Source organism: Halichoerus grypus, unplaced genomic scaffold, assembly GCF_964656455.1.
Source record: "Halichoerus grypus unplaced genomic scaffold, mHalGry1.hap1.1 HAP1_SCAFFOLD_91, whole genome shotgun sequence".
NCBI classification, from domain to species: Eukaryota; Metazoa; Chordata; class Mammalia; order Carnivora; family Phocidae; genus Halichoerus; species Halichoerus grypus.
The window spans coordinates 47,390-112,868 of record NW_027555022.1 but is presented as its reverse complement, the minus strand read 5'-3'; the positions used below and the strand labels follow the sequence as shown (position 1 = coordinate 112,868).

The window sequence follows — 65,479 nt, the reverse complement described above, 5'->3', positions numbered from 1 at the left end:
CAATCTGAACACCTACAAACTCAACAGGAGATCGAAGAAAAGAATAGCAACAACTCTCTGAACAGAAAAGCGACCACTTTCTGGAAGGTAGGACGTGCGGAGAAGTGAATCCGAGGCGATATTCGGGAGGACAGACGGCGGGGGAGGGGCCTCCGTCGGCAGCTTCTGACAAGTGATAGAGCGCGGAGCACAAAATCGGAACTTTTAGAGTCTGCTCCGCTGAGGGACGTCACTCTGGTGGCTAAGCAGGGGGTGGAACCCTCGCGGGACAGTGTGGTCTCAGGACCCTCGGGGTCACAGAAAGACCAGGGGTGCCTGAGTGCGGCAGAGCTCCCAGGTATCGGAGCTGGGAAGCCGGCTACAGAGTCGGAGCCGAGGAGCGGGCTCTCAGCTCGGGGTTGTCATAGACCGTGATCCGCGGCACAGTCGGGCCACTGCTCCTCCAGCAGGGACCCAACAAGCGGCAGATCCGGGGAGACTCACCTTCTTCCCCCGGGAGGAGCAGCGCGGGAGCGCACCGCGGGGATCTGCTGGGTTTGGAGACTCCACCCGGGGTCGGGTGCCAGATAGAAAGGCGCGGTCACAGGCCGGGTGAGCACGGAGTGCGGCCAGAGACCGGGGAGACGGGAGTGACTGATGGCTTTTCTCGGGGGGCTCACTGAGAAGCGGGGCCGAGTTCTCAGCTCCTCCGGGGTGGAGACTGGGAAGCTGCCGTTTTCACTCTCCGCCTCCAAAGATGTACGGAAAGCTTGCAGGGAACAAAAGCTCCGGAGAGCAAACCCGAGCAGATTACTTAGCCCGGACCGGCAAGGGCGGGGCAATTCCGCCTCCGGCAAAGACATTTGGGAACCACGGCAACAGGCCCCTCCCCCAGAAGATCAGCGAGAACAGCCAGCCAAGACCAAGTTTACCGATCAATGAGAACGGCAGAACTCCAGCGCTAGGGGAATACTGCACATGGAATTCATGGCTTTTTTACCATGATTCTTTAGTCTTTCAAAGTTAATTATTTTTTTTAACTGTCTTTTTTCTTTCTTTTTTTTTTGAATTTTTCTTTTTCCCTTTTTCAACCAACATCTTATCAATCCCTTTTTTAAAAAAAAACATTTTTATTTTTCATTTTTAGAGTCATATTCTATCCCTTCATAGTAGTTACCCATATTTTTGGCATATATATATAAGTTGTTCTCTCTTTAAAATTTTGAGATAGTTTCTTCTAACACATCAAAATATACCCTAAATCTCTAGTGTATGGTTTTTTTCTACTCCCCTGCCTGATCACATTCTCTCCCTTTTTTTTGTCTTTTTTTTTAAAAATCCTCTTCTTTCTTTTTTCAAACAACTTCTTATCAATTCCTTTTATAAAATTTTTTATAATTTCCATCTTTACAGTCATATTCCATCCCTTCATCATATCAACCCTTATTTTTGTACATATATAAGTTTTTCTTTCTTTAAAATTTTGGGAGGCACTTTCTTCTAACAGACCAAATACACCCAAAATCTAGTGTGTGGCACTGATCTATATACCAGCCTGATCATATTTGATCACATTCTGGGTTTTTTTGTTTTGTTCTGTTTTTGTTTGTTTTTATCTTTATCTTTTTCTTTTCCTTTTTTTTTTTCTTTTTCTTTTTTCTCTCTTTCCCTTTCTTTTCCCACTGCTTCAGGTCTTTTCTGATTTGTTTAGAGTATATTTTCTGGGAACGTTGTTACCCTGTTAGCATTTTGTTCTCTCATTAATCTATTCTCCTCTGGGCAAAATGACAAGATGGAAAAAATCACCTCAACAAAAAGAACAAGAGGTAGTACCGACTGCCAGGGACCTACTCAATACGGACATTAGTACGATGTCAGATCTAGAGTTCAGAATCATCACTTTAAAGATACGAGCTGGGCTTGAAAAAAGCATGGAAGTTATTAGAGAAACCCTTTCTGGAGAAGTAAAAGAACTAAAATCTAACCAAATAGAAATCAAAAAGACTATTAATGAGGTGCAATCAAATATGGGGGCGCTAACTGCTAGGATAAATGAGGCAGAAGAGAGAATCGTGATATACAAGACCAAATGATGGAAAATAAAGAAGCTCAGAAAAAGAGAGATAAACAACTACTGGATCACGAGGGCAGAATTCGAGAGATAAGCGATACCATAAGATGAAACAACATTAGAATAATTGGGATCCCAGAAGAAGAAGAAAGAGAGAGAGGGGCAGAAGGTATAATGGAGCAAATTATAGCAGAGAACTTCCCTAATTTGGGGAAGGAAACAGGCATCAAAATCCAGGAGGCACAGAGAACCCCTCTCAAAATCAATAAAAATAGGTCAACACCCCGACATCTAATAGTAAAACTTATGAGTCTCAGAGACAAAGAGAAAATCCTGAAAGCAGCTCGGGAGAAGAGATATGTAACCTACAATGGTAGAAACATTAGATTGGCAACAGACCTATCCACAGAGACCTGGCAGGCCAGAAAGGGCTGGCAGGATATATTCAGAGCACTAAATGAGAAAAATACGCAGCCAAGAATACTATATCCAGCTAGGCTGTCATTGAAAATAGAAGGAGAGATAAAAAGCTTCCAGGACAAATAAAAACTAAAGGAATTTGCAAACACGAAACCAGCCCTACAAGAAATCTTGAAAGGGGTCCTCTAAGCAAAGAGAGAGCCTAAAAGCAACATAGACCAGAAAGGAACACAGACAATATACAGTAACAGTCACCTTACAGGCAATACAATGGCACTAAATTCCTATCTTTCAGTAGTTACCCTGAATGTAAATGGGCTAAATGCCCCAATCAAAAGACACAGGCTATCAGATTGGATTAAAAAACAAGACCCATCGCTATGCTGTCTGCAAGAGACTCATTTTAGACCCAAAGACACCCCCAGATTTAAAGTGAGGGGGTGGAAAACCATTTACCATGCTAATGGACACCAAAAGAAAGCTGGGGTGGCAATCCTTATATCAGACAAATTAGATTTTAAACCAAAGACTGTAATAAGAGATGAGGAAGGACACTATATCCTACTTAAAGGGTCTATCCAACAAGAAGATCTAACAATTGTAAATATCTATGCCCCTAACATGGGAGCAGCCAATTATATAAGGCAATTAATAACAAAAGCAAAGAAACACATTGACAACAATACAATAATAGTGGGGGACCTTAACACCCCCCTCACTGAAATGGACAGATCGTCTAAGCAAAAGATCAACAAGGAAATAAAGACTTTAAATGACACACTGGACCAAATGGACTTCACAGACATATTCAGAACATTCCATCCCAAAGCAACAGAATACACATTCTTCTCTAGTGCCCATGGAACATTCTCCAGAATCGATCACATCCTAGGTCATAAATCAGGTCTCAACCGGTACCAAAAGATTGGGGTCATTCCCTGCCTATTTTCAGACCACAATGCTTTGAAACTATAACTCAATCACAAGAGGAAAGTCGGAAAGAACTCAAATACATGGAGGCTAAAGAGCATCCTACTAAGGAATGAATGGATCAACCAGGAAATTAAAGAAGAATTAAAAAAATTCATGGAAACCAATGAAAATGAAAACACAACTATTCAAAATCTTTGGGATGCAGCAAAGGCAGTCCTAAGAGGAAAGTATATAGCAATACAAGCCTTTCTCAAGAAACAAGAAAGGTCTCAAGTACACAACCTAACCCTACACCTAAAGGAGCTGAATTTTTGCATCCATGTTCATCAGGGATATTGGTCTGTAGTTCTCCTTTTTGATGGGGTCTTTGTCTGGTTTTGGGATCAAGGTAATGGTGGCCTCATAAAATGAGTTTGGAAATACTAGCCAATAGGATCCAACAGTACATTAAAAGGATTATTCACCACGACCAAATTAGCAAATAAAGCCTAAACCCAGCAGGAGAAGAGAAATAATAAAGATCGGAGCAGAAATCAATGAAATAGAAACTAAAAGAACAGTAGAACAGATCAACGAAACTAGGAGCTGGTTCTTTGAAAGAATTAACGAGATTGATAAACCCCTGGCCAGACTTATCAAAAAGAAAAGAGAAATGACCCAAATCAACAAAATCATGAATGAAAGAGGAGAGATCACAACCAACACCAAAGAAATACAAACAATTATAAGAACATATTATGAGCAACTCTATGCCAGCAAATTAGATAACCTGGAAGAAATGGATGCATTCCTAGAGATGTATCAACTACCAAAACTGAAGCAGGAAGAAATAGAAAACCTGAACAGACCTATAACCACTAAGGAAATTGAAGCAGTCATCAAAAATCTCCCAAAAAACAAAAGCCCAGGGCCAGATGGCTTCCCAGGGGAATTCTACCAAACATTTAAAGAAGAATTAATACCTATTCTTCTGAAACTGTTCCAAAAAATAGAAATGGAAGGAAAACTTCCAAACTCATTTTATGAGGCCACCATTACCTTGATCCCAAAACCAGACAAAGACCCCATCAAAAAGGAGAACTACAGACCAATATCCCTGATGAACATGGATGCAAAAATTCTCACCAAAATACTAGCCAATAGGATCCAACAGTACATTAAAAGGATTATTCACCACGACCAAGTGGGATTTATCCCTGGGCTGCAAGGTTGGTTCAACATCCGCAAATCAATCAACGTGATACAATACATTAACAAAAGAAAGAACAAGAATCATATGATTCTCTCAATAGATGCAGAAAAAGCATTTGACAAAGTACAGCATCCTTTCTTGATCAAAACTCTTCAGAGTATAGGGATCGAGGGTACATACCTCAATATCATAAAAGCCATCTATGAAAAACCTACAGCGAATATCATTCTCAATGGGGAAAAACTGAGAGCTTTCCCTCTAAGGTCAGGAACGCGGCAGGGATGTCCACTATCACCACTGCTATTCAACATAGTATTAGAAGTCCTAGCCACAGCAATCAGACAACAAAAAGAAATAAAAGGCATCCAAATTGGCAAAGAAGTCAAACTCTCACTCTTTGCAGATGATATGATACTTTATGTGGAAAACCCCAAAGACTCCACCCCAAAAATGCCAGAACTCATACAGGAATTCAGTAAAGTGGCAGGATATAAAATCAATGCACAGAAGTCAGTGGCATTCCTATACACCAACAACAAGACAGAAGAAAGAGAAATTAAGGAGTCGATCCCATTTACAATTGTACCCCAAACCATAAGATACCTAGGCATAAATCTAACCAAAGAGGCAAAGGATCTGTACTCAGAAAACTATAAAATACTCATGAAAGAAATTGAGGAAGACACAAAGAAATGGAAAAACATTCCATGCTCATGGATTGAAAGAATAAATATTGTGAAGATGTCAATGCTACCTAGAGCAATCTACACATTCAGTGCAATCCCCATCAAAATACCATCCACTTTTTTCAAAGAAATGGAACAAATCATCCTAAAATTTGTATGGAACCAGAAAAGACCCCGAATAGCCAGAGGAATGTTGAAAAAGAAAAGCAAAGCTGGCGGCATCACAACTCCGGACTTCCAGCTCTATTACAAAGCTGTCATCATCAAGACAGTATGGTACTGGCACAAAAACAGACACATAGATCAATGGAACAGAATAGAGAGCCCAGAAATGGACCCTCAACTCTATGGTCAACTCATCTTTGACAAAGCAGGAAAGAATGTCCAATGGAAAAAGGACAGTCTCTTCAACAAATGGTGTTGGGAAAATTGGACAGACACATGCAGAAGAATGAAACTGGACCATTTCCTTACACCACACACAAAAATAGACTCCAAATGGTTGAAAGACCTCAATGTGAGACAGGAGTCCATCAAAATCCTAAAGGAGAACACAGGCAGCAACCTCTTCGACCTCAGCCGCAGCAACTTCTTCCTAGAAACATCGCCAAAGGCAAGGGAAGCAAGGGCAAAAATGAACTATTGGGACTTCATCAAGATAAAAAGCTTTTGCAAAGCAAAGGAAACAGTCAACAAAACCAAAAGACAACCGACAGAATGGGAGAAGATATTTGCAAATGACATATCAGATAAAGGGCTAGTATCCAAAATCTATAAAGAACTTATCAAACTCAACACCCAAAGAACAAAGAATCCAATCAAGAAATGGGCAGAAGACATGAACAGACATTTTTCCAAAGAAGACATCCAAATGGCCAACAGACACATGAAAAAGTGCTCAACATCGCTCGGCATCAGGGAAATCCAAATCAAAACCTCCATGAGATACCACCTCACACCAGTCAGAATGGCTAAAATTAACAAGTCAGGAAATGACAGATGTTGGCGGCGATGCGGAGAAAGGGGAACCCTCCTACACTGTTGGTGGGAACGCAAGCTGGTGCAGCCACTCTGGAAAACAGTATGGAGGTTCCTCAAAAAGTTGAAAATAGAGCTACCATATGATCCAGCAATTGCACTACTGGGTATTTACCCCAAAGATACAAAAGTAGGGATCCGAAAGGGTACGTGCACCCCGATGTTTATAGCAGCAATGTCCACAATAGCCAAACTGTGGAAAGAGCCAAGATGTCCATCGATAGATGAATGGATAAAGAAGATGTGGTATATATATACAATGGAATATTATGCAGCCATCAAAAGGAATGAGATCTTGCCATTTGCAACGACGTGGATGAACTGGAGGGTATTATGCTGAGCGAAATAAGTCAAACAGAGAAAGACATGTATCATATGACCTCACTGATATGAGGAATTCTTAATCTCAGGAAACAAACTGAGGGTTGCTGGAGTGGGGGGTGGGGTGGGAAGGATGGGGTGACTGGGTGATAGACACTGGGGAGGGTATGTGCTCTGGTAAGCGCTGTGAATTGTGCAAGACTGTTGAATCTGTACCTCTGAAACAAATAATGCAATATTAAGAGAAAAAAAAAGAAGATAGCAGGAGGGGAAGAATGAAGGGGGGGAAATCGGAGGGGGAGACGAACCATGAGAGATGATGGACTCTGAAAAACAAACTGAGGGTTCTAGAGGGGAGGGGGTGGGAGGATGGGTTAGCCTGGTGATGGGTATTGAGGAGGGCACGTTCTGCATGGAGCACTGGGTGTTATGCACAAACAATGAATCATGGAACACTACATCTAAAACTAATGATGTAATGTATGGGGATTAACATAACAATAAAAAAAAATCCTAGAGGAGAACACAGGCAGTAATCTCCTTGACCTCAGCCACAGCAACTTCTTGCTAGACACATCTCTAAAGGCAAGGGAAACAAAAGCAAAAATGAACTATTGGGACTTAATCATGATAAAACGCTTCTGCACAGCAAAGGAAATAGTCAACAAAACTAAAAGGCAACCTATGGAATGGGAGAAGATATTTGCAAATGACATACGAGATAAAAGGGCTGGTATCCAAAATCTGTAAAGATCTTATCAAACTCAACACCCAAAGAACAAATGATCCAGTCAAGAAATGGGTAGAAGACATGAACAGACATTTCTCCAAGGAAGACATACAAATGGCCAACAGACACATGAAAAAATGCTCAACATCACTCGGCATCAGGGAAATACAGATCAACACCACAATGAGATACCACCTCACACCAGGCAGAATGGCTAAAATTAACAAGACAGGAAACGACACATGTTGGTGGGGATTCAGAGAAAGGGGGACCCTCTTACACTGTTGGTGGGAATGAAACTGGTACAGGCACTCTGGAAAACAGTATGGAGGTTCCTCAAGAAGTTAAAAATAAAGCTACCCTATGACCCAGCAATTGCACTACTGGGTATTTACCCCAAAGATACAAATGGAATGAAACTAAGGGGCACCTGCACCCCAATGTTCATAGCAGCAAAGTCCACAGCAGCCAAGCTGTGGAGGGAGCCAAGATGTCCTTCAACAGATGAATGGATAAAGAAGATGTGGTTCATATATACAATGGAATGTTACTCAGCCAACAGGAAGGATGAATACCTACCATTGACATCGATGTGGAGGGAACTGGAGGGTATTATGCTAGTGAAATAAGTCAATCAGAGAAAGACAATTGTATGGTTTCATTCATATGTGGAATATAAGAAATAGCACACAGGATCATGTGGGCAGGGAGGGAAAACTGAATGGGAAGAAATCAGAGAGGGAGACCAACCATGAGAGACTCCTGACTCTGGGAAACAAACAGGGTTGCAGAAGGGGAGGTGGGTGGGAGAATAGGGTGACTGGATGAGGGGCATTAAGGAGGGCACATGATGTGGTGAGCACTGGGTGTTATACGCAACTGACGAATCATTGAACACTACATCAGAAACTAATGATGTACGGTATGTTGGCTAATTGAATTTAAATTAAAAAAAAAAAAAAGAAAGAAAAAGAGGAAAAAAGGTGCCATTGGCTCCTCACCAGCCTCATCCTACTCCAAGCCATGCAGATCAGCCTTGACTAAATCTTTGAAGTTTGACATGTACCTTTCCTGAAGATGCTTTCAGTGCTTCTGTGATAACTCCTTATCATTCACTCCTTATCATTTCCATGAATGCATAGGATGTCTTACTTCAATCACTTATAACTCTCTGTTTGAGGGTTTATCTGGCTGCAAGAATTGCTTAGCTAGTGCATGGAAGAGGCTGAAATTTCAGAGAGCTGGTGTTTCCCAAAGCAGAGCTTATCAATGGCAGTCAGAAGTGAGTGATTAGATACCTCAGTGTCCTTGCTTATTAAATTGTCTACTCCTCACCAAGTAAGGTAACTCTGAGGTGTATGTCACACAAATTGCTGAGTTCCCCAGCAGGACCAAGACCCAGTTTTCTATAGTGGGAACATGTTCATTGGTGCAACCCAGATTGGCTCTTTTCCCCTTCCCTGTCTCATATTCCCACCTCCCTCCTAGTGCTTTCTGGGATTACCTTCCTCTACAAAAGCAATTGTCTCTGTCTCCATTTTCCTCTACATTCCTGTTAGCTTTTGATTATTTCTCACTGTGTCTGGGATTGGTCTCCTATTGTTCACTGACTTGCCATCAATTGTGGAACCCATCTGAGGTCTATGGCCCTGAGACTCCTGGGACTCAGAACTATCCAGGACCTCTGCTTCCTCTCCTCTCTTCCTACAGTTCTTCTCTCCTTTTTCAATATTTGCAGGTTCATTGTTTACTTCTCTGTCCTTATAAAGTCAGGAAAGATGACATGGAAAGCATTGAATTCATGAGTTTTAAGGAAAACATCCTTCCTGAACAGATCTCCAGTGAGAAGTTCAAATGTTCTGGGATCATTCTTCAGCCCTGATGTTGCCCTGTCTTTTTTTGGTGTGCCCAGAGCTCAATTATCAGCATCCCTGGGGTTACAAAAGAATAAAGTAATCCAGATATCATCTCAGCAGAGGAGGTTATAAGGAAATAACTCCTTCAATAAAATACTGACTATGTGAAACACATTGGCCCACTGTGCCCCAGCATTTAGAAGCACTCTTTCAGCATCACGTAGATACTACTTTCCTTTCTTGTGGGGAGAGGGTAGTTGTGGTAATCAAGGTTTAATTGTTAGAAGTACCAACCAAGGCAGTTCTAATAGCCAAGGAGGTGGTAGTATCTAGGATTCAGTTTCACAGGACAAGAACCAGGTCATGCTTCTTAGTTTGACAGCGTAACATAAAAGGGGGTAGAAGTTTGTAAGCCAAATAAGAAGCTAAAATGTCGTGTATTTCACCTCCAAATATTATGTATGATGGGTCACTGAAGTCAAAGGTATAAAATAAAGGTTCTGGGAGAGACACAAATATTATAATAAACTGAGACTTGTGTAAGAACCCAGGATGAGTTTCAGTTAGTAAAAGACCAGGAGAAAGGACTTAGGTGGAAGTATATTTGAAGAAGTATCAGCATGCCATAAGACACAAATGGATGGTGGGGGGAATCACTCAGAGAAAATGTGTTGGGTATGAAGAAAAAAGGACTGAGTACAGAACTCCAAAGACCCTTATAATTCTGGAACCATCAAGGGGAAAACAGTGCAAATATTTGAGAAGTGGGACAATAGCTGAAAATTGTGTTGTTATTAAAGACAAGTTGAAGGAAGTTTGAAAGAGAAAAAACTCAGTGAAATGAAGGATTTTTTTTCTTCTGGTTAGATCGGAGAGAGATGCAAAAGTCTTTAGTCTCCATATTGACAAAAGGAATTATATGGAGTAAAAACATACTTCTCTGTGTCTAGTGAAGGATGTGGATGCCAAGCAGAACTGAGGAACTGAATTCTCTGTAGAAAACAGCCCTCATAGGTGAGCAGAGAGGTGGGGGGCCTTCTATACCTGGAGTAGGGACTTGGTTTGGATAGAACAAATGGAGGTGTTGGCTTGCCAAAGAAAGTAGACTTTGCAGAGTGGAGGAGAAATCAGATGATCATTTGACAATGTGGGCTATTAAAATACATTGGGATCTATACGATCCCAGGGGGAAAACGAAGTTGCTTATCTTGATACCTCCTCTCCTTCCCATCACACGTTTTTCCTAAGAAAGCAGCAGTGTAGAAGGACCAAGAAAACAGGTAGAAGTGATTCAATCCCATTAGGCCCTATTAGTGAAATAAAACCATTTTCAGTTAGAGGCTGACACTATCCCATTTCCAATGCTGACTAGATAAAAAAAGCTGCTAGTGGTTGTATAGGAGATTATTGTAGGTTGCATGAATCAGAGGTAAACTCAATCTGGTTTTTGTTTTTTTTTTAAGATTTTATTTATTTATTTATTTGTCATAGAGAGAGAGCACATGCAGGGGGACTGGCAGGCAGAAGGAGAAGCAGGCTCCCTGCTGAGCAAGAAGCCTGATGTGGGCCTCCATCCCAGGACCCTGACCTGAGCCAAAGGCAGATGCTTAACCAACTGAGCCACCCAAGCATCCCAAACTCAATCTATTTAAAGTGGCAGCTCATTCTCAGTTCAACTCAAATTTAGGAGCCAATGATGTGATCACTCTAACCAACAGACAGACCAATGAACTTGTACTCTTCAGGAAATAAACAAAACCAGGGTAAACATACTTGTCTGGAATAGAATACAAATTTACATGACACATGAAGAATCAGGAAAATAGGACTCATAATAAGAAGATTAAACAGCTAGTAGAAACGGAACCACCAATGACTCATTCATTGGAATTACGGTAAGGATTTTTTAAAGATTTTATTTATTTATTTGAGAGAAGGAGAGAGCAGGAGTGGGGGGAAGGGGCAGAGGGAAAAGTGGCTCCCTACTGAGCAAGGAACCCAATGTGGGGCTTGATCCCAGGACCCCAGGATCGTGACCTGATCGGAAGGCAGATGCTTAACTGACTGAGCCACCCAGGGGCCCCTCAGTTAAGGACTTTGAAATAACAATTATAAATGTGCTGAAGATTTATAGAAAAAGAAATATAATGACTTGAGAATTTCAGGAGAGAAATATAAACTCTAAAAAGAACTAGAAAATAAAATATCTGAAATTTTAAAAAAGAACAACTTAAGTGGATGGACCTACAAGCATATGGGACATTGAAGAAGGGATCTATAAAATTGAAGATAGGTTAAGAGAAATTATTGAGACTGAAGCACAAAAAGGAAAGAAAATATTGATAAAAGAAATGAATATGGCACTAATGATCAGTGGAATAGTATCAAGCAGTCTAAAGCAATTAGAATCCAAGAAGGAGAAGATAAGACTGAACTAGGTAGCATAAAAACAAATTGAGATGATAATGACCACAATTTTAAAAATTTGATGAAAAACTTTAACTCTTAAATCCAAAAATCTTAATCAACCTTAAGTAGGATATACAAAGAGAAACAAACTATTGAAAACCAAAGAAAATGAAAAATTTTAAATCAATCATAGGAGGAGCAAAGACCACTATGTATATATAGGACCAATATAAGAATGACAGCTGCTTTCTTACGAGAAACTATGTAAGCCAGGAAACACTGGAATATGTTTAAAGTGCTGAAGAAAAATAAAAGAACAGCCTAGAATTCATTACTCAGTACAAGTATCCCTCAAGAATGAAGATTTAAAAAAATACATTTGAAGACAGGGCAAAACCAGAGAGAATTTGTCCCACTAGGGCTTGCATAATGGAAATGCGGAATGATGTTAGGTAAAAAAAAAAACTTGGATCCACAGGAAAAGGCAAACTTTTCCAGAAATGTAAAACATGGAGGAAATATGAAAAGACTACTAGGCCTTACGTATTCAGTTAAAAAATGAATTTGTAATATTAGTTCCCCGAGGAGGTCCTGACATAACAGTGAAGCCTCAGAGTCAGCTCTTCCACTACCCGACCACCCAAGGCTGGTTTTTTTGATCTCCAGATTGATAGTGGCATTTGTCTGTTGCTCAACCCTGCCTTCTATGTGTGCACCTTCCTAATGGCTCTCAACTCATTTTAGCCCCGCATTCTTTTTATGTGTATTGTTTGCTTCACCCTTGGAGTTTTCCTGATTTTCTAGTGAGCTCATCGATCACAAAGATTCTGTTTATTTTAATAAATTCTGCTTCTATTTGCATCGAACAGGACAGTGCTGCTGAATACCCAGCAGACCACCTTGTCTGAAGTGTAAGCCTCTATGTATGTTTTAATACTAAACATGACTGGGGCCAAAGATAAAATCTGGCTGAGCCCGTTTCAATATTAAGCAAATTTGACACACATAAAACAGACGACTGATGTGTGAGTGTGTCTATGTGTGGTTGCTGCACATGGATTCCTTCCATTCTAGAGTAAATAAGCCCTGTGTTCACTTACCAACTTCTGAGGATAAAACTACAGAACAGAATGAAAGACATGGGATCTCAGGAACTTGACAGCTTATTTATTATTGCTATGTTCTTATACCGAGTAGAAGTTTTATTGTTGTTTTTATTATATTCAGTAGAAATAATAGTATCATAAAGAAGAAAAGGAGTTTCCAGGAACATAAAACTGGCTTTAGAGATTTGCAAATGAGAGGAATTTTATGCTTACAGCTTTCAAACGCTTTTCGTATTAAATTTCAAGGCAGACAGTAACTGTTAAAATAACTCGGTTCATTAAGAGAGTGATGTTAAGATTTAAACACTTCACAGAATCGCAAACATTTACTGATGTCAGGCACTGCGTTTTCCAGGGGAGGCACTTGGATTCACCCAGTATCTGGTCGTGAATAAATAATCGCTGACCTGTAACTATAATCTAGGAGTCTTGCCTTCCAGCTCAGTGATCTTTCTCAAACTTATCATCAATATTTTGGCTATCATTAACAGTAAGCTACAGAACAAACAGCATACACTCAAAAGAAAGCAGCAAAACGAGACGCACATTCTATACAATACACAAAATAACAGAATTAGCAATTTGAGAAAGAAATGAATAAAAAATAAAAAAATAAAGGCTGGTGTCTTGATTAGGGCTTGTTTCAGGTAATTTGCTTTGGCCACGGTGGAGTAACGTCTCTGGTTTTCCATGTACTTCCTAAGATCTCTTTTGAAATCCTTTAACCTTTGCCCTTCGCACACAGGTCCACATCCCGACGCTGTTACTAGGCTGTAGAGCCCATTGGTGTAGTGGTCACCCCTTCTCTCCAACACCAGGCCTTCCATCAAGTCCATTAGCTCCTTCGCTTGGCCATCCCGATCACTCCCTGTAGCACAGTTGTTAAAGGCACACACTCGCCCCCCACATGCCGCCACCAGCTTGCGGAGGGCTTTGTTATCTGTGTCCTGGATGTAATCCGTCAAGGAGTCTCCCTCGAGGTCTTCTTTGTGGGTGAAGAGGACAATTGTGTGACTCATGGCATCTTCTCCAAAGATCTCCTTCATGCTCTGCACAGCCCGCTGGTCCTGGGCGGTGAATCGGCCCAGCTGGGTCACCAGGAGCAGCACATGGGGTCCTGGTGCCGAGAGTAAGTAGCATCTCTGCACCTCTTTGCACAGGGAATCGGAGTGGTCCTCCCCAGAAAACATATCCGGTGTGTCGATAATGACCATCTCTCTCTTTCCCCAGCTTCCCTGACTTTCACTGCAAGTCTTAGTGAACGGCTGGGCAGTCAGCTGCGACCCAAATGCTTGCTTCCCAAGGATGCTGTTCCCGGTGGCACTTTTGCCCGTTCCTGTTTTGCCCACCAGAATGATTCTCAGCTCTGATCCTCTGGCACGTTGGTTCTTCATATATGGTCCTGTCAGAGCGAGTTTGCTACGTTATGACCACTGGTTATACCAATGGAATACTTTTAACAATAAGAGATATTCCCACATTATGAGCAAAGGTAGTCTCCCAATACATTGGATTTATAAAATAGAGGCTAACTCCATTATCAAATCAAATCAAACCAACAGTGATTTTTAAAACATCGCTGTTTCTCAGGGCACCTGGGTGGTTCAGTTGTTTGAGTGGCCGGCTCTTGATTTTGGCTCAGGTCATGATCTCAGGGTCCTTAAAATGAGCCCCGTGTAGGGTTCTGTGCTCAGCGGGGAGTCTGCTCAAGGATTCTGTCTCTCCCTCTCCCTCGGCCCCTCACCCCGCTCGCTTTCCCATGCTCATTCTCTCTCTCTCTCTCTCTGAAATCAATAAATAAATGTTTAAAAAAAAAAACTCAGTTTCTCTAGGACTACAGGATGCTGCCACGTTGGATCATAGAAAAACATACTTGGGGGACAATATGGATTTAGAAACATATCTAGTCATGCAAGGCTTGCCTGATTCACCCAGTTCTGGCTGTGTACAAGACAAATTTTCTGAAGATCAAAGATGTGTAGCCACGACTGTGCGTTCGATCTCCAGGTGGCTTAAGTAACTTGACTCTGTTCTAAGGCCAGAGATGGCCCTTGTGACCTCGCTGGGCTGGGCTGTGGTCTTGACCACCCGTGAAAAGCCTGGACTGGGGAAATACTGGAATAAGCAAAGTAAAATTATTCTCTCTGAAGAAATATCTGATAGCTTATACTTTGCTTAGAGAAGGTTGCATGATTTTTATATAAAATTGGCACAGAAATTGGTAAAATAATCACACACACAAGAAGTCACTTACCAGAGTGACCGCATTCGTGTTGGTCCATTGTTGTTCCTGAGGCACAGAGAGACCAGAGACCAATTATATATATAATATATATATATATTCCCGAGCCAGACTGGGAGTTAACAGTCATTAACCCTTAAGGGATTTTGAAATAACTCTCTCATGGCTTCCGTGGCCCCTGCTTTTCTTTCCTATCCAGCTCTGCAATTTCAGGGAATATAGATATATTATAGATATCACATATATAGATAATTTTTTTAGTTCTAAATCAGGAAAGACCCTTGTATTCCTATAGCACTGCCACACCCATGCCTCATTTGTTTCCACATAGCTGATGGGGGAGAGAATTATCCTGTCTTACAGGGACATAGTCATTTGCCCAGAGTCACCCAGTGAGTCAGTGAGTGGAGAAGAAGTAGGTTTCGTTTGTCCGCCCCTCCTGCTCCTGGTCTCCGTGCCCACCTCTTCTCTGTGTCCTTCCTCCTTCCTCCCGTGGCCCCCCCGAGCCTCTCCTTGCTCTCCTTGGCCTCACCCGTTTCTTCTCTCACCTTCCTTTCTTGTTGGCCTCCCCTGATGCGAGGTTCAGTCTTCTCCTTCCTTCTCTCCTGCTTTCCCCACCTTGTTCCCTCCTCTCCCGTGCTCTCCCCTCTCTCCAAACCTCGCCCTTCATTTGAAATTCTTGTGAGAGACTCAGTGAATTAAGTACACTATCCTTGAAGCCTGAAATACATTTCATTCAATCCATCAATTACTTGAATTTTCCTCAATCCGCAACAGCCAGCTTGAAGAAGCCTTGGGACCCATTCCCTTCCCCTGTGCAGTGAGAAACATCCGTTCATTTTCATCAGATGGTTTTTCTCTCTTCCTTAAGTCTGGCAGCGTAAAACAAAGCGACAAGGCACAGAAGACTCACGAACACATGTGAATGCCCACATTCTTCCCAGTTAGCACTCTTTATTGGCTTTGTGCTAAGGAAGCTCTGTTTGCCAGTAACGTGTAAACGAAAACTGTACAAAATTTACGGTCTTGTAAACTGGCTGTACTTCAGCCAAAGGCAGCCACTCTAAATCGCTTCCCTTAAAACAGGGAAAATTTGTTCTAAAAAAGATTTTTTTTTTTTTTTCCCAAGCATAGCCTGGGAATTAGAAATCAACACTGTGGAACTTTTCATGAATGTGGGCTTACCTGATTGACTGTCCAAAGAAACCCAGATGACTCCCATTCAAACCTGAGACTGCCAGCTCAGCTCAAAGAGAAAGAGAAAATAAAACAAAAGCCCAGCCTGTCTTCTTCCTCTCCTTAATGTCTGCAGAGCTTCCCTGCTGCAAAAGAGCCCCTCCGTATGCCTGTGTTAAAATGGGAAAATTTAATCAGTAGTTACTTGCTATCGTGTGGACCACGTTTTCTTGCCAGTAGTGAAAAAGCAGTGTTGGAATGATTTCAGCTGGACAGGGGAGAAAGGCAGGCACGTCAGGGTAGCTGGTAGATTTGATCTCTTCCTGCCCCGGGCTGTGTCCTGCGGGTCACAAGTTTGCCCAAATGCAAAGCCCGCCCAGGAGTTAAGCCTCATTCTCACTGGTGGCAGTGACTGTTCTAAAGGCAAGTATCATTGCGGGGGTGGGGGGGCAAGTGCATGGGTCTGGGGGTTGGGGGGACACCTCTAGCGGGGCGCTGTGCAGAGGGAAAAGGGATGTAGAAAGGGGAACCTGTGAGAAGCCAGTTTCTTGAGTCAGACTGGGAGTTAAAGGTCATTAACCTTGAAAGGATTTTGAAATAACTCCCGATGGCTCCCACGGTCCCCCTGCTTTTCTTTCCTAGCCAGCTCTGTCATTTCAGGGAACACACCTCTGGGGAGCAATGATCTAGTAGTGTCTACAGTAATAATCGGGAGTGTCCACTTTCCGGAAGCACAACCCAAAGAGTTAAAGTCGAAATCGTTCAAATGCTCTTTCTGCTTATTTATGTGACAGCACAAGAGGGAGAGAGAAAATATGGAGTTTATGTTGCCTTCATCCCAGATTCCTAGTGACCACTTGTGGCTTTCTCTCCCAACCCACTGATGAGGAATAATCCACTGAGCTCTGAGCTCACTCTAAGGGAGGCTGGGAAATGCAGGGGAGCCACGGGACTTGGGTGAACATCACTACCTTGCTACAAATTATTATTTGTATTGAATTATTGCATTATTCACAATAGCCAAGTTATGGAAACAATCTCTGTTTGTCAATGGATGAATGGATAAAGAAGATGTGATAGGTGTATACAATGGAAAATTGTTCAGACACGAGAAAGAAGGAAATCCTGCCATTTGCAACAACATGGATAAACCTCAGGTCATTATGCTAAGTTAAGAAAAATCGGACAGCGAAAGACAAATACCGTATAATCTCACTTATATGTGGAACCTAATAAGAAGTGGAACCTAATAAGAAATGGAACTCATAGAAACAGGGAGTTATAATGGTGATTACCAGGGGCTAAGGATCTGGGGAGATGGGGAGTTGCTGGCCAAAAGGTAAAAGCCTTCAATTATAAGATGACTAAGTTCTGGGGATCTAACCCACAGCATGGCAACTAACTGTAGGTATAATTCTGGATTGTACACTTGAAAGTTGTTGAGACAGCAGATCTGACGCATCCTCACCACACATATAAAGAAGTGCACTGAGAGTGTGTGACATGAACTAGCAAAGGCTGGGGTAGTGTGTAGAACAATCCACACCTGAGGTTTGTTGCTGACTTCCAACGTTTCATGGAAGAGATAAGTGCAAACCAAAGCAAAGGAGAGACACAACACAACAGACAAACTTTGATAAACAAACAAAATACCAAATTGGACCTTTTGGGAGAGGTTAGATTTAGTGACTTGTCCATTGAAAAGTGTGGAGAACTGTTAGCTTAACAAAGCATAAGACCTGCCACCAAGGAATTCGTTAAAATTGACACCCATGGTTGTAAAAAGGGCCAATCTCACAGTATAATCCTAAGAATTAATAACTAAACTTTTAAATTAAAAGTTTTTAAAGACATTTTAAGTCCTACAAGAGTGTCGTCACGCACCGAAATTAAGTTCTCAGACACCAATCTGAGCGGCCGTGCAGGGCTGCCTTTGCAAGGGAGAGCAGGGGCAGCTAAATTCTGCACATAGCTTTTATTTTATTTTTTTTGTCAGAAAAGCAAGCACAGAGGCATGGGAAAGGAGTACAAAGGGATGGCAACTATCTCGAAGCCCTAAGGCAGGCTTGCATCCTCCCCTAGGCGCCCACACACATGGAGGCAAGTCATGGGATAAGGGAGGAGGGGGACGTTTGGGCTAGCAATCCCCAGGTGCGGAAGGGGGACTGAGGGTCACATTCTTTCATAGCTCCTAACCTATGCCCTGCCCCTGGGGATCGTGGGATCCTGCTCCTACAGGGCCATTGCGTTCAATAGCCCGAGAACAGGAGCGCTGCTGACTTTTCAGCTGCTTCCACAATCGCTCCTTAGGCTTTACAGTACATTTTCTGAGAATAACTCCACACAAAAGACATCAACAGGAGCATTCCACTAAATGATACAATTCCCAGCAGTGTCACATCACCGAGAGCCATATCCTGCCAAGTGAGGGAGCGCAGAGACGTCCATTTTGAATTTAATTCCATTGCTTTGCTTATAGTCTCAGAGGACGGATCACCATCACCCCTTCTGGAGCGTCAAGCACCATGATGTGAAGACAGTTCCCAGTTCCTTGGAACGGGACACGGACAAGCCTGAGGCATGGGTCCTTCCACTCTCTCCTTCACCAGTTCGCCCCCACACCATCTCAACCCCTCTGAACAGCCACTGTGGCTGCTCTTCAAGCTCCCTACTCTCGCAGGGATTAAAGCTGACCAATACTCCCTTTAAATTCCTGACTTGACTTCACTGTGAGGAACTAGTAATCCAAACAACCAGGAGAAGAGTGCTGTCCCCTTGGTGAAGGAGTGGAGAAGCCATCTTGGATGTTCCAGCCCCAGCAGGTGCAACATGGAGAAGAACCTAGACACACAGTTGACAGCCAGGAAGCCACAGCCATGTGGCTCTCGTCTAGCTGTGTCCCAGCTACCTGCAGCCATTTCAGCCACCGCAACTAAAGCCCCGGTCTGCCATGTAGGAGAAACAAGTCATGCCCTCCTTCTCTGCCTGAATTCCTAGCACATGACATCATGAACGTCATAAAATTGTTTTATGCCACTGAGTGTGGAGTGGTTTGTTGTACAGCAGGAGAAAGTTGGGTCACCTGAATTCCTAGAAGTAGCATTGCTAGACTATTGGTACACGTATTTGTAATTCTGGTAGATACTACTGGATTGCCCACAGTAAAATGTTAATCAAATTACTTACACCCACATTGTATTAGTTTCCGCATATCCTTCCTCATGATTGTATCTGCCAATCTGATCACTGAAAAACTGTATCTTAGTGATTTTCATGCATTACTCCACATGAGTGTGGGTGAATATTTTTCATATGTATAAGAACCGTCTTTTTCTTTATTGACATCTGTCTTATATATTTGTTGCCCATGCTAATCATTTTGATCTTGGTTTGTTAGAGTTCTTTCTGGGGCCCCAAATGATCATTTTTCCTCTTCTTCTTGGCTTTTTTCTTTTAAACTTCCAATTTGGTTCACTTTTATCATGGCTAGTGTCTAGAAGAATGTCAAATGATCACAGTGACAGGAGGCCTCCCTATGCTGTTCCTAACTTTTGTGGCAATACTTCAGCGATTCTCATTGAGCAAGATGCTTCGAGGTTCAGATGGAAAATCCTACTATGCTAAAAACATAACCGATTATGAGATGTTGAATTTTAACAACTTACCTTTCAATAGCTAAAGGGGTTATCAGATTATGTGGCCTCATAGCTTTATAATCCATCAGGTTATACAAAAGTATTTCCTGATATTGATCCTTCTTTGCCTAGCAGTTAAGGTATTGCTGGATTCTATTTGTTAATTGCTACATTAGGATTTTGCATTGCTTCATAGTGATCTTATCCATCCCTAGAAGAGAGTAGCTCCTCTCTCTCTGATTGCCCCATTGCCCGGGTTCCAGCTGTATCAGGTTTCGGGCTCCCCTCTTCCTTCCAAACGTAATAGCCATGTTGTTTCTCTGAACAGATTCTTCCGCCTCAGAGGAATTCTGTTTCCATCTTTTAAGAAAACAAGATTTTTTACCATCACCACCCTTCCCCCATCACGCCATCCTTTCTTAGGCAAGCCTGACGCTGAACAGAAACTTGAGCGTGGTGAGTGTTCTTAAGGAGAGTGTAGGCTGCGCTGGGGGATAAGCTACACTGATGGGAGGGAGGTAATCGGGAAAAACTTCTTAGAAGTAACATCGTATGAGCTGAAGTTGAAGAGTGAGTAGAAGCTGGAGGGATTGAAGGAAAAAGAAACAGTGTATTTTGAGGCAAGTCAAAGCATGGAGCTCTCTTGGGTATTCATTCCAAGGAAGCCAGGATGTCTAGAACCCAGAGGCAAGAAGTCTGATTGTGTGGAAGTGAGGCGGGAGTTTGGAGATAGACCATTCGTATGGGGACTTGTCATTGAGTTTGGATCCCGAATGTTCTCTTACGAAAAGTGGAAAATCGCGGCAGGATTGCCTTGGGGTCATGCCACAGTCAGATGTACGGTGGGCTGTGTGAAGAATGGATTCGAAAGCCCTGTCCCTCATTGTGCTTGACATGATCTGCATTTGGGTAACCTCACTGGAGTCCTGCATCACGTCCTCTGCCTCCCTACCCCTCCCCCCGCCTTAGTGCACAGAAACAGAACAGGTGTGGTTAAAGCTAGCTGGAGAGGAGCCCTGGCCGTGACCTCAGAGGTGAGCACTCTGAGTCTTGGCCCCCATCTATCTCCTGACACCTTCCCCTGTGCTCCGGACCCTGCCTGCCTTCATTTCCTCACCAACATTTCTGTATAAAAGCTTTTCATGTTTACTTCTTGTTCTTGCTGAGTTCAACTGTATCTTGAAAAGAACCTGCTTCCTGGGTGTTTTTGCCAAGACTGAAAAATAACTTTGTGGTTTAGTGAAAGAAAACCACAAGCGCAAAGGTGCTCCTGAGGCAAGCTGGAGCAGAGACCCATCTCATCTGGTGTGATCACAAGTGACTGAAACTCCTCTGTCCAAACACCTGTCTGCAGCCCACCACCCTAGAGCTATGGTTCCTCTCCAAGGAGGAAAGATTTTCCCCGGGATAGTGGGTAGGTAAACAAAACAACACCCAGGGAAGAGATTGAGAAGGTCAAAGTCATTCAAGCAGAGCTGAAGATTCACATGCTCAGATAGCAGCCAGAAGGTGCGTTTGGTGTAGTCTGTGGCCCAGAGCCCTCAGAAGGGCAGCGTCTTAGAAGGGATGAGCTCTGCAGGTCTAACTCGTGACCAGATCCCCAGTCTGATTGTTACCCACTGAAATGGTAGACATTGATCTATTTGGTCTATTTCTAACTTGCCCTCTCCCTCCTTGCCCCCAAACACCACCCCCACCCCCACCAATATTTTTAGTTGCCCAGAGTTCATCAGCAACCCCGTGTGGCCAAAACACATCCTCCAGTGATCTGTGGTCCTTGAGCTACAGAGATAGGGTCTACAGTGATGATGGTTTCTGAGCAACAGACACATGCGAAATCTGAACTGCATAATCTTGACTTTGTACACGCAGATTAAATTAAAGAAGTGAAACCAGGACAAGAGGGAAATTCCTTCTATCTACATAAACTCCCCCTTTTCTGTCCCTTCTCTCCTCTCTCTTACTCCCCAAATCCTGTATCCTCCACTCTTGTCTGTGCCTCTCTGTCCCACCTCACTGCCTTTCTCTCTTTCTTGCACAATGTCCCTTTGGCAGTGTTGGTCCCAATACCAGGGGAGGCCTATGCCAGGGAATCTGAAGTATCCCACCCTGCTAGAACACTGTTCCCCTCAATCCTGGCTTGCAGTCCTGAACAGATTCCAGAACTGATGGGTCCTGATGCTCACAAACAGCCGACAGAAGCACGGGCTCTTCTGGAAAGGCCACTCTAGACTCTGCCCAAGCTGCTTCTCAGATACGGCCACAACCAAAATACAACCCCCGCCCCCACACACACACACATACAGCCCCCTGCCCATTGCCAACCTCTACTTTTAGGTGTTATCCTTTCTGAGTTGAGCACCTCTATGGAGGAATTTGCTTCAGAAGTTAATTTAATCTGGAGACTAAGCAATGATTTCCTCCCCAAGAGACAGAGGAAGTTTCAGGATGCAGGCAGACCGTTCGGCTAGGGTGGTGGGAGGTGGTTGCAGGGTCCCCATTTCCTCTGAGCGTGACTCACTGGGCATGAGACATTTTCACACGATGACAGGAATTTGAATTTCTAACCAGAGATTTGTACAGATGTTAACAAAGGGGAGTGTATGAACTCCCAGATCTGTGTTCTACTGCATGAACACAATGGGACTTTTTTCTAGCCTTCCTCTACAATCAGCTCTGCCCCTTCCCATCGATACGTTAGGGCCTACCTTCTCTGAGTGGCGCCATGGTCCCGATTGTGATCACGTAGTGACGAGAGGACTCTTCCTCAGCACAGAGGCGCTGGTTTTCCCTCATGGCATTTTCCCATTGTCACCTAGGCGTATGTGCCTTGCGTTGATACACAAGCAGAGTGGAAAGAACACGGGTTTGAGGAACAGGAGGTGCAGGTTATAGGCATTAGGCTGCATGTGTTTTGTGGCGGTGGGCCGGACTCACAGAGGCTCTGAGGCTCCCTTCATGCGTTTTATGGTTAAAATGAGGGTTGTGGCATTGATCGAAGGCCTTTTCCTACGACGGCATGAGAGTTGTCTGCTACTTCGGGCCTTACCCAGTGGGCATGAGAGACCCAGCCCACCAAGCCCCTTCAGGGCTGACCGGATTCACAGGGAGCCCGGTGGCACGTGCCTGTGACTAGTGATCCCTGATGGGACACCATAGGTAGTGACCAGATCAGGGGAGGGACAATGACAAAACTGGGAGGTTTGGAAGAAAGCGTCCTGTCAGGGCAACACCGTGAAAGCCCACTGGCCTGCTGGTCCTGGGGTTTTGACTTCTAGGTTCATCAGAGAAGTGTTGAGTGGGAGACATTTAAGGGTAAATTAAGTCAGCTCTGTCCACCTCTTGGCACAAAACAGTCAAGGAGACGGGGTGTGCACAGAATACTTCCTAGTATTCTCAGACCCTTTCTCAGCTCACCACAAGCAGACGGTGCCCTTCAGAGCCCTGAGTTCTGCCCTACTCCCCAGCCTCAGTGTCGGGGGAACGGCCGGCGGGAGAGCATGCGCAGTGGGGAAAAGCCCAGGCTCATGGCTGGGTCTGCGCAATGTCCCCAAAACGTGGGGCTCTCCTCTTTGCAACGTAACATCGTGTCTTTACACATGTTCTCCATCACTCACCCAAGTGTGTAGCCGTTTATTAGGTATCGCCAGAAGTTCAGAAATCACAGAAGGAAACCCAGTGAATCGCAGCAGTGGGACTTAGTACAAGTTTATGGTGCACGCACCAAAAAGACAGATTGCAAACCAGGAGCAGTCAAACCGAACGCGGACCGAGGGTGTGTGGTTCTAAAGCAGCCGGTACCGGGAGACCGCAGAGCTGGGTGTTCTTCACTGTGATGGCTTATAATACGAGAGTTTTCTTAAATGGTAGGGACTTGGCAACTCGTTCCCTGGTACCAAGTCTGGGCAAGAGTTTTAAGTTTTGCTTGTGATTTCCAGAGGCAGAAGCAAGAACTGACCCACGTCAAGTAGTCTCGCAAAATAAGCCAAATGAAGCTCTGTTTGTGTGGCTGGTTTGTTTAGTTTCTCCCAGAGAATGGCCAAGCAGGTCTTGTGTGCTCTACTTAAACAAGATGATGGGGTTTTTGCTCTTGTGCATCTCCAGGAAGTCTGTGGTATACACTCGATGTGGGCCCATTTCCCAGAAACTTCTCGAATGATAAGAACGTTTGCTGTTTGCTGTAAATTCACCCGTTTGTGCAGCAACACTCCTGGTGTCTTCTCACCACCACTTCCTACCTCACCTCCTCCACAGTTGGTCTTCCCTGTCACATAACGTCGTGGTCACCTCACAGGACAGAGCTGGAATGTTGGACCCATGACCCCAACCCGGTATGGGGGTTGGCGCTGGGAACAGGTTAGAGGGGGTGGGCAGGGACCAGGAGGGATGGCCCCGCAGAGACCGCTCTGAACCCCCTGGCTGGGCTGGCGAGGGTGAAGCAGGAGCGTTTTCCCCTCAGTCTCAAACCCACACCAGGGCCTCATGCAGAAGAGGCAACGAGCACTTTTGACTCTCTTGTGAGCAAACAAGAGACCACTCAGTGGGCACAAGTTTTCCTGCCCTTACTCTGCCTTCCAGCCTGAGCCCAAGGTGTGGGCTCCAGCGAAGGGAGCCTGAGGTGTGAGCAAGCACACTGAGCAGGTGAGCCGGCTCCAGCAGAGGTGCACCCTCAACCACTCGGTGATAAGCATTGGGGTGACTCCGTCAGCCAAGCTCCTGGGGGATGAGGGCCCGCTGGAAGTGAGGGGCATAACCGTGTCTTTGCCGTGTGTTTGTTTCTGTTTCTGTTCCCGCTTCACGGTGTGCAATTGCCCTTTCCATGTCCCATTTGATCTTCATGAAATGACACAACGCAAAAGGAGGCAAACATGGAAAATGGCAGCAAAACTGGCAAATGCCCCTGGAAGACCAGAAAAGGCAATCCCTAAATGTCAGGCGGTGCTCTCCCGCACAGTTTTCCCCACCCGACGCCTCACTGTTCAACCCTTGGCTCTACATGTCCAGATTACCCGGAGGGGCTGCCGCCAGCCTCCCGGCCACTGGGGCGCCCCCATCCCCGCCCTTGCTGGCTGCGCTCAGACCGGCCCCCTGCCCCACAACCACGTCTCGGGGGGGCCCTAAGCAACTTCCCGTGTGCTGAACCAGCGCTTCTCTGCAGTCCTAATTAATAAAACCCCAAATGAGTGATTGTTAAGAGCTGGAAACCGAAGCACTGGAGCAGATTCATAGAGGAGATGCTTTTGAGGAGAGAGGGGGGAGATTTAAAAAGTTGGCTCTCCTGTCCCGCATAAATGGCCCGCCTGTAGACTGGAGCCAGAATCATCGACTAGTGAGCAGGCCAAGTCCATTAGCACTGGTTCCCCTTGCTCTCCTACAGAAACGCTCGTGGTGGTACCCAGCGATACAAGCTCTCTGTTCCAACTCTAGTCTCCTCCCCTTGGGGGGTCCCTCTTCTATTTTTGAACACCTGGGTTAGATTTTCCTTTGTGGTGAAGAAACCCCGAAATACGTGCCCATTTGTCTGTCTCCTGCATTTGCACATCAACAGACAGTAAACTTCTTCCCATCTGTGTAATTGCCAAGCATGTTCGTCTTGATACTTTTAGTCAGTTCCTGCCTCATTTTCTCTGTAATTATTTGACGCGCTTCTTTCATATTCTTTGCTACCCCCCTCTGAACAGTCCACATTGGCAATACCCCCCAAATCTAGTCTCTGGAATTGATCATAAGCTTGTAGCTGTTGCCGGTTCAACTCAGAGACCCTGGACTTCCTTCAATAGAGCCTGACTTAAAGGGGCTTCTTTTGGTGACTTCTTTTTTGCACCATTGGTTCATATTGAGTTTGAGCTCCACTAAGAGCTCCAATTTCTTTTCTACTAAAATTATTCAATGAGAACACCTCCAGTCTGATCTTTGAAAATTTATTTTGGGAAGAACTATCATTTAAGAATTTTCAAAATAATTATCGAGCTTTTTAAAAGATTTTATTTATTTGTCTTTTTATTTGAGAGGGAGAGAGACAGAGATACCAAGAGAGAGCAAGAGCATGGAGGAGAGGGAGAAGCCGGCTCGCTGCTCAGCAGGGAGCGCAACATAACACTGGTCCCAGGACTCTGGATCATGATCGAGCCAAAGGCAGACACTTAACCTACTGAGCCACTGAGGCGCCCCATATCCAACTGGTTTTAGTGCATGGTTCTAGCTTGCCATTTTGTTTCCTGGCCTTAGGATGTCTCATGGCAAATATTACTTAGAATAATAGTTTTTCCTCCAGAGAATTAAGAGAACATACGAAAAAAAGAAGCTTGAGTTAGTCTTATTATCCCAAGCTGCACAGAAAAAGGGAGATAAATTGGATGTCATTATTTTAAAAATACTCCAATATTTAAAAACAATAATAGGTCCCTTGGGATCTATCGTAGGATAAGGTGTAACCAGCACTCAGATAAAGAAAGAAAATCCCAGAGGTGCCCGTAATGCTCTCCAGGGTGACCTCTAACTGAACTTCTAATAGCATAGATTGATTTTAGCCATTCTTGTACTTTATATAAATGGAATTATGTACTATGCATTCTTTTGTATCTGCTTTCTGGTTTTGCTTTTTGCTTACCATTATGTTTGAGATTTATCCATGTGTAGCAATAAATTGTGTGTTCTCACTGCTATTAGTATTCTATTGTGTGAATATAACTTAATTTATAATACATGTATAATTTATAATTTATGAATGAATATGTGATCTGTATAATTAATCCAATAATGTAGGCTATGTTGTTTTTGTGCTTTCATTTTACAAACATTTTTCAGCTATTTTACCTTATTTTTAAATTTTTTTAATTTAAATTCAATTCATTAACATATAATGTATTTTTAGTTTCAGAGGTAGAGGTCAGCGATTCATCAGTCTTGTATAATACCAGTGCTCATTACATCATGTGCCCTCCTTAATGTCCATCACCCAGTTACCCCATCCCCCCACCCACCTCCCCTCCAGCAACCTTCAGTTTGTTTCCTATGATTAAGAGTCTCTTATAGTTTGTCTCACTCTCTGATTTCGTCTTGTTTTATTTTTTCCTCTCTTCCCCTATGATCCTCTGTCTTGTTTCTTAAATTCCACATATGAGTCAGATCATATGATAATTGTCTTTCTCTGATTGATTATTTCACTTAGCATAATACCCTCTAGTTCCATCAATGTCATTGCAAACGACAATATTTCATTTTTTTGATGGCCGATATATGTATATACCACATCTTCTTTAGCCATTGATCTGTGGATCATAGTTTGGCTATTGTGGACACTGCTGCTATGAACATTGGGGTGCAGGTGCCCCTTAGTTTCACTCCATTTGTATCTTTGGGGTAAATACCCAGTAGTGCAATTGTTGGGTCATATGGTAGCTCTATTTTTAACTTCTTGAGGAACCTCCATACTGTTTTCCAGAGTGCCTGTACCAGCCTGCACTCCCACCAACAGTGTAAGAAGGTCCCCCTTTCTCTGCATCCTCGCCAACATCTGTTGTTTCCTGTCTTGTTAATTTTAGCCATTCTGACTGGTGTGAGGTGGTATTTCATCGTGGTTTTGATTTGGATTTCCCCGATGCCGAGTGATGTTGAGCACTTTTTCATGTCTGTTGGCCATTTGTTGTCTTCTCTGGAGAAATGTCTGTTCATGTCTTCTGCCCATTTCTTGACTGGATTCTTTGTTCTTTGGGTGTTGAGTTTGATAAGTTCTTTATAGATTTTGGAAACTAGCCCTTTATCTGATATGTCATTTGCAAATATCTTGTCCCATTCTGTTGGTTGTCTTTTGATTTTGTTGACTGTTTCCTTTGCTGTGCAAAAGCTTTTTATCTTGATGAAGTCCCACTAGTTCATTTTTGCTTTGTTTTCCTTGCCTTTGGAGACGTGTCTAGCAAGAAGTTGCTGCGGCTGAGGTCAAGGAGTTTACTGCCTGTGTTCTCCTCTAGGATTTTGATGGATTCCTGTCTTACGTTTAGGTCTTTCATCCATTTTGAGTCTATTTTCATGCATGGTGTATGAAAATGGCCCAGTTTCATTCTTCTGCATGTGGCTGTCCAATTGTCCCAATACCATTTGTTGAAGAGACTGTCTTCTTTCCTGCTTTGTCTAAGATTAGTTGGCTATAGAGTTGAGGGTCCATTTCTGGGTTTTCTCTTCTGTTCCATCGATCTATGTGTCTGTTTTTGTGCCAGTACCATACTGTCTTGATGATTACAGCTTTGTAATAGAGGCTGAAGTCGTAATTGTGATGCCACCAGCTTTGGTTTTCTTTTTCAACATTCCTTTAGCTATTTGGGGTCTTTTGTGGTTCCATAAATTTTTAGGATTATTTGTTCCAGCTCTGTGAAAAAAGTTGATGGTATTTTCATAGGGATTGCATTTTACTTTATTTTTTTTTTCTAAAGATTTTATTTATTTATTTGACAGAGAGAGACACAGCAAGAGAGGGAACACAAGCAGGGGGAGCAGGAGAGGGAGAAGCAGGCTTCCCGCGGAGCAGGGAGCCCGATGCGGGGCTTGATCCCAGGACCCTGGGATCATGACCTGAGCCGAAGGCAGACGCTTAACGACTGAGCCACCCAGGCACCCCTGCATTTTACTTTATTTTATTTTCCAGCTTTACTGAGGTATAACTTTGACAAATAAAATAAATTGGCAAATAAAAATTATATCTATTTAAGGTACACAACTTGATGATTTAATATAGGCGGACATTGTGAAATATTCACCCCAATCAAGCTAATTAACCTAGCCACCTCCTCACACAGTTACCATGTTTCCTTCTTTCTTTCTTTGTGAGAACACTTACACCTTGGTGGGCACTAACATTTTTTCCAGTGGTTTGCTCTTCTGAGTGCCACCACTCTAAATACCACAGGCATTCCCTTGCCTGGAAAAGAGGCACAATGTCTGCTGGGTGTGTGCCTCTGGGGAGGAGAGCTCAGTACTGACTCTGTGTAATGTTCAGGTTTCCTGGGTACTACAGATTTTTCCAAAGGGGTTCTACCAATTTATATTTTTCACCAAACATCATGAGAGAGTTCTATTTGCTCTATAGCTTCAGAAGTTTCCTTTATACAGAAGGTTTGCACTGTTTTCAAGTCTATTCTTAGGCATTTTACTTTTTGTTATTTTTTAAATCACAAGTTATATCTAATTGGCTACTGTTTGTTTGTGAGTCAATTCTTACGGTTTGTATTTGATTTTGCATTCATCAATTTATTAAGTTCTCTTATTGTATAAGAGCTTATTGGTTTATTATTTTTTAAAGATTTATTTAGTTATTTGAGAGAGAGAGAGAGAGAGAGTGTGTGTGTGTGAGAGAGAGAGCAGGGGAGTGGCAGAGGGAGAGGGAGAGAGAAAATCTCAAGCCGACTCCAGCATGTGCAGAGATCCCGATGTGAGCCTCGATCCCAGGACCCTGAGATCATGACTTGGCTCGAAATCAAGAGTGGGATGCTCAACTGACTGAGCCACCCAAGTGCCCCTTGGTTTATTCTCTTGATTTTTCCAGATATAAAATCATAACACTTACAAATAATGATAATTTTATATCCACCTTATGTTTTTTATACATGCAATTTATTTGTCTTTTATGGTCTTCGTGTATATTTCCTCTAAACATTGAAAATAGTGTTAATAGTGAACATTTTAAACCTCCAAATCTCCATTAAACCTCCAAAATGCTTATCAAAATCTTTTTATTAATAGAACACCTTCCCAGAGAAACATTTGGTTCCAGTTCTTCACAGCAGCTCCAGAGAAAAAAGGTGGGACGAAGCGTCAAGTAAGTAAAGGAAGCCCATCACGGCCAGAGCAGAGGGAAGAAGAGAGAGGCTGGAATCAAATGGGGAGAACAGGTGGAAAGTGAGCAGATCACCTGATTCACTCAAAGCAGGCACAGTGGAGGAAAAGGTAAATAAATTGTGATGATCACAGCCCATCACGGACCCACTAAGAGAGGGTGATTTAATTTCAAGATCATGCTTCCCCCACCCATTCCTGCCACCACATCAACAGAGCTTTGGTGTAAAAACAGTGAATTAAAGCCAAAAGAACGGCACAGCACAAACTCTCTTTAAGAAGGGCTTCTTAGGGAAACCCACAGACAACAGTGAAATGAGACTAGAGTGCCGGAGGAAACCGAAAACTCTGCACCTACAGCTACAGCAAACATAAACGCAGCCCGACTCCTAGACAGATGAACACACAACCTAGTGCTATAGCCCTAGTGACCTCACTTCCTAATATCCCATAGATCGCATCCAGCTTGGCACGTCAGCACACGGCATGCTAAGAAGCAAGAAGTACAGTCTGGACACAGAGCAAACCAGACTCAGATATGACTCAGATTTTGGAATTGTCAGACGTGTGTGTGTGTGTGTGTGTGTGTGTACACGTACATAAAGAGATTTATTATAAAGAATTGGCTACATGATTTATTCTAAGGGACTGGCTCAACTGCTGTGCTGCTGACAAGTCCCAAGGCCCCCAGTGCCGGGGCGGGAGGCCCAGGGGAGCTGGTGGGGCAGCTCCCATCTGAGGACGGGCGACTCAGGCCCCGGGAAGGGCTGGTGCTTCCGTTCCAGTCCTTGTCCTGAGAGAAAATACTTAAAGGAAGTTGGAATTAAGGAGGGGGGAAGAGACGACAGGCATCTGCCACGATGGTGAAGCCATGGGTTATCTGTAGGAAGCGGGAACTCACACAAAAGGGAGATCCGTGAAAAATCATTCCCCTGGCACAAATTTCCTGGAGCATCTGTTGCTTCTCCCTAAGCCTCTGAGATCTAGTTGTCCTCGTTCAGGATCAAAATAATAACAACACCGGTGTTCTTGTTTTTCCTGTTCACACTACCAAAACCGCAGACAAAATGCAAACGGCGCTCTTCTGACTGAGGAGGGCCTGGCCTGCGTGTTCCCATTCACTTCCTGTTCCCCCCACAGCCCACAGCTGCTCTTTCAGGGCAGTTCTGGAGCTGAGCTTTCTCATCCCAGTTTGCTGAAAAATATAAGCCATGTCCTTTCTCTGTTCCTACGCGGTGGGCACTTTCCTCAACCTCCTCCACTCATGGTCCGCAGAAGCCTACGATGTGTCGGCCCCAAAAGGAAAAACAAAGAATTCACAAGAGCACATGGCCCCAGGAGACAGAAAACATCGCCATTCCTCTTGCCCAACAGCTGACAGAGTGGTAAGTCCGAGTGTGAGGGGAGCGTGTCTGTGTGCCTGGGTGCTGTGTGCGTGTTTGTATGTGTTGTTTGTGTGCATGTGAAGAGTATGTGTGCTTCCCCGTGAGCTGTGTGTTTGTGTTTGTGTGAGTATGTGTTGTGTTTGGGAGTGTTTGGGTGGAGTGTGTGTGATGTGTGTGTTTATGTGGATGTGCGTGTGTGGATGTGTGTGTTGTATATTTATGTTTGTGTGTGTGCTATGTTTGTGTGTATGTTTATATGTGTTTATATATTTGTGAGTACATGTGTGGTAATGCTTTGAGTGTATGTTTGTGAGTCTGTTTGTATGTTTGTGACTGTGTGGATGTGTGTTGTGTTTGTTAGTGTGTATGTTAGTGGGTGTGTATGTGTGTGTTGTGTTTGGGAGTGTGTGGATGTGTGTTGTATTTGTGAGTGTGTGGGTTTGTGTGTGTATGCTTATGAATGTGTGTTGTGTTTGTGAGTGTGGGTGTGTGTTATGTTTGTTAGTGTGTGGGTGTGTATGGTGTTTGTGTGTATATGTTTGTGAGTGTGGGTGTGTGTTGTGTTTGTGAGTGTGTGGGTGTGTGTTGTATTTGTGTGTATATGTGAGTGTGGGTTTGTATGTTTGTGAGTGTGGGTGTGTGTTGCGTTCCTGGTTGGAGGGACATGGCCCTACTTTGCAAGGAGGACTAGGAGTTGCTCTAGAAAATGTCATAAAGTATGTTGGAATCTCACAGGGGAGGAGATTTCAGGGACGTTTAGCTCAGGCCCCGCACTCACACTGACGGGAACGCTAGGGCCCAGGCAGTGTGGCCATCGTAATGGTGGCGGTTGGAGAGGAGCACTGAGGTCCCCCGGCTCTCAGCGGGACCCTGCCCCCCACCCCGAAGGCCCCTTCCCTGTCGTCCTCACCGCAGAACCCGGCCACCCACCTCTTGCCCTCCGCAATCCTCGCTGCCGAGCCTTCCCCACAGGTCAGGCCTGGACTGTTCTTTTTGGCCCAAGACTCCTGGGACTCCCCCCGCCACGCCAGGCCAGCTCCCCACCACAACTTCCTGCCCGTGCCCTCCAGATCTTTCCACTGCTCTCAGGACCCAGGATCAGACCTGCCTCTGCTCTCTGCTCCTTTCTGTCCTCACAGAACAGCTCCAGGTCCCTGTCTATCCAAATGCCACCCACTCCTGAGCTGGCAGGGCCACTCACCTTTCTCCATGAAGTCTCTTAGAGTGACAGTAGAGACCACAGTGGTGGGAGCGGGGAGAGAGGAGAGCAAAGGAAGTGGGGTCCCCCCAGGCCCCCTCCCCCTCTCCTCATTCAGGCTGCTCCCCCTCAAACCAATGCTTCTGGCAAGAGAAAGGCAAAAGTCAGGTGCCTCTTAAAACTCTGTTGAAAGACTCCTAAGACATATTATGATCTCCTCTAGCCAGAGGAAGAGGAACACGAACGTATTCTCGAGGACAATCCTGCAGGAGCGCTGTGTCAGGATCCTAGACGAGACGTTTTAGGAGGTAAACTACTTTCTAGCAGAAATGAACGTGAGCGGGGTGTGGATGGGGACGTTCGGGGAGCGGGTGGTGCACTGGGACAGGCAGCGGGGCTCATCCCGGCCAGAGATGTGCCCACCTGGGCCGCCGTCCAAGGGCCTCTGGGTTGGGGCCCTTCTCTACTGCAGCCAAGTAAGAGGGAAAGGTCCCTGAGAGGCGGAGCAGGCGAAAGGAAGGGGAGACACAGTGCTCGTTGCCCCCTTTACTAACTCTCTGTGCCAGGCCCGGGGAAAGGGTCCGTGCGTTCTGGGCTTCCATCCCCAGGAGGGATGTGCCGATGCTCAGTCTGGGGCTCTGAAGCCGACAGACCCTGTGCCGGTGCTTGGCCGGAGCCCACGTGAGAGCTCTTGGGGTCGTATGGGCTGCAGAGCACCACGGGGACAAGCAGGTGTCCTCGGCCGACCGCTGCCTCAGAACCGGGCTTGGCCTTCTCACGGGGTCCTGTCCCCCCAAAAGCTATTGCATCAGGGTCAGGCGCGCAACTTCCGAGGGCTCAACATTGCCATCTAACCTGGGGAGACAGAATCTGGGAATGCTGGAAATCCATCCATTTTCCTGGCCAGCAGAAATTATTTGTGATTCATTGTGTATTTTAACACAAACGGCTTTTTTTTTTTTTTTTACTCTATGAACCCCAATGGCCTGAGGCACCGGGAGAGAGCCTTTTTAATAAACCACATAAGAAATCTGCCTGTAGGGGCGCCTGGGTGGCTCAGTTGGTTAAGCGACTGCCTTCAGCTCAGGTCATGATCCTGGAATCTCGGGATCGAGTCCCGCATTGGGCTCCCTGCTCGGCGGGGAGTCTGCTTCTCCCTCTGACCCTCCCCCCTCTCATGCTCTCTCTCTCATTCTCTCTCTCTAATAAATAAATAAATAAAATCTTTAAAAAAAAAAAGAAATCTGCCAGTAGAAGCGCTGACACCTGATTGACCTTTTCATGCAGCAATCAAGGTTAACTGTTACTTGCAAAATCCTCCCCAGAGCTCAAGTGATAGGTTTCAAGGGCAGCGCTGTGCTCGGGCTCCAGGCTTGCCCGGACAGGATTGCTGTCGCTGTCCGGCTTTGCATCGGCTAGGAGGACACGGAGGAACCTTCCACTCTCCGTGCTCCCTGGAAGCTCCCACCCACTCACCCGCGTTGCCTTCAAGCCCGCTGGGGGCAGCAGGACGGAGCCAAAGCCACTCCGTCCGGATAGGCAGCGGGGCGACAGCAGAAGAGCATGCCGTTGCTCAGGAGAGTCAGAGGAAGACGGGGCCCATCCTGCCTTCACGAGGCCGAGGGCTCTGACACGGAGACACATCAGTCACTTCAGTGGGGAACAGACCTGGAAACCAGCTATGACTTGGCATTGCTCCGTGGGCTCTGGGTCTGGGATCTGAGAGGCCCGAAAGGAACCCCCTCCTGTCCCTCGGCCCCAGGTGTGTCTGAGAATCCTGACACTGGGCTTCTCCATATTAAGTGGGCATCTCCCGGTCTTTTCTCTCTGCTCATGGTTCTGATATTCTGTGGGGTGAGAATGTCCAGCCCAAACTTTCAGGTTGTTGCCTAAGAATGTGGAGCCAGCATGCCTCTGCGCTTGCAGCCTGGGGTCTGGCTGAGGTGTCCCCCACTCCCAACCTTCCCAGTGGGAAAAGCTGAAGAAGGTGATGCGGTCAGTTGCCTCGGAGGGAAGACATAGACGCAGAGGCCACATACTTTTTCTCTTCCTTCTCTTACTGAGAAGGATCTGCAATCAGGGATATTCAGCAAAGCTCAGGGTCCCATATTCATGCTGGGCTAACTCCCAGCTGGGTGAGAAGAGAGGGCCTTGAGAAGGGGTTCGAAAACCTCCCCCCCCCCCCCGCCCCCGGCCATCTCCCTTCTGGGTAGATAGATACCCAACACAATGGAGAGCAGGGACTCAGAGACATTTGTACTCTAATGTCCATGGCCGCACAATTCACAGCGGCAAAGGGCGGAAACCCAAATGTTCATGTATGGCTGTGAATCAACAAAAAGTGCTCTCTCCCTACAACGGGGGTATTATTCAGCCTTCAAAAGGAAGGAAATTCTGACCCGTGCTACAACATGGATGAACTGGGAAACACTATGCTAAGCGAAATAAGCCAGACACAGAAAAGCAAACGCAATCACAACTTGGGATGACGAAAACATTCTTGAGATGCGCGGTGGAGATGACTGCACAACACTGTGAATGTCCTGAGCGCCACGGAGTTGCACGCCTCAAAATGAGTACAGTGATAAATTTTATGTCAGAGTAGATATTTTGTATATTGTGCATTTACCACAATTCAAAAAACGACCCCAAAAAAGGCAAGACAGACCGTGAGCCCCCGCCGGTCTCGGGTGCAGAGCCGGGTCTTCGGCGCTCCCACCCCCACCGGGCCCGGCTCTAACCCCAGCTCCCCGTGCTTTGTCTCGGTGCTTCTAGGCCTGGGGGAGGACCCACGGAGCCCGCGGACCCTGAGGCTGCTCCTGGTGGGCAAAACGGGCAGCGGGAAAAGCGCCACCGGAAACAGCATCCTGGGCCGGAGAGAGTTCGAGTCCAGACTCAGCGCCCGACCGGTGACCCTGACCCTCCAGCGGGGCAGCCGCCGCTGGGCCGGGCGGGAGCTCGAGGTGATCGACACCCCCGACATCCTGTCCCCGCGGGCCGGGCCGGAGGCGGCGGCAAGGGCCATCTGCGAGGCGGTGGCCTTCTCGGCGCCCGGGCCGCACGCCGTGCTCCTGGTGACGCAGCTGGGCCGCTTCACCGACGACGACCGGCAGGCCGTGCGGCGCCTGCAGGAGGCCTTCGGGGTGGCCGTCCTGGCGCACACGGTGCTGGTGTTCACGCGCAGGGAGGACCTGGAGGGCGGCTCGCTGGACGAGTACGTGCGGGCCACCGACGACCAGCACCTGGCCCGGCTGGACGCGCTGTGCGAGCGGCGCCACTGCGCCTTCGACAACGCGGCGAGCGGCGGCCGGCAGGAGGCGCAGCTGCGGGAGCTGCTGCGGATGGTGGACGGCGTCCTGTGGGAGCACGAGGGCCGCCCCTACAGCCACCCGGCCTGCCGGGACTCCGAGCAGCGCCGCCTGCTGCGGGCCGCGCGGGAGACGCCGATCGGCCGCGGGCAGGGCTCCGAGGGGGCGCCCCTCCCGGAGCCCCTGCTGGAGGGACTGTGCCGGTTCCAGAAGGAATTCGAGAAGGCGCAGGGACATCTGCTGAAGAGCGTGCCCATCTGAGCTTCCGCTGGGCCGCGGCGCCGGGAGCCCGCTGCCAGCCCGTCCCCTGCTCTCTCCATCCCCGGGGCTCCCTGGCCATCCCAGGCTCCTGGGGGGTGTCCGGTGCGCCGAGAGGCGGGTGCGTTGCCCAGTTCCCCGCTCGCAGCCCGGGGCCCTCGTCAGCCCTTCCAGGGAGCCCGCAAAGGAAGCAGTTGGATGACTTAAACGCTGCAGGGAGTAGCCTGCCTGCTGGGGGGGGTGGAGGGGGGAGACCTCTGCAACACGGGGGTGTCCTTTTGGAGGGCTGCTCCTACAGACAGGGTCCCTCAGAAGCCACCTGCGATTGGGGAAGAGGGCAGGAGGGGGGTCTGGCTCTGGCCACCTGACTGCATGAGGACACGGAGGCGCCTCAGGGGCCCCTCAGCTTCTTTGAGGTTCTAGGGGCTTCTGGGGAGTCTGACCAACTGATGGAAACAGAATAGGAGCAGACCGGGGCAAAATGCCTCCCAGTATGCTCCTCTCTTCGTTTCTTGGAGCTGTGTGACCGAGGGCCTCCAGCTACCTTCTTCTGGGAGAGGTGGGAACTGGAGGTGGGGGAGACAGTGCTGGAGGACAATCAGAAAGCAGAGGACACAGCCTCAGGTCTGTCTGGACACTTGTCCTCTGGTTGGAGATTCTCTGCAATCGGAGGCCCATGGACTACAGTCTCCCGGTGTGGGGGCCATGACACCCATCTTCCCCAGACTCAGTGGACTCCTAAGAAAGCTGGAGCATTTCTTTTGCTGGGAGATTCAGAAAAGGGTCTCAAGGCACCACAGAGACTTATTTTGAGTGTATACTTAAGATAGTCCTTGTGGGGGTGCCTGGGGGGCTCAGAGGGTTAAGCGGCTGCCTTCAGCTCAGGTCACCATCCCGGGGTCCTGGGATTGAGCCCCTGCTCAGCAGGGCGTCTGCTTCTCCCTCTCTCTCCCTTCACTCGTGCTCTCTCGCTATCTCTCTCCTTATCTCTGTCTCTCTCTCTCTCAAATAAATAAAAATCTCTCTCTCAAAAAAAAAGAGAGTCCTTGTGCCAGAGCCATTTATTAAATATGCCCATTTCCCACTGAACTGAAACACAACATTCATCATGTAAGAAATTTTCATATTCCCAAAGATCTATGTCAGGATTTTCAATTCTGTTTTGGTCTTCGACTTTTTTCCTTTGTTATGAATAAAATATTGATTTGATTACAGAGGCTTTGAGTGTAGTATGGCACACCCGATTTCCTCCTCAGTCTACATGTTTCTATTTCCTTTGTTATTCTCAGGCATTTATTCTTCTGTGTGAGAGTTAAAATCACTTGTTTCATTATCAGAAAAGAACCAATGGGCATTCCAGTTGGAATTGTCTTCCATTAGGTTTGGGACAATTGGTAAACACGCCAAGGGTAAATGGATCAAGGCCATCGTACCTCTAAGTGAGTAGACTCCCAACTTCAGAGCTATGGAGTAAAAGCTAAAATCATTTGCATTTCCATTAGAAGATCAATTCCTTTAATTTGAGTGATCGTATTTTAACTGTTAGCTTCGTTAAATTTCATAACAGAAAATATAAGCATTGACCAAATGATAGCCTTTCAGTGACTCTGAATGGCAAGTCACTCAAAACGTGTCAGTCATTAAAAACTCTAAAGGAATTGGTTTTAATTGCATCAAATGCAGTGGGTTTTGTTTTTTTTTTCTCCTTTATGATTAAAGATCGGGGAGAAAACTCCCACCACATTTCAGGGGGAGGGATAGATCTTGCACCGCCATCACTCCCTGGGCCTCACAGAATAGGGAAGGCATGCGTGGGTATGTTCTAGAAACTCCAGTCTCTGTACCAGTAAGAAAGATGTGATGTGGGTGGAGGTGGGGGTAGGCTGAGGACGGAAGGTTGTCTTGGCCAAGGCTATGAAAATAGCCAACTTTAGAATTTGTGCCTTTCTAGAAACGTCTCTACGCTGGAGCAAAGCATGAAAGATGGGGATTTGGGCAACTAGAAGGGGTCAGTGCCTACAAGGTTGTTTCCTCCCTGGTGGGTCAGAACAGCTGTTGGAAGTCTCAGGGGAGTTTCCAGCTCCCAGTGCTCCTGTAATAACACTTGATAAACTATGCAGAAAATACAAAATAATAATAATTTTACAACAATTGTTCGAAGGCCCAGGGAAGTGACCAAATGCAGGCAGACGCTATAAGGAACTGTCATCCCCAAAGGGTCCAGGAGAAATTTTTTCTGGAAGCCTGAAAGAGATGTCACAGATGGCAGCAGTTGCCCATGGCAGCAAAGACAGAATCTGAGGTTCTAGTTCATCAGACATTCCACTGAAATACTGAACGGGTCATATTTTAGGTGTCAAAACCGTATCAGGACAAATGGATTTGCCCTAAAAGAAGAACAAGGCTGAAGTAATCCCTTGCTAGTGATGTCTAAAACCAAGCCTTCCCAAAGTCAAAGTGATCTGCCAGTAATTTAAGTGCCTGCTAAAACAAACTCAATATTCTTCAGAAGGTAGTAATATCCCGAGTCTCTACAGCATATTATCCACAATAACCTATAGATTGTTAAAATTTCTTCTTTTCTAACGTAAGAATAGAAATCTATGAAATTTTCCTCTCGGGGCTCCTGGCTGGCTCGTTCAGTTAAGTGGCCCACTCTTGATTAGGAGTCGGGTCATGGTCTCAGGCTCTTGGGTTTGGTGGGGAGTCTGCTTGAGATTCTTTCTCGCCCTCGCCCTCTGCCCTTCCCCTCCTCTCTAAAATAAATAAATCCATCTTTAGCTTAAGAAAAAAGAAATTATCCTCTACACACACATATCTATGTCTCACAAACTTTTGTATATTCTGTTTTCACTATCATTCAGTTTAGAATATTTTCTATATTCTTTGTGATGTCTTTTTTCATTCATGGATTATTTAGAAGTATGTATTTGATTTCCAAATATTTGAGTATTTTCTAGAAACTGTAGTATTCAATATGGCAGCCACTAGCCACATGGGGCTACTGAGCACTTGAAATGTAGCTGGTACACCTGAGAAGAAGTGTAACATTTTACATAATTATAATTAGTTTTAACTGAAATTTAAAAACAGAAGCAGTGTAAAGTATTTCACCATGAAACACAGCTTTGTTGTTGAGGTAGAAGTAGATTTCCCTCCAACTGTTCTATCACATGTTATTGCTGTTCTGCAATGCAAACGTTGGCCATGTGCACTGTTTCTAGTGTTACACATAAACCCATCATTGAGCTAGTCATGTCAATAGATCGATTCTGTTCGAATAATCCTTTTCCACTGATGCAATACTTTTGTTTGAATACCTGATATAGACAGGATGAGTCACGGTAACGCCTTTCTACATTGTACTTGGCAATTCAACTTAAAGACTAATTATTATTTTATTCATAATATACTTAAATTGATTTTTAGTTTAAAAATAAATATGGACAGATTTTTAACTTTAAAATGAAGGCAGGGGCACGTGGATGGCTCAAGTCGTGGTCTCAGGGTCCTGGGGTAGAGCTGAGCATGGAGTCAGCTTGGGAGTCTCTCTCTCCGTCTTCCTCTGCCCCTCCCCCTGCTCGTGCCCTTGCTCTAAATAAATCAAATATTTTACGAAATGAATGCATAACACTGATGCAGAACAAATGGAGATGACCAGGCAAGCGCTATGACAGAAACGGAGAGAGAGAAAGAGACTAGAAGAAGATATGTTACAAAATTCTTGACCAGTAGCCATTGCAATTTCCTGCAGTCCAGCAAAGCCAGACAAAAAGTGGTTAGAGACATTTTCAGCATACACATAGGAATTCTGATAAAATGTTTCCTCTCAACAATCAAAAACAAAGTTGATAAAACTAGTAACTGGAGCCAGAATTAAATGTCCAACAAAACAATTCTAAACAATTTTTAGCAGGGTCTGAGCTTGTAACTTGGGCCACTTAAAAGCAGCTTGGATTATTGCACACAAAAAAACAAACACTGTTAGTTGGAGAGAGTAAAAAAAAAAAATAACTACTGTGGGTATGAAAAGTTTCAGTGGAAATTTTTCAGAAAAGCCTAAGAATTTTAAAGTATCAAAATAGGAAAGACATATTAAGACACCAAACCCTTGTCCATAAAAGACAAGACCTGTTTAATAATATCAAAGATGAATCAATTTGAAATTTGAAAAGCTGCAAGTATTTTTCTTTAGAGCTATAGGAGAGATGTGATATAAGACACTGCCCAAATAATATTTTGAGTGTGTCTTAACATATTCCCAAGTCTATGAAGACATGCTGTAAATTCAGGGCAAAAAAATCAGATTGGTGGGATGGGTATTTCAAAATCTTTTAAGCCTGTCAAATGAGAATTTTCATAGATATTTGGCACAAACCTCTTGTGATGGAAACACCTGCACAAGACGCCAGTCTGAATCTCATCCTGTGTGCCCCAGAACTGCTGGACCATGCTCTTTTCCACCTCTGGATCCTACTTCATTTTGCTTCGATTGTTTGCAGAAATATTTCAGCTCCCACCACTTATACAGAGTATTTGATTGGGAAAACTGAAGTCCATCTAGGAAATGAGAGGCTTGCCCAAGCGCGGGAGGGCTGGGAATGCAAGGGTCTAGGGAGCCAACTGGGGCGTTGAACCAGGCGGTTCTCACGTCGTCAGCCTCGAAGCACAACCGCTGTGTGTTTGCAAAGGCTTCCGGAAATGGTGCTCCTTCTCATCCACGTTCCGAATCTCGAGGGAGTGCCTCTCTTTGGCAGACTCTAACCAGGACCTAAGGGAGAAAGGATGATAGGGAATGTCCTTCTAGGCTCCTTCCCCGGGATGCAGAGAAGGGACGCTCGGGGAGAATCAGTGGTGCCACAGGGACAAGAGAGGACTCAGCACAGTGAAAAATTCATAGGTAAGGGTTCACCTTATATCCAATCTTATGGCAATGTTTCCTATCGCATCCAAGGCATCGAATAGAGTTGTACCTGTTTTCCTGATCTCAGGGTCCGGAGATGAGCCCTAGGTTGGAACCTGCTTAAGGTTCTCTCCCTCTGCCCCTCCGCAACACACCGGCCCGCGCTCTCTCTCTTTCTCTCTCTCAAACAAGACAAAACCAAACCCCAAACACTTATACCTATTTAATGCTGGGTAAGCCTGGGACAAAGTATTAATTTAATATCCGGTATTTTAGTTACTTGCGTCTCAATATGCTGACACATACTCTCACAGTAGTGAGTGGGCGGCGAACTTCCTTGTTCACGGCTGTGCACCAAATTCCCCGCATCCCTAAGGCACTTGCTAAATATTTTTATTTTTCAAGAACAGGAAACAGATGGTATCCTCTCCCTTTTAACCTGCTGTGACCAGACATGACCCGCACTTTTGGTTCCTTGTTCCATCCTATATGCACACCAAAGAAGTTCTCTTTCTGGCAGGTCCAGCTGAGTCATCTCAGACTGTGACTCTTTGGTTGTCAGGCGGCCCCATTAGATGCAACTAGCTCTCTTCCATTCAGGGAGAAGAAGGAAGACTTCTAACTTTGGATTCTGGTCCCTGCTACGGTCTCCAGTTCTCTTGACTCGCGAGTCCTAGACTTCTGGTAGAAATCTGGTATTTTGCCCTATTTGGTTTAGTTCTTTGTGTGTATGCTTTTCCATCAGAATCTCAGAGAGGAGGAGTCTTTGGTGCCCCGAATCCAGCTGGTAACAATTGGAACGAGGGAAATGCCTTGAACGTTATTGAAGTGACTTTGCCTTTTTCCCATTCAATCACAGAATCTTTGCCCCAGGCCAGTCACTCTCAAAGTATGGTCCCAGGCCAGAGCTTCAGCAGCACCTGGGAGCATGTTGGGAATGCAGATTCTCAGAAACTTTGTACTTTAGCAAGCCTTCCCGGTGGCTCTGACGCATGCGAATGCTTCACAAAATACAGAGAAAAACCTGAAGAATCAGCTTCTGATAGTAAGAAATAGTAATAGGGTTTTGTTAAAAGACGGCGGCCTTGTAATCCAGGGTGTTTCTTTAGAACGGATTGTCTATATTCTATCACTCCTCCAATTGGCATGACAAGGTCCAGGTCTCATTTGCTGTGCAATAACATTTTATACAGTAGATATCCAGATAAGTGGAGTTGGGAATACTCCATCATCTTACAGGGGAAAGAAAACAGAGAGGAAGAAAGGAGAATAAAGCAATGAGATGTGTGTCCCAAATTCTGTCTGTCAAACAACAAATTTCTCAACAAGTTCCAATGTCACGTAGGCATCTATCCCCCACTGAAGGAGAGGAACATGGTGGCTGGGGGATAGTTACTGAAATCACCTACATAGAGAGACTGAACCCTGTCTAAAGGGTCTCTTTAACAGATCAGATTGGACTGCTTTAAACAAGATTAAACATTGAGTTATAGTTTTTCCCTAGAAGTAATGGATAGGAGCTAGGAAAGACTAGAAAAAGTAAAAGTAAAAGTAAAATTTTTACAATTTCTCTTTATATTAAATGTAGTCTACATTTAGTTTTGCTATGTAGGCTGTTTCCAATGCTATCCACACTACTCCACAAGAACCAATTGACTTAAAGTCTTAGGGGACTCATTTCCATAAGCTTGCTCCAAGCATCTTTCCTATGAAGGCAGCTACTAACTCAAAGGGAATTAAAAATAAAACTAAAAATTCCCTATCTCATGTCCCTTCTCACAAATCTATACCAGAGATATAATGCTTAAGAAAATGTGCACACCGGGGCTCCTGGGTGGTGCACTTGGTTAAGTAATTGACTCTTAATTTCGGCTCAGGTCATGATCTCAGGGCCTTGGGATCAAGCCCCGCGTCGGGATCCAAGCTCAGTGGGGAGACTGCTTCTCCCTCTCCTTCTTCCCTCCACCCCACTTGTACTCCCTCTCTCTCTCAAATAAATATCTTAAAAAAAAAAAAAAAGAAAGAAAGAAAAAATGAGGGAAGGAAAATGCACAGCACCTGAGACTTCTTCAATAAAAATAATGGAAATAAATCAATTCAATTCCCCTCTCAAGAGAAAACTGGAGAAGTACAATGAAGTAAACCAAAAGGAAAGCACAAATATGGAAATAATAAGGATAAAAACAAGAGTTGATGTAGTAGAGAATACAAAACACTAGATTTAGTTAACACATTAAAATTCTTGTTTGTTGAAAAAAATTAAACTACTTTTTCAAGAAAAAAAGGGAAAGGGGCACAAATAAAATTTTCAAAATGATAAGAGGTAATGACCCCTGAGTTAGAGAAAATTTTTAAAATTTAAGACCTCTTTGCAAATAAATGTGAAGACCTACACAAAATGGATAATTTCCTAGAGAAATACAGATCACCAAAACTGTCTCCACTAGAGAGATAAAGTTGAAATTGACCAATTTACATGGAAAAGATAGAGAAAGCCATCCAGGAACCTCACCAAAAAGTAAGCGCAAGGACCAGATGGTTTTACATGGAAATTCTTCCAAACCTTCAAAGTCCGGACAGTCCTAGTGCTCTTTAAATTGTTCCAGAACATTGGAAATGAGGGGAAATTTTTAAAAGGAAGTATAGTATTGATACCTAAGCCTGACAACACTGTACAAAAGAATAAAACTATAAACCAATATCTCTCATGAGCATCCATACAAAAATATCAAATAAAATATTAACAAATAGACTCCAGCACCACACTGTCAAATGTGATACATCATGACCAAAGAGGATTTAAACAGAAATGAAAAATCGGTTTGTTATTAGAAAATCTATTAATATCATTCACCTTACTAATAGATAGAAGGAAAAAGAATCATAAGATTATTCCCATAGATGATTTTTGAAAGCCTTTGACAAAATTGATTAGCTATTCATGATAAATAATAGAATAGCTGTTCACTCAAGAAAAAAGTGGCTGGAGAATACTTGCTGAAAATGACACACACACAAATTATAGACTACTGTAGTTGAGCATCTCACTTACTCCACTGGGAATCACTGAAGATATATCAGGAACCAAGCAAGTGTGTCCATCCACTACCATTCAATATCATGATAGAGGTTTTAGCCAATGCAATGAGATGAGAGAAAACAATTAGGGACGTAAGACTAAGTACAGAAGAAGTGACAAAGTGTGGTGCATCCATCAGATGGAATCTTAGTCAGCAATAAAAGAGGACAAGCTATGGACACACACCACTTGGATGATTCTCAGAATCTTTATCCTGAGGAAACCAGTCTCAAAAGGGACTTTGTTTTACTTATCTCTAGATTCTCCGTGTTTTCTTATGGTATAAAATCTACCCTGAAGTCAAACAATCTATGAGTGTTAATGAATGGATGAATAGATATAGGCTCCTAAACCTCAAGAGACGGGAATATGCCACATGTTTCATCCTCCTATTGGATGAACCACAATGGGTAGTATTTATCAAGGACCCTCTATCTGCCTTCTGCCCTGGGAGACAAGTGGGCAACACTGCTTTCAGGGTACTTCACGTGGGCCTCCCATCTCATGAACCTGTATTTCTTTTTTCTTAGGAGGTAGATGTGGCTCTTCGATTAAATATTTGCTTACAGAAGGTCGTAACACAATAGGATGTTAAATTCATAATGGAATTTTGGCTGAAACTCCAATGATAAAAACAGTAGATTCAAAGTGCACCCACATTCTGTAGAGTGAAATCAAATCTGTCTCTGAGTGATAATTTCGAAAAGAATTGTAAGCTTCTTTGTGTTGTGCTTCTCTTATCCTCAAGCCCTTGCTAACTTTCATTAAATGTACAGTCTAGGGACCCCTGGGTGGCTCAGTCGGTTAAGTGTCTTCCTTCGGCTCAGGTCGTGATACCAGGGTGCTGGGATGGAGCCCCACATTGGGCTCCCTACTCAATGGGGCATCTGCTTCTCCCTCTGCCCCTCCCCCTCCACTCATGCTCTGTCTCTCACTTTCTCTCTCTCAAATAAATAAATAAAATCTTTTTTTTTAATGTACAGTCTAAATCATATTTGTTTTGGGAAAACACGGGAGAGGTATATGTCCCTTGGGGCAAAATGGCTTGGAGCATGGAGAAGCCAATTTCAAGATGGCAGAGCAAGGGGAGTTGGCACAAGTCACATATGACCACCAGGACATGTTCGTAGCACATGGGAATGTGCTTTGGGAAGCCCTGGAAATGATTAGGTGAGAAGTACCCAGTGGAAAAGGGATAGAGACACCTCCTACTGTTATTCATATCTTAAAGGGGAATTTTTGCACTGGGAAAACCAGAAAGGTCTCTGAAACCTTGGTTACACATGATTTCTATCAGTGCAGAATGAATCAATCCAAGGAGAATGTGGTGTTTGACTGGCAGACAAAATTCTCTGGTTGAGAATGTGGCTGGAATCTTCCAGGAAAAAGGAGGAGAGATGTCTTGAGGGTTGACCAAGACTAGCTCCCAAATCAAATTGAACTTTTACCCAAAAAGTGAAAGTCATCACTGTGTTCTTAGAAGAAGGAGCAGTGGTATTTTCCAAGAAAAAGTGGACTCCAATTCTGTACAAGTATGAGAGAACAGAAAAGTTTTATTATAGTAACAAGAAGCAAGCAATTCAACTGGGTGGGGGGTGGTCGTGTGCAGATGACCTTCAAAGCAGTAAGTAATCAAGGTGTGGTAGCAACAGTTAGTTTCACAAGAAAAGGAGAGAACTGGTTAATTCAGCAAATATATTACACTGAATCTGGTCAAAGAGCTGCTATAGATGTGTCTGAACACAGCAAACGTTGTTCCCTTATGTGTTGAATCTCTGTCTGTTGTCCACTCTCTCTGGCATTTCACTTAGTTGAGTTCCGAGAGATCTCTTTTCCAGACGACTCTGTTCTTCAATGGGCAGATGATAAGGGACAATTTGAGTCCTTCTGTAAAAATGTAATTAAACAAATTTCCAATCATCTGGAAAGAATTCTATAAGCCTCTCCATCTATAGATTACCCAACACAAAACCAATCTTTCTAACAAACCATATGGGTGAGGTGATCACTGTGTCCTAAAGGCGAAAATAAGATGGCAGAGGCAGATGATCCAGCAATCTAGGAAGAATCTAGAGGAGAAACTTTTACTAGGGAGCAAAAGAGAAAGTTTGGGGTCATCTTCTTTGAAGAATTCACAAGGTAGAGAGCATCCATACTTTCTGCTTTGGAGTTCCACAAACTGACAATTTGTCCCTCCCCTGTTAAGTCAACCAAACCTCTGCCGATCACTAACAGTGAACTTTATTACATCGCTTAGTTGGGAGAGCCTGGGAGACGCAGCTGAGAGCACTCTGACTTTGGTGAATGAGTTGTGGGGGCAGGACCACCAGAAAACATGCAGGAAATAGATCTTTGCATTCCATTTAATCTTCCTTAAACAGAAGTAAGAAAACAAATCGAGCAATCTGCAATGCTTGCATGATTAAGTCAAGTATCCCACCTTGACTCTCAACTTCATCTCTGGCATTTTGCTGCCTTAGAGCATAGAGAGCCTCCTTCTCTGCTAATTCTTGCTCCATTTCTTCCTTTTGTTTCTGCTGCTCCAGTTTGTCCTCCAGCTTTCTGATTTTCTCTTCGAACTCCTCTCTGATCTGCACTATCCGTCTCTCTAGCTCTGCTCTGTAAAATTCTTGTGTCACTTGGACTTGTTTCTGAATCTCCTCCTCGGCCTTTTGGTACATCTTATTGGTGAAGCACTTTCCTTTGTTCTCCACCACGACGCGCTGAACCAGCGCCAGCAGCTCCGTTCTCTGGGCCTCCTGCTCAGCTCCTGTCGCCCGATTGTTGAACAGGCAGTAGCGATCCCCAAACTCATCCACCAGCTCTCGCATGCTGTCTGGAGCGTCCTCTAAGAATGTATGGAAACTCATGCCTTCCAACTCATCTTTCCGGGTGAATAAGAGAATCATGTATCTCCTAGCTTGGGTTCCAAACATTTCCAGAACCTTCTTCGTGGACTTGTACTCTTCCTGCGTATACCGGCCCAGCGAGACCACCAGGAGCAGAGCATGAGGCCCCGGGGAGGTCAGGAGGATGCAGCGAGCGATCTCCTTGCCAGTGTCAGCATCCCGTACCTCGGGGTCGAAAATGCCAGGCGTATCCACGACGACAAGTTCTCTCCCTTGCCACCGGCTGCCCCCTTTCATACAGACCTTGGTGACTGAGTTTGCTGCAAGGCTGGAAGGAAACACTTTCTCTCCAAGGATGCTGTTGCCCGTTGCACTTTTTCCTGCTCCAGTCTTACCCACTAAGACAAGTCTCAGTTGTGCATCTCTCTGGTCTTGGGTTCCAAGCCCTGGGACATCAGGAAACAAAAGCCAGGGCATTAGGATGGACCTCTGGCCCTTTCCCCAGCAGGGCTCCTGTTCCGCTCACACACTCCTCCTCTCTTGCCCTAGGCTCCCCTCCCGTGAGCGACCTCTGCACTCACAGGAACGCTACAGAAGGCCTTTCTACAGAAGCCCTATTGAAAGTCTATAGAAAGCCTGATGTTCCTCTTGCCGCACGTGGGGAAGGCCCAAGGACTTTCCAGGATTCCGTGGAGCTTCTTACTCTTACCTTTTGCAGCTAAGTAGCCCACAGAAGAGGAAACAAAATAGCTCAAGAAGAGAATTGCGAGCTGCCGCAGGTAGCTGTTCCCCATAGGAGCAATGCAGGAAGTAACTCGAAATCTGACCTTGGGACGTCTCTGTGGGCGCTCCTCCCCCAGTTTGTAGTCAAAATGGAACTTTTCTTCTTCCCATTAAGAAGCCAGGTAGGGGGGTTTTACAACCCATCCCGTCCTGGCAGGGTACAATAGGGATGCCTGGGCAGAAAGACAAAGCGTCCCTTTCTAGTTCCTGTGTGGGACCAACCTGTCAGGGATTGTGACCCGAGAGAGGACAAAATTCCTCCATTTCAAGTTAAAGACCTTAGCTTCGAATCTAGTGACTTTTTTTACATTCGAAATTAATACATTAAAGAATGATAGCCAGAAAATAGTGACAGTTAGCTGAAGTGACTATAAAATCCCTTGATAGATAAAAAATGAAAGAAAGAAACCCATACAGGTTAGTGCCAGTGGAGCTATCCTTTCTTAGTTCCACTAGATGAAGCACATTCTCCTTCCTAGGAAAGTGGACAGCTAATCCCAGCACGGCACAGCTTAGCAATAGAAACTGTGTTCTCAGAATAACCAGGCCTTGAGTGAAACACCAAATCATCCATACAGCTCTTCTGCATTTGTCTTCAGTATTTCTCTGCATATCTCCTTCCTGTGTCTATAGGGTCCTGGGCTTCAGGATTTGTTAAGCATAGAACCGGGACCCGCAGGATGGAAGACAATGGGCAATCTCATTTGGGAGCCTGTTTCTCTGAGAAGGCAGACCCTGCTGGCCCAGCCCTTGAGTGAGTCTGGTTCCTGCATGAGGAATCCTGTATCACAACCATCCATTTTGGCTTGAAGGTGATGCGTACATTACCACACTCACAACTCCAGACACTATTACAACTCCATTTTATTTCTCAGAGAGGGTATCGCCATTTAGCCAGTTGCCCAGACCAAAAATCTAGGCATTGCTCTTGATTCTTCTCTTTCCTTTCCTTTCCCCATCCAGCCCATCAGCAACCCCTCTTGGCTCCACCTGCAAATCTGTCTGCTTCTCTCCACTGTGAAGCCCAGCACACCAGCTCAAGCTACCGTCGGCATCCATGCCTCCCAAGGAGGCTCCCAGTTGGTCTCTCTGCTTCCATTTTGTCCCCTTCTGTCTACTCTGTAAATTGGAATATTCTTTTAAAAATAGCAAACAGAGGAGAGATATTGCAGAACCCCTAACTCTGCCTTCCACAAAATCTGTAGGTATCATCCCCATCACCTTCTGAGCATTAGCAAAACCATCCCTGATGCAGTTTCTCACATCTGATCACCAGAATCCTGGGGTGAGAGAAGGAGATTTCCAGAAACCAAGAACACTGAATACAGGATGGTGAGGATTATCTAAGGAAAAAATGTGGATGGGAGTTCAGATGATTATTCAGTTAGCAGGACAATGGAAGACTCCAACCTGGGGACATCCTTAGGGCATCTGTAGGCCTAGTGAGAGGGAGCAGCAAGTCAGGGGAAGAGACACTGAAAGGCCCTGTAGCAGGAGAAAGTGCAGGGGGTCCAGAGGAAGTAAATGGAGAGGAAATCAGATATGGGGGTGGGATATTTTGCTCCAGCAAGGATAAGGGCTGGCTGCCAGCTCAGGAGAAGCCCCTGCTAGTTCTCCTTCCTCCCCCCGCCCTGCCGCACAGGGGACCCCCCCCCCCAACACCCTCTCACCAAGGCTCCCAGGTTTGCTGGAGCATGCACCATACTTCAGGGCTGACATTGTAGCGGGAACTCCTGCACAGAAAGGAACACAACTAGTCATTTTAGGGACACGGAAAGTAAGTGGAAACCTCAGCCTCCCCCGACCAGCAATTGCTTTTCCCTGTAAACTTGCTGCTTGCTTTCTCCTCCCATATTTCCCAAAGCTTCTCCACTCTCCAGATTGGCTCATCTTCAGATTGTTCCTTTTTCTCTACACAAGCAAATGCTTGGAGGGCTTTGTTGGTACTGCTTCTGGGCACCCTTCCCCAGCAATCCTAGGGATTTACTGACAGACCCCAGACACCCCCCCCCCCTTAGGAAGCCAGTGTGCCTAAACAATGCTTTCCTTGCTAATAAATTCTTTTCTTCTTCTTCTTTTTTAATGTCCTCTCTGTGCCTTTATGCCTTTCTTCTTCAGTGTGGCTCAGTGGAGGGCCCCTCTATTTGCAGGGTGGGATGCTGCCTGCTTCATGAATGCTCAATAAAATCGATTGGATCTTCCAATTTACTTGGTTGAATTTTGTTTCCTAACAAAGAACTCTCACTGGAGCAGACTTTGACTAGGACAGGCTGAAAATACTAGTTGTTAAGGACAAGTTCATCTGATAAGAAGCCATCCAAAAACATTTAAAACATTATTAGAAAGACAGACACTCCTTTTGTAGGAAGAGTTATTTCTTTATCCCTTATGGATAGGGAGTAGGAAACAGCTTCTTGTAAACTGAGAAGAGAAATCACAGACTTTTTTAAAGTCAGCTTTGGCTACAAATTTGATGTTGGTGATGGGTGTTAGGGAGTAAGTAGGATAACAGAAATAGGAAAACAAAAGGTTTTGGGGTGTTTCTTAAGGTCCTTGTTCCAGCATGTGGGCTTTCTCTCTCTCTCTCTCTCTCTCTCCCTTTTTAAAGATCTTACTTAAGTGAGTTGGGGGAGGTGCAGAGGGGAAGGGAGAGAGAATCTGAAGCAGGCTTCATGCCCAGCCCAGATCTTGATGCGGGGCTAGACTCAGGACCCTGAGATCATGACCCGAGCCCTAGTCAAGACTCAGACACTCAACAGACCGAGCCACTGAGATGCCCCTGGGCCCTCTCTTCATTCTGCAATGCTGTGCTGTTTCTCCCAGTTTAGATGTGAAAACAGAGGACTGCCCTAGTGGCTGAGTTCTCCCACTGCCTGAAGAGCAAGTATCCAGGGGTCCCTGGGGGGCTCAGTCGGCTAAGTGGCCTACTCTTGATTTTGGCTCAGGTCATAATCTCAGGGCCCAGTTGGGCTCCACGCTGGACATGGAGCCTGTTTAATGTTCTGATTCTCTTTCTCCTTCTCCCTCTGTCTCTACCTGCCCCCTCCTTCTCTAAAAAACAAAAAAAAACGAAACAAAACAGTAACAAAACATAAAAACAGGGCACCTGGGGGGCTCAGTTGGTTAAGAGGCTGCCTTCGGTCAGGTCATGATCCAGGGTCCTAGGATCCAGCCCCACATCGGGCTCCCTGCTCAGCAGGGAACCAACTTCTCTATTTCTGCCCCTCCCCGCCATTGGTGCTCTCTCACGAGCCCACATGAGCTCACTCTCTCTCTCCCAAATAAATAAGATCTTAAAAAAAAAACCACCACCACCAAATTTACAGCTTAACATCAGCAAATACAGGAAATAGGAACCAACAAGAAATACACTTTCTGAGAACAAGTATGCCGGTAGGTTTAAGATATACCCCCAGGGGAGAGGTCCTCTCTCCACCAAATCACGTTACCCTCTGTCCCCTCCCCCAAATACCCCTTTTCTCTTACCTGGAAAATCTGGGTCCTGCTCCCTTCTCTAACTTTAAGGCAATGCTAAGCCACAATGTTGAGAAAAAGGAGAGAGGAAGTGAGGGGAGGAGCTGTTCAATCATCTTCGTGTAAGAGACCTGCCCACCTCAGCAACTAGCCCCGCAAATAGAACTTTCTCAATGATGGATTTGATTCGTGCAGTCCAATAGGGTAGCCATTAACCACATGGGCTGTTGACACATGAAATGTGATGTAAGTGTGATTGCAGAACCGAATTCCTCGTTTTACTTCATTTGTATTACTATTTTTAAAGATTCTATGTTTAAGTAATCTCTACACCCAACGGGGAGCTCAAACGCGTGACCCCAAGATCGAGAGTTGCAAGCTCCACTGATGGAATCAGCCAGGCACCCCATTTGAATTAATTTAAAGTTAAATAGCCACATCTGCCTAGTAGCTACCTTATTCAGCCATGCAAACGCTCTACCGTGAGGGATAAAATATGGGTTATGCTGTGACATTCTGGAAAAACCGCTGAGTTGAAACCAGAGGCTGCCAGCTATTCCGAAAAGCTTGCGGTCCCGGACCCCACGTCTCAGCACATCAGGCCTTCCAGCCCAACACCTGCCCCTAGAGCTTTAGGCCTGTATCAGCATAGGCAGCCCTACCTCCCCTCCTCCCTCCCAGTGACTGGGGGAGAGACAGCTGCAATTTCCAAGGTCTCATCTGCTTGAAGCAAGTGAGGGTAACTGGTCTGCTTTTAACTAATGAGACGGGTCCAGAGTCACCCTGCGAGATGGTGCTCAGACCATTTGCAATAGGCTAATCCTTGACATCTGACACTATCTGTCATGAAAATGTAAACTGTGAGACTATGGGGCGGTGGTGAGCAGCATGGATCCCAGTTCCCTAGAGACATGGATTCCGTTATGAAAGAGGTGCCAATTTACAATTACACCCCATAACTGAGACTTTATTTCAAGTTGCATAACACTTGAGTAATTATACAAACTGCTAACAATTCCAAAGAGATCAAATAGAAGACATAAATATCTCTGAGGATAGTATGTGGTCGGCCTTGTGCGTACAAGCACAGGGTAACTACTCCTAAACAGGAGACAGGGCAATGGAATAAACTGTGCACTAGGAGTGAGGATAAAGAACATTCTAGAACAATATAACCCAAATAACAAGGACGACTCAGCCCCTGGGTGAGATAGGCAAAAAAAGCAAGTCAAAAGAACAGGCAGGGTGTAAACACATGTCTGTGATTCCGAAGTGATTTAAAGAGAGAAAGGGTGGGATTATATTTTGTTACTAAGCGTAAGCCCAGCCAGAAGGTTTATATCATTCTTTATTTAAGTGTGGGAGTGAGAGCAGAGATTGATGTAAAATATGATCCAAATCGAAATTTTAAGTACTATTAAACCCCCAAGCCATTACTTAGATATTCCTTATTGGGGTAACAAGGATCACGACATATAGGGAATTCCCTATCACGGCTGACATTTGTAACGACACCCAGGTTCACGACCTGAGCCGAAGTCAGATACTGAACCCGCTGAGCCACCCAGGCGCCCCTGAAATGTGTGTACTTTGCTCTCATTTTTGACGGCTATTTTCCCTGAGTGCAGGATTTCAGGCTAGCTGTTATTTTCTCTCAGCACACTGAAAATCTGCCTCCACTGTTTTCCTGGCTTCCTCCTGACTGTGAAGAAGTCAGTGGAGGGACGCTTGTGTGATTCAGCCGGTTAAGCGTCTGCCTTCAGCTCAGGTCATGATCCCTGGGCTCATAGCGGGGAGTCTGCTTCTCCCTCTGCCCCTGCACCCCACCCCCCGCTCGCACTCTCTCTCAAATAAATAAATAAAATAATAAATAAATAAATAAAATTTTTAAAAGGAAAAGAAAAGAAATCGGTGGGCACCCGGCCGGCACAGTTGGTGGAGTGCACAAAAATATTTGGAAAAAGAGAAATTACGTAGGAAAGAGAGCGGAGGATGATGCCTACACACTCACAGTACAGCCCCAGGAAGTGTGTGGTCCACGGTCGGTGTCAGCCCGGCTCTCAGAAGCCTCTCACAAGAACACCCACAAGCTTCTCACAAGAGCTTCTCACAAGAACTTCTCCCAAGAACACAAATTTGTTGTGAATTTACCTGTGCACGACCGCACTTCTTTCCTGTCTTCCCCACAACCATATCCTGCTCCGTTCTTATCTCACCCGCCACATGGAGTTGCGGGCACTTCACAGGATACGGACGAGGTTAAGGTGCAAGGTGCATGCCCCCTACCCAGCCCTGCCACGGACGCCTAATGAAGGACCGTCCCAGCTCCGACCTGAGCTGAGTGAAATGGCCAGGGCAGGCTGTCCTGCCTGACTCTGACCTTCAGAGTCCTGACGGTGGAGCTTTAAAAGCCCAGACTGCTTACAGAAAACTTCGGAGGTTGATTTTTTATTAATTTTATTATTGCTTATTTGAAGTAATAACAACTTGTACTTTGAATTAGAATTTCTTTTTACAAGTTGTGAACGGCCACAAATGATGGTGTGTGAACATAAATATGTAAAAGTAGTTTGCACATTCTTACTATATTTTATTTCTATTTAACAAGAGATCAGGGATTTCAAATTCAAGATGGCCAACTGGACATAGGTAATCATTGTAGAAAAGGGATTAATAGAAATTGTAGACCATAGACACTCTCTCTTTCTGTTTTTTAAAACTTAAAAAAAAAAAAATCTGGGGCACCTGGATGATTCAGTCAGTTGAGTGTCTGACTCTTGATTTTGGCGCAGGTCATGATCTCAGGGTCTTGGGATCAATCATGATCTCAGGGTCTTGGGATCAAACCCCAAGTCGGGCTCCCTGCTCGGCAGGGACTGCTTCAGGATTCTCCCTCTCCCTGTGCCCCTCCCCCAACTTGTGCACCACACACCGTCTCTCTCTCTCCCTTTCTCTCTCTCTCTCTCAATTAAGTAAATCTTTAAAACAAACAAACATACAAACAAAAACTTTTCCTCTTGACCCCTTCAAATACCTATCAAATTAGTTGAAGAACTAAACCTCACAAAACTGGTTCTCGCTCCTTCCTTTGCAAGTCCTGTATGGATCTTCTAGCATCTAGCTTTGGACTGTGGGGATATTGGCAATTATTGAAGACTCAGCTGCAATTGAGGGAGATATTTATGTTACTATCCTGCCACATTCACCCCAAGCCTTTCACATAATCTTCAGACCCAAATTTCAAGTTAATGCAGATCATTTACATTGGACCCTACCTTGACAACTGATATTCAACTTGGCACAAACCTAACTGAACGCTATTGCTCCTGACTCTACCCTTCCCCTGACAACCTTACTTGTCACCCTTAAGTTTCCTATTTCTGAAAAGAAGCACGATCGTCGGACCCATCACCCACGTGGACGCATCCCACACATCCTTCACAGTAGACGTCAAGCCCTGAATTCTTCCTCAGGTCTTCCTCTATAAATCCTAGTTTAAATTCTGCATTATGGATCATGACTAGCACATATTTCAATAACGGGGATCATGCACACATTAAAGGCTGGAACTTCCAGAGTCCTCAGCGCTCAGAGAAAACTCGGATATAAAATAGGTTAAGATGAGTGAGCAATATTTCATTTGTCAAGTAAAAAGATAATGATTTATTTGATTTACTCCTTTTTTCCTCTGGGTATGTCTTACCTTCCAAAATAGAATATAAGGCTGAGAGAAAAGAAATCAGCTCACAGAAGTTGCGTGTTCAATAGGCCTTAACACAGGTTCATTGAATTCATAATGCTTCTGCACATCTCTGAGGGAAAATGCCTTTTAAATGGTTTTTAAATGAAAAACATCAGGACACGGCATGAATACTACTGCACAGATGAGTCGCTCACAAGGAAGTATTTTTGAATATAAGAATTGCATGAAGGCAAAGAGCAGTTTGGTCCAGCGGTGTTATTTGACATATGTTATGAATATGTTTGCTTATGAGAGTTTTTTTCTTCCGTGTCGTTTTTACTCCATTCCTAATACTTGTGATGAGCAGAGATTTAGGATCTTATTTTTTCCAGACTTAATCTCTAATCCGTCTCCCTAAAATTCACTGATACAGTAAATACTCTTAGTCGTGTTCATAGTCAAAACAAAGACGACTGTAAAAATTCCAATGATTTGGGGGAGACTGGGTGGCTCAGTCGTTAAGCATCTGCCTTCAGCTCAGGTCATGATCCTGGAGTCCCAGGATCGAGCCCCACATCGGGCTCCCTGCTCAGTGGGGAGTCTACGTCTCCCTCTGCCCTTCACCTTGCTCGTGCTCTCTCACCCCACTTCTGCTCTCTGGCTCTCACTTTCTCAAATAAATAAATAAAATCTTTTTTAAAAAATTCTAATGATTTGAATTTGGGATGTCTGCAATCACTGTAAATGATAGAAAGTCACCCCTCCAGCTTCGAAGTTTCTCAATTCTTTAGCAAGACACAACCTTTCAAATACTCACTGCGAATGTCACAGCTTGGAAGGGGAAGGAAGAGATTTTTCTGGTGGCAGAAAAGACTAGAGGGAATTTCAAACCAACAACAGCCATAAAGATCAGGGAATGCTCTGAAAGAAAAGTGAGAATCCTAAGATCTATCAATCAGAATTCTAGCAGCAAAAAGATGGCCTACTCTCATCAGGTCCCAGGGGGAGTTTTAGAGAAGGGACTTCCTACAAACTGTGGATACAGGGCTTTGGAAACGACAAGGGGGAGTGCTAGTAATGGTGAGAAGATGGTATCCCAACCGTAAGGGGGTGAACAAAGACTGGAACCCAGAAGGTGAGTTGGGTAGAGAGGCTGTCTTGGGAGGAGCTCTCGCCATTGGCTTAGGGTTGTGGCTGGTCAGAGATGGCCCTGCAGGGAGAGAAGCAGGAGAACGAAGACCCAGCCTTGCTTTTCTACTCCCCTGGGGTCTCCTACTTGGACTTCCCATTGGCCACGCCAAGCAGAAGTCAGAGAGCAGGAGATCCCACCAATGTAGTCCATTGAGATCAGCCTCCTGGGGCAGAGAGCTAGGGTGAAGAAGGCGGAAGTGTGGGTCTGCAGAGGCCAGTGAAAATTATTTGGCACAGAAGAGATTTTTAGTTACAGTCAGACACATTTTCAGTTAGGATGGGACCTAAGAAAGAAAAGAGAGAAAAGCATTAAGAGAATCTACCAACTTCTAGATCTCTGTGAACGACAGAAGCAGCTTTCCAGAGAAACCCGATGCTTCACTAACAAATTACTCATAGACCAGCCCTGCAGCAGCACATGCCCCCAGTGGTGTGCACACGTAATGTCTGCAGGATTTCGATTTGAATTTTCCTAAACTGAGTCCTTCAAGTCTATATATCATTGCCTGAGAAAGCCAATTTTGTAACTTCTTAAATTTGTCGGCACTGTGAAGAGGGACGGGGGGAAATGGGAGGTGGTGGGGACCAAGCTGGGAAGAGGTTTCATTCTGGTTAGCTGTCACTGCAGAACAAACCATTCTGAAGTTCGGTGGCTTAAAACAGCAACCATCATTTATTTTTTTCTCATCAATCTGCAATCTTTGGAAAATACAGTCTACCACTATTACAAATCATAGTAAATTCAGGAGCAAAAGTGAAATTGACATGACTACCAAAACATATGCCATATTTTTGAAAGCACCTTCCTAATCCCATCTAAAACCTCTGCAAATATACCCTTCTCAGCTTCTACCCTTAGATTTTTTATTTTTTCATCATACTTCATCTTCAGCGCTTTTATTTTTCCCTCTCGTTCTTGCTGTGATTTATGAGCATATTCCCTTTCTACTAGTTTAATTTCATTATTTAATTGATCAGTGTAGATTTGCTTCAGGACTTCTGCCTTTTGATTCAGCTTTTCCTCTGTATCCTTGTAAATGTTATCAGAAAAGTAAGCCCCGACTTTGCTCCACACCATCTCATCTATCAGCCCCAACAGCTCCTGCACTTGAGCTTCCTTCTCGGCTTCCGTGGCTCTGTTGTTGAAGGCACAGCAGCGGTTCCCACATTCCTGGATGATGTTCCTGAGGCTCACATCTGCATCTGCTATATAGTCACTTAGGCTCTGACCCTCCAAGTTATCTTTGCGAGTGAACAAAATGATCATGTGCTTCAAGGCTGGCTTCCCAAAGAGAGCCTTGATCAATGCCACGGTCTTCTGCTCTTCCTCTGTATAGCGGCCCAGCTGCAGAACCAAGAGGATGGCGTGGGGCCCGGGGCAGGAGTAGAGGACACAACGGCTGATTTCCTTGCAGGTGGTGTCCAGGGTCTCCTTGGTGTCAAAGAGCCCCGGGGTGTCAACAACAAGAATATTCTTCCCGTTCCATTCCCGGGATGCTCTTTGACACTTTTTGGTAACAGCGTGAGCAGCAATTTTAGATTCAAATTCTTTTCTCCCAAGGATGGTGTTTGCTGCTGCGCTCTTCCCATTTCCTGTTTTCCCTACCAGAACAATCCTCAGACTCCTGCACTGACAGTGAGCCATGTCAGTATCAGGAGGCTCGAAGGCTTAGGTATCCACAGACCTGAAGGGAAGGAGAAGAAAATGGGTCATGGAAGTAAGTGGAAAACATTACCCCCTCTTTTCTCCTTTGTGTTCCTCCTTGAAAATGTGTAGCGGTCTACTATCCATGTTGATCCCATAAAGACAGAAAGATGAAACAGTTCAATCACCATGGAAGAAATAATAAAATAGTTAAAGAGTTTCCACACCAAAGAGTACCAGGTCCAGATGGTTTCATGGGGAACTCACTTCTACCCTTAAAGATCTAAGAATCTCCGTGCATCTTAAGCTATTCCTGATGATTTAAAAAGAAGGAAAACTTTTGATTCTTTCTATGACATAGGTATGATACTGATCCCGAAGACTAACAAAGATTTCACCAATAAATAAAGCTACAGACCTGCCTCATTTGTGAATACTAATACAAAATCCTAAATAAATTATTAGACACTAAAAAGTAACACACCATGATTAAATGTGATTTATTTCAGAAATCCTAGGGTGCTTCAATATGAGAAAATGGGTTGTTACAACACATTCTCATGAATAGATTAAGAATAAAAATACCTAGATGCAGAAAAGACATTTCACCAAATGCAATACTAATTCATGTTTAAAGCATTTCATAACATTTGAGTTATTAGATACTTCTTTAATGTGATCTTATATACATATAAATTTAAAATTTTTTGTCACCACTTATTTTCCACTGCAGCTAGAAGAGTTGATTATAAAATTCATTTGGGGAGCGCCGGGGTGGCTCAGTAGTTAAGCGTCTGCCTTCGGCTCAGGTCATGATCCCAGGGTCCTGGGATCGAGCCCCGCATCGGGTTCCCTGCTCTGTGGGAAGCCTGCTTCTCCCTCTCCCACTCCCCCTGCTTGTGTTCCCTCTCTAGCTGTCTCTCTCTCTGTCAAATAAATAAAATCTTTAAAAAAAAAATAAAATTCATTTGGATGAATGAAAAAGAAAATTATCCTGGACAATCAAGAAAGATAAGAACTATGAGGGAGGACTGGCTCTACCAGATTATAAAGCATTTTAGCCTCTATATTTAAGGCGTTATGATGTCAGTGCATGAACAGAGAGTCAGAACAGTGAAACCAATCCAGAAAATTCAGAAACAGACCAAATTGATCATACTATATTCATGAATATTCAATTCAGTTATATTATGTTACATTTATATTCAATAAGGCAGCATCTCACATCAATGGCGGGAGGGTGGGGGGAAGACGGACTAATAACCAGCACTGAGAGAACTACAAAACCATACAGAAAAACACAAAACTGCATCCACTTTCTTATGCCATTCAAATTCTAAATAGATGAGAAATCTAAACGTAAAAAATAATCCATATAAATACTAGAAGAAATGTGGGTAAATTCTTTGTAACCTGGAGTGGATAAAATATTTCTAAGATTTTAAAGAGAGTAAGGAAAAAGACTCATAAATTTGATTACATAAAAATCTAAAAGATAATGTGAGGCAAAGAACACTACAGACATTAAAACACAAATGTCAAACTGAGGGAAAATTTTTTCAGCCGATATCAAAGAGGGTTAATTTTCCTACTATACAAAGAATAATGATGAATAAAAGAGAAAATTAGCCTATTGTACAGAGAATTCCTAAAAGTAGAGAAACAAAAGACCAACAGCTTGATAGAAAATGGAGTAAGACATATGAATAAACAGTTCAAAGGACAAAGTGTAAATACCCTTGAATATATGAAAATATATGAACATTGACTTAGAATACAGAAAAAGAAGTCAAACATAGAAAAAATAAAATAACTAAATTAAAGCAATTCAAATTACACTGAGATACTATTTCTCACCTACAAGTTTGGCAAAAATCCAAAAATTTGCTGATATAATCTGTTGGTAAAGGTTTAGAGGAAATAGGTCCTCTTCTCCATGGTTAATGGGAATGGAAAAACAGTCCAAAACCTACAGAGGAGAAGTTAGCACTATCTTGTAAAAGTACATGTGCATTTATCCTTGGAGTATTAGTCCCAATTTTAGGATATATGCCTGTATGAGGGCAGACCACCCCAAAATGTGCCACTTTGGCATGCTGATTATTTTAAATAAAAGTTACTAAAGAAACAGCCTGAGCAAGAAGGACACCCAGACCCTCCTCTGTCCCCCTGCAAGTCGGAAACTAATCTCCCATGTGAAGGATGCCCTCCCTGTCCCAGGAGCTAAAGAGACATCCTTACGACCAGAGATGGGAGATTTGGAGCCAAGAAGCTGTACAGACAACTCTTGTTACTTTTTACTCACTTACTACCCCAGCCCAAAGTCTGTTTAGAATTCCTTACTAATTGAAGCTCCCAAAGGTAAGTTTTCTTTGTCTTGTCAATTCCTCCCAGATTCATTGTCTCTTGGTCTAAAAAGTATAAAAACTGCTCCCTGCTCTGGGGGAGCCTGCTTCTCCCTCTTTCTCTGCTGCTTCCCCTGCTTGTGCTCTCGGTCTCTCTGTCAAATAAATAAATAAATAAATAAATCTTTTTAAAAATTAAAAAAAACAAAGTTCGAATTACATCACTTTGCTTTTATGAAACACCTACACGTGGACCTGTTTTTGCTAGCCAAAGTAAATTCGAAGAGGATTTTCATTTTTACAAAAAATGCTGAAAGCAAAAACAGTGTTCAGCGTCTGTTTTACATTCAGATGAGCCACTTGAGAGGCAGCACACATCTTGGGCCGTGAGAATGATGCTGCCAAGCCCCTTCCCCAGGAACCCCACACAGCATCTCAGCATCCAGCTGCCAGAGCTTTGAACCATGTGAGCATGTGGGCTTTACCTCAATTGATTCTGTGCATTGGTTAGCAAGTAGTGTCTAAAGCCATCAGAAATGCATAGGGAGGTGATTTGGGGGGGATCTGGGAATACCTAAAAAATTTTCCCCTATAAATTAATGGTAATTGTTTCTCTGCATTTTGGTTTATGAAAGATTTTATAGGAGCATTCTGCTTTCAGATAGTAGGGGAAACCTGTAAATAGTTTATATAATTATACAACAAAAACTATATCTTAAAATACTAGTAAGGGGCGCCTGGGTGGCTCAGTTGGTTAGGCATCCAACTCTTGATCTCAGCTCAGGTCTTAATCTCAGGGTCATGAGTTCAGGCCCCATATTAGGCTCCAGCGTGGAGCCTACATTAAATAAATAAATAAATAATTTTAAAAAAATACTCGTAAAAATCAAAAGCAAATGACACATAGTATTTGGTGTGATGGATAAACCACACAAAAAATTGGCCAAAGAAACTTGAAAATGCAGTAATTTCATTGTCCATCCACAGTGGAATATACCATAAGGTCAAAAAAGGGAAGAAACCTGCCAAAAATAATCTGAAATTGTTTTCAGGAATCCTGTCTTGTTCTTAGCTTTGTGTGTGTGTGTGTGTGTGTGTGTGTGTGTAGTTTTGAAGGCCAGTGACAAGCCCAGTGGCAGAGAGCATCCTGAGTGCCCATACTGTGCTCTTCAAATGCCATTTCCCACTAAAAACATTAGGACTCTTAGGAAAAAGTACTGATCCCAGTCTGGGCTAGGAAATGTGCAAGTGGATCCTAGGCTGTCTCGTCATACTATAAAGCAAGGATGCTACCAAAAATTACTCAGACCATGGGGCGCCTGGGTGGCTCAGTCGGCAGAGCATGCAACTCTTGATCTCAGGGTCAAACTGGGTATAGAGATTACTTTAAAAAATTACTCCAGGGGCCCCTGCATAGCTCAGTCATTAAGCGTCTGCCTTCGGCTCAGGGCATGGTCCCAGGGTCCTGGGATCGAGCCCCGCATGGGGCTCCCTGCTCGGCGGGAAGCCTGCTTCTCCCTCTCCCACTCCCCCTGCTTGTGTTCCTTCTCTCGATGTGTCTCTCTCTGTCAAATAAATAAATAAATAATCTTTAAGAAAATAATAAAATAAAAAATTGCGCAAATCTTATCAAAAGGACTAACGAGTCAACTTGAAGAAGCTCTGACAGAGATGGGGCAATTTGAGGATCCATAGAATAATATTTCCAATGGATTGAAATAGATCAAATATGTTGAAATCCACAAATTCATAAAAATATCATCATATTTAAAGAAGTCAGTTGTTCCTTTTGGGGTATGCTAGGAAATAATTCCATCATTCTGAACATGGACAAATAAAGGGAAAGAATCAAGCATGTCTTTTGTGTTATATAACTGGACCTCATGGAAATGAAAGAACTGTTGAGGGGAAGTTCTTTTCATAGGGTTATTCCATCTAATAAATGAAGAAAGAATGATAGAATTAGAATATCATAATTTGTGACCCTTAATGAAACCATTTTACCCTAGGCTGTCATTAGTGTCTGCTAAATCACAGGAAGAGAGAGAAGCGAACATAATGTGCCTTCCAATGTATGTTTACAACGGCTACTATGAAATAGTCCCACCCAAAAAACGAGGAAAACCTTAATCTGATCAAGCCTCTCCTTAAATATAAATTCATACAAAACACTGAAACTAGAAGAGCATGTTAAAGGACATCTTGAGGATTTAATCAACAAAATGTACACTGTCCAACTCTGTTGGACAAAAGACTGCCCCTTTCTTAAACAACAACAAAAATTTCACAGACAGAAACAGGAAGGTGGAAACTTTCACATTAAGTGAAACTTAAGAGATATCAAATAATTGCAATTTAGGAACCTTATTAGGATCTGATTTCCAAACAACTTTTAAAATTATGAGACCATTGGGGAATCTGAATACATCTGGTAATTTTTTAAAAATTTCTAATTGCTTTTCAAAGTCTGAAAAAGTCATATTTTTAATGGTCTTTCTCTTTCAGACATACATACTCGAATATTTACTGATAAAGTGATAGAGTGTCTGACATTTGCTTCAAAATAATCTGGGATGGGTGGGAGGGGCTTATAGACAAAACAAGACTTACACAAATTGATAATTGTTGAAGGTACATGGAAGTTGTCTTTATCTTTGAATGAGTTAAAAATCTCCCACAATTGGGGATGCCTGGTGGCTCAGTCGTTAAGCGTCTGCCTTCGGCTCAGGTCATGATCCCAGGGCCTGGGTTTGAGTCCCACATCCTGCTCCTTGCTCCGCGGGGAACCTGCTTCTCCCTCCCCCTCCCCTCTCCCTCTCCTTCTGCTTGCCCCTCCACCTGCTTGTGCTCTATCAAATACATAAATAAAATCTTTAAAAAAAAAAGAAGTAAAAAAAAATTTTCCCACAATAAAAATTTAACTTCCCCGTACTTTAGCAACTACTGAATGTATACTCTATACCAAGCACCCTGGTAAATAGGTTTTGTACATTCTCTTCTTTACTCCCCAAAATTACCTGCAAGGAAGCCAATTTTCTTATTCTAATTTTTAAAGTTTATTTATTTTTTATTTAAGTAATCTCTACACCCAACGTGGGGCACGAACTCACGATCCCTGAGATCAAAAGTCACACACAGGCTCTTCTGACTGAGTCAGACAGGCACCCCTATTCTAATTGTTTAAATGAGGAAATTGATGTGGCTCCGAAATGCTGAGAGACTTGCCCAAGGTCACAGTGCTAATAGGCATTGGGCAGAGGGGGGATCCAATTCAAAGACTGTCTGACCACCATGTTCGTGCATAATAACCTCTGCACACTATGGTCTCTTCCTGGTTCCTTCCTGGTCCTTGATTCCCTACATTTCCACTTACATTGAATCAGAAATAGATCAGGGGAGACCAAGGGAGACAGCACCCACTCTTTCCAGAAACAGTGAAGTGGTAGCAAGCCTGGAATTAGGGAAGGTAACAAAAGGGTTTCAGACACACTGTGTCTGTAGAATAGCTACCTCTCCACCCCCATGGCACTCCTCCTCACCTCATCTGCTACACTGTCCATCACACAGCTGCGCTCCTTAAATGTTGCTGAGTCCTTACTCAGTTTGCTGAGTGACGAAGGTACTCACTTTGCCATTAGTGACTAAGGTACCCCTGGGAGATTAATGAAGCCACATTCACACAGCCTGGGATTCAGATCCTTTTTCAGGAGAAAGAGGGATTCGGACTCAGTGGTCTTTAAATTGCCTTCCGGCTCTAAAGACCTACCTTGAGGACGCTAATGTCCCATTAAGGGAAATGGATGGCTTGTCAGGCGGCGCTCAATGTCTGTCACAACAGCAACTGATGCAAGGTGTGCTATTCAGCCAGTTTGTCCCGTAAATACGAGACACGGCGACATCGGGCAAATCAGTCTCTTTATTCCCACCCTACCCTCCACCACTACCCCTCTGGCAGCATCCTCCTTGCTGGGCTGCTTGGCACAGACCAGAGTCCACCCCATGCACACCCCTGTGTCCCGCTGCATCTCACAGCTCCATCGCTCTGAGGCCAGGCTCACCTTTGGAAGAGATGATGAGTTGTCAGGGTTTTTTCCAAAGAAGCTGTTTGAGCTGGTGCTTTTGCTTTAACTGTAAGGAAAAAGTGTTTGTACCCTTTGAAACCTCTGAGCCAGGAAGTTCTGATTGGGTGGAGCTAGTGAAGGAAGAGTTTGCCTTTAAAGAGACAGAAATATTGCCCCATAATTTGGGGGCTGCTTTAGTTTTGCCAAGTTGAAACCTTTTTCTCCGTGTGCCTGTTTTCACACCAAAATTTCCAAAGCTATATTTGTTGTTTGGGGTTATAGTGGTGGATCAAAAGGCCCTTGTTAAATGACCCAAATCATGCACACAGAGCCAGCCACAGGGTCTGATCATCTTCCCCAGATAGAGTGGGAGACTTTCGGGTGATTCTGGAAAGAAGGAACTCAGATATGTGGCTTTGTGTTTCCAAATTTAGAGCCTGGGGATACTTCCCAGGGATTGTATGATATGGGTTTTTAGTATAGTCTTTCATGAAGGTCTCGAGTTACTCATTCAAAAATCGTTAGCATTCAGGTACAAAGCCAAAAGTCTAAACCTTTGGGAGCCAAGAGAAAAAGAAGATGTGGCCTGGAAAAAGTCTTTCAATGACCACAAACCTCTAGTCTTCTTCATATGGTTCTTTTGAGCCTGACAACATGCATGACCTGACTAGGAAAGATGCACCCAGGGAGCAGACTCAACTTGCCCCTCCAACCTTTCGACCTCTCCCTACCCTAGACCCAGGCACAGATCGATTTTCCCAGATTTACCCAGTGTCTCATTCCAACCTGCTCTGGCAACTTTGACATGAGAGGCAGATTGTCAAAGCTGTCATGGTCGACCGACCAACTGCTCCAATTGTCTATTGCATCACCACAGAAATATTATGCTTTTCATTATATACTTTGGTTCACTACATGGAGACATTGGATTAGTCACTGTTCAAGCCTGAAGGCAGGTACTAAGAAGACTAAATGTGGCAGGAAATAGTGGACAATGGGCTAGCTACCCGTGGAGGGAAGAAGCTAGATTTGGAAATTATGGTGTTAGTGACTATATTATTGGTCCTTATCATTGGACCAATTATTGGTGTTAATGACTCGGAGGGCCCCAGGTAACTGTTTTCCAACTTCCAATAAGGGCACAGACCAGGACCACCTTTGTAATTTGCAAGGTCTGGCACAAAATGAAAATGCCAGGTCCTTTCTTTAAAAAAAAAAAAAGAAGAAAGAAAGAAAGAAAAAGAATTTCAAGATGACGTCAATAGAGCATTAAACCCTTCTAAGCATAGGGCCCTGTGCAACTGTACATGTCACCTATCCATGAAGTTGATCTTGATAAGGCTGCATACGTAGGAGTCTAGAGGAGACCCAGAACAGTATCTCCTGCTCAAAAGATCTCTCCCATTGCCCAGTTTCATTTCATTCTACATACTCCTTAAATGAAAATTGCCCAGCCAGAGCCACCTTGGATGTTTTCCTGGTCAGCTAATTGCTTCCCCAGGTATTATGCTCAGGTACACTGGTAAGTTCCCTAGAGGGAACAGGGGAGTCATTGAGGCAGAATCCATGGATGCCATAGGGACTAGGATGCAGGTCTCAAATGGTAACAGCCTTGAGACCATCGGCCAAAGAGGAGCATCCAGCTCATATCCGTCCCATCCGGAACCCTAACTTAGGAGTGATCTCCCTCTAGAAG

General features: G+C 44.4%; 4 protein-coding genes and 2 long non-coding RNA genes across 22 annotated transcripts; 2 read left to right on the top strand and 4 right to left on the bottom strand.

Annotated features, from left to right (window-relative positions):
* Window positions 1-12,780: 12,780 nt before the first annotated feature.
* LOC118525209 (GTPase IMAP family member 2) lies at window positions 12,781-22,789 on the bottom strand. Of its 11 annotated transcripts, none has more exons than XM_078065536.1 (4): window positions 22,503-22,789; window positions 14,996-15,031; window positions 14,664-14,856; window positions 12,781-14,143 (listed from the first exon to the last, which is right to left on the bottom strand). In XM_078065536.1, the coding sequence occupies exon 4, from the start codon at window positions 14,133-14,135 to the stop codon at window positions 13,155-13,157; it is 981 nt and encodes a 326-aa protein (XP_077921662.1). In that variant the 5' UTR covers window positions 14,136-14,143; window positions 14,664-14,856; window positions 14,996-15,031; window positions 22,503-22,789; the 3' UTR covers window positions 12,781-13,154. The 11 variants fall into 11 exon arrangements, with proteins under 11 accessions (XP_077921662.1, XP_077921663.1, XP_035931722.1 ...); XM_078065537.1 differs by lacking the exon at window positions 22,503-22,789 and adding an exon at window positions 16,365-16,423; XM_036075829.2 differs by lacking the exon at window positions 22,503-22,789 and adding an exon at window positions 16,169-16,289.
* On the top strand, window positions 16,518-19,199 carry LOC144380702 (uncharacterized). The gene is made up of 2 exons (XR_013444912.1): window positions 16,518-16,582; window positions 18,639-19,199. It is a non-coding gene; the product is annotated as an uncharacterized LOC144380702 (long non-coding RNA).
* Window positions 22,790-30,689: 7,900 nt separating the features above from the next.
* On the top strand, window positions 30,690-36,983 carry LOC118525248 (GTPase IMAP family member 6). 2 transcript variants are annotated; one of them, XM_036075846.2, is made up of 3 exons: window positions 30,690-31,007; window positions 32,429-32,513; window positions 34,981-36,983. In XM_036075846.2, the coding sequence occupies exons 1-3, from the start codon at window positions 30,834-30,836 to the stop codon at window positions 35,772-35,774; spliced, it is 1,053 nt and encodes a 350-aa protein (XP_035931739.1). In that variant the 5' UTR covers window positions 30,690-30,833; the 3' UTR covers window positions 35,775-36,983. The 2 variants fall into 2 exon arrangements, with proteins under 2 accessions (XP_035931739.1, XP_077921664.1); XM_078065538.1 differs by lacking the exons at window positions 30,690-31,007; window positions 32,429-32,513 and adding an exon at window positions 32,520-33,967.
* A 2,883-nt stretch (window positions 36,984-39,866) lies between these two features.
* Window positions 39,867-43,398, bottom strand: LOC144378731 (uncharacterized). The gene is made up of 2 exons (XR_004912029.2): window positions 40,745-43,398; window positions 39,867-40,542 (listed from the first exon to the last, which is right to left on the bottom strand). It is a non-coding gene; the product is annotated as an uncharacterized LOC144378731 (long non-coding RNA).
* Window positions 43,399-45,286: 1,888 nt separating this feature from the next.
* Window positions 45,287-63,845, bottom strand: LOC118525177 (GTPase IMAP family member 4). Of its 5 annotated transcripts, none has more exons than XM_078065539.1 (3): window positions 63,781-63,845; window positions 49,056-49,118; window positions 45,287-47,048 (listed from the first exon to the last, which is right to left on the bottom strand). In XM_078065539.1, the coding sequence occupies exons 2-3, from the start codon at window positions 49,102-49,104 to the stop codon at window positions 46,117-46,119; spliced, it is 981 nt and encodes a 326-aa protein (XP_077921665.1). In that variant the 5' UTR covers window positions 49,105-49,118; window positions 63,781-63,845; the 3' UTR covers window positions 45,287-46,116. The 5 variants fall into 5 exon arrangements, with proteins under 5 accessions (XP_077921665.1, XP_077921667.1, XP_035931638.2 ...); XM_078065541.1 differs by lacking the exon at window positions 63,781-63,845 and adding an exon at window positions 54,563-56,271; XM_036075745.2 differs by lacking the exon at window positions 63,781-63,845 and adding an exon at window positions 52,871-53,223.
* Window positions 56,387-63,851, bottom strand: LOC144380703 (GTPase IMAP family member 7-like). 2 transcript variants are annotated; one of them, XM_078065542.1, is made up of 2 exons: window positions 63,781-63,851; window positions 56,387-57,417 (listed from the first exon to the last, which is right to left on the bottom strand). In XM_078065542.1, exon 2 carries the CDS (start codon window positions 57,375-57,377, stop codon window positions 56,502-56,504), a length of 876 nt encoding a protein of 291 aa, XP_077921668.1. In that variant the 5' UTR covers window positions 57,378-57,417; window positions 63,781-63,851; the 3' UTR covers window positions 56,387-56,501. The 2 variants fall into 2 exon arrangements, with proteins under 2 accessions (XP_077921668.1, XP_077921669.1); XM_078065543.1 differs by lacking the exon at window positions 63,781-63,851 and adding an exon at window positions 63,489-63,753.
* Between the last annotated feature and the right edge of the window lie 1,628 nt (window positions 63,852-65,479).

Excerpts from the sequence above, each read along its gene's own strand:
- LOC118525248 (XM_036075846.2), top strand. The coding sequence starts at position 30,834 with ATGTCCTTTCTCTGTTCCTACGCGGTGGGCACTTTCCTCAACCTCCTC. Across the intron at positions 31,008-32,428 it reads GCCCAACAGCTGACAGAGTG|CCAGAGGAAGAGGAACACGA; the intron begins GTAAGTCCGAGT and ends GATCTCCTCTAG. Across the intron at positions 32,514-34,980 it reads TAGACGAGACGTTTTAGGAG|GCCTGGGGGAGGACCCACGG; the intron begins GTAAACTACTTT and ends CGGTGCTTCTAG.
- LOC118525209 (XM_078065533.1), bottom strand. The coding sequence starts at position 16,205 with ATGGGAGTCATCTGGGTTTCTTTGGACAGTCAATCAG. Across the intron at positions 15,032-15,735 it reads GCGGATTGAGGAAAATTCAA|GAACAACAATGGACCAACAC; the intron begins GTAATTGATGGA and ends TCTGTGCCTCAG. Across the intron at positions 14,144-14,995 it reads ACACGAATGCGGTCACTCTG|GACCATATATGAAGAACCAA; the intron begins GTAAGTGACTTC and ends TCGCTCTGACAG.
- LOC118525177 (XM_078065539.1), bottom strand. The coding sequence starts at position 49,104 with ATGTCAGCCCTGAAGTATGGTGCATGCTCCAGCAAACCTGGGAGCCTT. Across the intron at positions 47,049-49,055 it reads CAGCAAACCTGGGAGCCTTG|GGCTTGGAACCCAAGACCAG; the intron begins GTGAGAGGGTGT and ends CTGATGTCCCAG.
- LOC144380703 (XM_078065542.1), bottom strand. The coding sequence starts at position 57,377 with ATGGCTCACTGTCAGTGCAGGAGTCTGAGGATTGTTCTGGTAGGGAAA.